Genomic DNA, 72,089 nt, shown 5'->3' with positions numbered 1-72,089 from the left:
ATTAATTATATTAAATTGTAACATAAACAATATGAAACAATGGTTTTAATAACAACTCGTGAACCATTAGAAGAGGAGAATACCATTAAGGAAGTAAAGTTTCATTAGTAACAACAAGGTTGTTTTAATTAATGATATTAAATTGTAACATAAACAATATGAAATAATGGTTTTAATAACAACTCGTGAACCATAAGAAGAGGAGAATACCATTAAGGAAGTAAAGTTTCATTAATAACAACAAGGTTGTTTTAATTAATCATATTAAATTGTAACATAAACAATATGAAACAATGGTTACAATAACAACTCGTGAACCATTAGAAGAAAAGAATACCATTAAGGAAGTAAAGTTTCATTAATAACAACAAGGTTGTTTTAATTAATCATATTAAATTGTAACATAAACAATATGAAACAATGGTTTTAATAACAACTCGTGAACCATTAGAAGAAAAGAATACCATTAAGGAAGTAAAGTTTCATTAGTAACAACAAGGTTGTTTTAATTAATTCATATTAAATTGTAACATAAACAATATGAAACAATGGTTTTAATAACAACTCGTGAACCATAAGAAGAGGAGAATACCATTAAGGAAGTAAAGTTTCATTAATAACAACAAGGTTGTTTTAATTAATCATATTAAGTTGTAACATAAACAATATGAAACAATGGTTACAATAACAACTCGTGAACCATTAGAAGAAAAGAATACCATTAAGGAAGTAAAGTTTCATTAGTAACAACAAGGTTGTTTTAATTAATCATATTAAATTGTAACATAAACAATATGAAACAATGGTTTTAACAACAATTCGTGAACCATTAGAAGAGAAAAGAATACCATTAAGGAAGTAAAGTTTCATTAGTAACAACAAGGTTGTTTTAATTAATGATATTAAATTGTAACATAAACAATATGAAACAATGGTTTTAATAACAATTCGTGAACCATTAGAAGAGGAGAATACCATTAAGGAAGTAAAGTTTCATTAATAACAACAAGGTTGTTTTAATTAAACATATTAAATTGTAACATAAACAATATGAAACAATGGTTTTAATAACAACTCGTGAACCATTAGAAGAGAAGAATACCATTAAGGAAGTAAAGTTTCATTAATAACAACAAGGTTGTTTTAATTAAATATATTAAATTGTAACATAAACAATATGAAACAACTCGTGAACCATTAGAAGAAAAGAATACCATTAAGGAAGTAAAGTTTCATTTGTAACAACAAGGTTGTTTTAATTAATTATATTAAATTGTAACATAAACAATATGAAACAATGGTTTTAATAACAACTCGTGAACCATTAGAAGAGGAGAATACCATTAAGGAAGTAAAGTTTCATTAGTAACAACAAGGTTGTTTTAATTAATTATATTAAATTGTAACATAAACAATATGAAACAATGGTTTTAATAACAACTCGTGAACCATTAGAAGAGAAGAGAATACCATTAAGGAAGTAAAGTTTCATTAATAACAACAAGGTTGTTTTAATTAATCATATTAAATTGTAACATAAACAATATGAAACAATGGTTTTAATAACAACTCGTGAACCATAAGAAGAGGAGAATACCATTAAGGAAGTAAAGTTTCATTAATAACAACAAGGTTGTTTTAATTAATCATATTAAATTGTAACATAAACAATATGAAATAATGGTTTTAATAACAACTCGTGAACCATAAGAAGAGGAGAATACCATTAAGGAAGTAAAGTTTCATTAATAACAACAAGGTTGTTTTAATTAAACATATTAAATTGTAACATAAACAATATGAAACAATGGTTACAATAACAACTCGTGAACCATTAGAAGAAAAGAATACCATTAAGGAAGTAAAGTTTCATTAGTAACAACAAGGTTGTTTTAATTAATCATATTAAATTGTAACATAAACAACATGAAACAATGGTTTTAACAACAATTCGTGAACCATTAGAAGAAAAGAATACCATTAAGGAAGTAAAGTTTCATTAGTAACAACATGAAACAATGGTTTTAACAACAATTCGTGAACCATTAGAAGAGGAGAATACCATTAAGGAAGTAAAGTTTCATTAGTAACAACAAGGTTGTTTTAATTAATGATATTAAATTGTAACATAAACAATATGAAACAATGGTTTTAACAACAATTCGTGAACCATTAGAAGAGGAGAATACCATTAAGGAAGTAAAGTTTCATTAATAACAACAAGGTTGTTTTAATTAATCATATTAAATTGTAACATAAACAATATGAAACAATGGTTTTAATAACAACTCGTGAACCATTAGAAGAAAAGAATACCATTAAGGAAGTAAAGTTTCATTAGTAACAACAAGGTTGTTTTAATTAATCATATTAAATTGTAACATAAACAATATGAAATAATGGTTTTAATAACAACTCGTGAACCATTAGAAGACAAAGAATACCATTAAGGAAGTAAAGTTTCATTAAGTTTCAAGTAACAACAAGGTTGTTTTAATTAATTATATTAAATTGTAACATAAACAATATGAAACAATGGTTACAATAACAACTCGTGAACCATTAGAAGAAAAGAATACCATTAAGGAAGTAAAGTTTCATTAGTAACAACAAGGTTGTTTTAATTAATTATATTAAATTGTAACATAAACAATATGAAACTGGTTTTAATAACAACTCGTGAACCATTAGAAGAGGAGAATACCATTAAGGAAGTAAAGTTTCATTAGTAACAACAAGGTTGTTTTAATTAATCATATTAAATTGTAACATAAACAATATGAAACAATGTAACATAAACAATATGAAACAATGGTTTTAATAACAACTCGTGAACCATTAGAAGAGGAGAATACCATTAAGGAAGTAAAGTTTCATTAATAACAACAAGGTTGTTTTAATTAATCATATTAAATTGTAACATAAACAATATGAAACAATGGTTTTAATAACAACTCGTGAACCATTAGAAGAGGAGAATACCATTAAGGAAGTAAAGTTTCATTAATAACAACAAGGTTGTTTTAATTAAACATATTAAATTGTAACATAAACAATATGAAACAATGGTTTTAATAACAACTCGTGAACCATTAGAAGAAAAGAATACCATTAAGGAAGTAAAGTTTCATTAGTAACAACAAGGTTGTTTTAATTAATCATATTAAATTGTAACATAAACAATATGAAACAATGGTTTTAACAACAATTCAACCATTAGAAAACAAGTTTTAACATAAACAATATGAAACAATTCGTGAACCATTAGAAGAAAGAATACCATTAAGGAAGTAAAGTTTCATTAGTAACAACAAGGTTGTTTTAATTAATGATATTAAATTGTAACATAAACAATATGAAACAATGGTTTTAACAACAATTCGTGAACCATTAGAAGAGGAGAATACCATTAAGGAAGTAAAGTTTCATTAGTAACAACAAGGTTGTTTTAATTAATGATATTAAATTGTAACATAAACAATATGAAACAATGGTTTTAACAACAATTCGTGAACCATTAGAAGAGAAGAATACCATTAAGGAAGAAAAGTTTCATTAGTAACAACAAGGTTGTTTTAATTAATGATATTAAATTGTAACATAAACAATATGAAACAATGGTTTTAACAACAATTCGTGAACCATTAGAAGAGGAGAATACCATTAAGGAAGTAAAGTTTCATTAATAACAACAAGGTTGTTTTAATTAAAATATTAAATTGTAACATAAGCAATATGAAACAATGGTTTTAATAACAACTCGTGAACCATTAGAAGAGAAGAATACCATTAAGGAAGTAAAGTTTCATTAATAACAACAAGGTTGTTTAAATTAAACATATTAAATTGTAACATAAACAATATGAAACAATGGTTTTAATAACAACTCGTGAACCATTAGAAGAAAAGAATACCATTAAGGAAGTAAAGTTTCATTAGTAACAACAAGGTTGTTTTAATTAATCATATTAAATTGTAACATAAACAATATGAAATAATGGTTTTAATAACAACTCGTGAACCATAAGAAGAGGAGAATACCATTAAGGAAGTAAAGTTTCATTAATAACAACAAGGTTGTTTTAATTAATCATATTAAATTGTAACATAAACAATATGAAACAATGGTTACAATAACAACTCGTGAACCATTAGAAGAAAAGAATACCATTAAGGAAGTAAAGTTTCATTAGTAACAACAAGGTTGTTTTAATTAATCATATTAAATTGTAACATAAACAATATGAAATAATGGTTTTAATAACAACTCGTGAACCATTAGAAGAAGAAGAATACCATTAAGGAAGTAAAGTTTCATTAGTAACAACAAGGTTGTTTTAATTAATTATATTAAATTGTAACATAAACAATATGAAACAATGGTTTTAATAACAACTCGTGAACCATAAGAAGAGGAGAATACCATTAAGGAAGTAAAGTTTCATTAATAACAACAAGGTTGTTTTAATTAATCATATTAAATTGTAACATAAACAATATGAAATAATGGTTTTAATAACAACTCGTGAACCATAAGAAGAGGAGAATACCATTAAGGAAGTAAAGTTTCATTAATAACAACAAGGTTGTTTTAATTAAACATATTAAATTGTAACATAAACAATATGAAACAATGGTTTTAATAACAACTCGTGAACCATTAGAAGAAAAGAATACCATTAAGGAAGTAAAGTTTCATTAGTAACAACAAGGTTGTTTTAATTAATCATATTAAATTGTAACATAAACAATATGAAACAATGGTTACAATAACAACTCGTGAACCATTAGAAGAAAAGAATACCATTAAGGAAGTAAAGTTTCATTAATAACAACAAGGTTGTTTTAATTAATCATATTAAATTGTAACATAAACAATATGAAACAATGGTTTTTAACAACTCGTGAACCATTAGAAGAAAAGAATACCATTAAGAAGTAAAGAAACAATCGTGAACCATTAGAAGAGAAGAATCATTAAGGAAGTAAAGTTTCATTAGTAACAACATATTAAATTGTAACATAAACAATATGAAACAATGGTTACAATAACAACTCGTGAACCATTAGAAGAAAAGAATACCATTAAGGAAGTAAAGTTTCATTAGTAACAACAAGGTTGTTTTAATTAATGATATTAAATTGTAACATAAACAATATGAAACAATGGTTTTAATAACAACTCGTGAACCATTAGAAGAGGAGAATACCATTAAGGAAGTAAAGTTTCATTAGTAACAACAAGGTTGTTTTAATTAATCATATTAAATTGTAACATAAACAATATGAAACAATGGTTTTAATAACAACTCGTGAACCATTAGAAGAGAAGAATACCATTAAGGAAGTAAAGTTTCATTAATAACAACAAGGTTGTTTTAATTAAATATATTAAATTGTAATATAAACAATATGAAACAACTCGTGAACCATTAGAAGAAAAGAATACCATTAAGGAAGTAAAGTTTCATTAGTAACAACAAGGTTGTTTTAATTAATTATATTAAATTGTAACATAAACAATATGAAACAATGGTTTTAATAACAACTCGTGAACCATTAGAAGAGGAGAATACCATTAAGGAAGTAAAGTTTCATTAGTAACAACAAGGTTGTTTTAATTAATTATATTAAATTGTAACATAAACAATATGAAACAATGGTTTTAATAACAACTCGTGAACCATTAGAAGAGGAGAATACCATTAAGGAAGTAAAGTTTCATTAATAACAACAAGGTTGTTTTAATTAATCATATTAAATTGTAACATAAACAATATGAAACAATGGTTTTAATAACAACTCGTGAACCATAAGAAGAGGAGAATACCATTAAGGAAGTAAAGTTTCATTAATAACAACAAGGTTGTTTAAATTAAACATATTAAATTGTAACATAAACAATATGAAACAATGGTTTTAATAACAACTCGTGAACCATTAGAAGAAAAGAATACCATTAAGGAAGTAAAGTTTCATTAGTAACAACAAGGTTGTTTTAATTAATCATATTAAATTGTAACATAAACAATATGAAACAATGGTTTTAATAACAATTCGTGAACCATTAGAAGAAAAGAATACCATTAAGGAAGTAAAGTTTCATTAGTAACAACAAGGTTGTTTTAATTAATCAATATTAAATTGTAACATAAACAATATGAAACAATGGTTTTAATAACAACTCGTGAACCATTAGAAGAGGAGAATACCATTGAACCACAAGGTTGTTTTAATTAATCATATTAAATTGTAACATAAACAATATGAAACAAAAGAATACCATTAAGGAAGTAAAGTTTCATTAGTAACAACAAGGTTGTTTTAATTAATGATATTAAATTGTAACATAAACAATATGAAACAATGGTTTTAACAACAATTCGTGAACCATTAGAAGAGGAGAATACCATTAAGGAAGTAAAGTTTCATTAGTAACAGCAAGGTTGTTTTAATTAATTATATTAAATTGTAACATAAACAATATGAAACAATGGTTTTAATAACAACTCGTGAACCATTAGAAGAAAAGAATACCATTAAGGAAGTAAAGTTTCATTAGTAACAACAAGGTTGTTTTAATTAATTATATTAAATTGTAACATAAACAATATGAAACAATGGTTTTAATAACAACTCGTGAACCATTAGAAGAGGAGAATACCATTAAGGAAGTAAAGTTTCATTAGTAACAACAAGGTTGTTTTAATTAATCATATTAAATTGTAACATAAACAATATGAAACAATGGTTTTAATAACAACTCGTGAACCATAAGAAGAGGAGAATACCATTAAGGAAGTAAAGTTTCATTAATAACAACAAGGTTGTTTTAATTAATCATATTAAATTGTAACATAAACAATATGAAACAATGGTTTTAATAACAACTCGTGAACCATTAGAAGAGAAGAATACCATTAAGGAAGTAAAGTTTCATTAATAACAACAAGGTTGTTTTAATTAATCATATTAAATTGTAACATAAACAATATGAAACAATGGTTACAATAACAACTCGTGAACCATTAGAAGAAAAGAATACCATTAAGGAAGTAAAGTTTCATTAGTAACAACAAGGTTGTTTTAATTAATCATATTAAATTGTAACATAAACAATATGAAACAACTCGTGAACCATTAGAAGAAAAGAATACCATTAAGGAAGTAAAGTTTCATTAGTAACAACAAGGTTGTTTTAATTAATGATATTAAATTGTAACATAAACAATATGAAATAATGGTTTTAATAACAACTCGTGAACCATTAGAAGAGGAGAATACCATTAAGGAAGTAAAGTTTCATTAGTAACAACAAGGTTGTTTTAATTAATGATATTAAATTGTAACATAAACAATATGAAACAATGGTTTTAATAACAATTCGTGAACCATTAGAAGAGAAGAATACCATTAAGGAAGTAAAGTTTCATTAGTAACAACAAGGTTGTTTTAATTAATGATATTAAATTGTAACATAAACAATATGAAATAATGGTTTTAATAACAACTCGTGAACCATAAGAAGAGGAGAATACCATTAAGGAAGTAAAGTTTCATTAATAACAACAAGGTTGTTTTAATTAATCATATTAAATTGTAACATAAACAATATGAAACAATGGTTTTAATAACAACTCGTGAACCATTAGAAGAGAAGAATACCATTAAGGAAGTAAAGTTTCATTAATAACAACAAGGTTGTTTTAATTAAACATATTAAATTGTAACATAAACAATATGAAACAATGGTTTTAATAACAACTCGTGAACCATTAGAAGAGGAGAATACCATTAAGGAAGTAAAGTTTCATTAATAACAACAAGGTTGTTTTAATTAATCATATTAAATTGTAACATAAACAATATGAAACAATGGTTACAATAACAACTCGTGAACCATTAGAAGAAAAGAATACCATTAAGGAAGTAAAGTTTCATTAGTAACAACAAGGTTGTTTTAATTAATCATATTAAATTGTAACATAAACAACATGAAACAATGGTTTTAACAACAATTCGTGAACCATTAGAAGAGAAGAATACCATTAAGGAAGTAAAGTTTCATTAGTAACAACAAGGTTGTTTTAATTAATGATATTAAATTGTAACATAAACAATATGAAACAATGGTTTTAACAACAATTCGTGAACCATTAGAAGAGGAGAATACCATTAAGGAAGTAAAGTTTCATTAATAACAACAAGGTTGTTTTAATTAAACATATTAAATTGTAACATAAACAATATGAAACAATGGTTTTAATAACAACTCGTGAACCATTAGAAGAGAAGAATACCATTAAGGAAGTAAAGTTTCATTAATAACAACAAGGTTGTTTTAATTAAATATATTAAATTGTAACATAAACAATATGAAACAATGGTTTTAATAACAACTCGTGAACCATTAGAAGAAAAGAATACCATTAAGGAAGTAAAGTTTCATTAGTAACAACAAGGTTGTTTTAATTAATTATATTAAATTGTAACATAAACAATATGAAACAATGGTTTTAATAACAACTCGTGAACCATTAGAAGAGGAGAATACCATTAAGGAAGTAAAGTTTCATTAGTAACAACAAGGTTGTTTTAATTAATTATATTAAATTGTAACATAAACAATATGAAACAATGGTTTTAATAACAACTCGTGAACCATTAGAAGAGGAGAATACCATTAAGGAAGTAAAGTTTCATTAGTAACAACAAGGTTGTTTTAATTAATCATATTAAATTGTAACATAAACAATATGAAATAATGGTTTTAATAACAACTCGTGAACCATAAGAAGAGGAGAATACCATTAAGGAAGTAAAGTTTCATTAATAACAACAAGGTTGTTTTAATTATAACAATATATTAAATTGTAACATAAACAATATGAAATAATGGTTTTAATAACAACTCGTGAACCATAAGAAGAGGAGAATACCATTAAGGAAGTAAAGTTTCATTAATAACAACAAGGTTGTTTTAATTAAACATATTAAATTGTAACATAAACAATATGAAACAATGGTTTTAATAACAACTCGTGAACCATTAGAAGAGGAGAATACCATTAAGGAAGTAAAGTTTCATTAGTAACAACAAGGTTGTTTTAATTAAACATTAAATTGTAACATAAATAATATGAAACAATGGTTTTAACAACAATTCGTGAACCATTAGAAGAAAGGAGAATACCATTAAGGAAGTAAAGTTTCATTAGTAACAACAAGGTTGTTTTAATTAATGATATTAAATTGTAACATAAACAATATGAAACAATGGTTTTAATAACAACTCGTGAACCATTAGAAGAGGAGAATACCATTAAGGAAGTAAAGTTTCATTAATAACAACAAGGTTGTTTTAATTAAACATATTAAATTGTAACATAAACAATATGAAACAATGGTTTTAATAACAACTCGTGAACCATTAGAAGAAAAGAATACCATTAAGGAAGTAAAGTTTCATTAGTAACAACAAGGTTGTTTTAATTAATCATATTAAATTGTAACATAAACAATATGAAATAATGGTTTTAATAACAACTCGTGAACCATAAGAAGAGGAGAATACCATTAAGGAAGTAAAGTTTCATTAATAACAACAAGGTTGTTTTAATTAATCATATTAAATTGTAACATAAACAATATGAAACAATGGTTTTAATAACAACTCGTGAACCATTAGAAGAGGAGAATACCATTAAGGAAGTAAAGTTTCATTAGTAACAACAAGGTTGTTTTAATTAATCATATTAAATTGTAACATAAACAATATGAAACAATGGTTTTAATAACAACTCGTGAACCATTAGAAGAAAAGAATACCATTAAGGAAGTAAAGTTTCATTAGTAACAACAAGGTTGTTTTAATTAAATATATTAAATTGTAATATAAACAATATGAAACAACTCGTGAACCATTAGAAGAAAAGAATACCATTAAGGAAGTAAAGTTTCATTAGTAACAACAAGGTTGTTTTAATTAATGATATTAAATTGTAACATAAACAACATGAAACAATGGTTTTAACAACAATTCGTGAACCATTAGAAGAGAAGAATACCATTAAGGAAGTAAAGTTTCATTAGTAACAACAAGGTTGTTTTAATTAATGATATTAAATTGTAACATAAACAATATGAAACAATGGTTTTAACAACAATTCGTGAACCATTAGAAGAATACCATTAAGGAAGTAAAGTTTCAATAACAACAAGGTTGTTTTAATTAATGATATTAAATTGTAACATAAACAATATGAAACAATGGTTTTAACAACAATTCGTGAACCATTAGAAGAGGAGAATACCATTAAGGAAGTAAAGTTTCATTAATAACAACAAGGTTGTTTTAATTAAACATATTAAATTGTAACATAAACAATATGAAACAATGGTTTTAATAACAACTCGTGAACCATTAGAAGAGAAGAATACCATTAAGGAAGTAAAGTTTCATTAGTAACAACAAGGTTGTTTTAATTAATTATATTAAATTGTAACATAAACAATATGAAACTGGTTTTAATAACAACTCGTGAACCATTAGAAAGAGGAGAATACCATTAAGGAAGTAAAGTTTCATTAATAACAACAAGGTTGTTTTAATTAATCATATTAAATTGTAACATAAACAATATGAAACAATGGTTTTAATAACAACTCGTGAACCATTAGAAGAGGAGAATACCATTAAGGAAGTAAAGTTTCATTAGTAACAACAAGGTTGTTTTAATTAATCATATTAAATTGTAACATAAACAATATGAAACAATGGTTTTAATAACAACTCGTGAACCATTAGAAGAGGAGAATACCATTAAGGAAGTAAAGTTTCATTAGTAACAACAAGGTTGTTTTAATTAATCATATTAAATTGTAACATAAACAATATGAAACAATGGTTTTAATAACAACTCGTGAACCATTAGAAGAGGAAGAATACCATTAAGGAAGTAAAGTTTCATTAATAACAACAAGGTTGTTTTAATTAATCATATTAAATTGTAACATAAACAATATGAAACAATGGTTTTAATAACAACTCGTGAACCATTAGAAGAAAAGAATACCATTAAGGAAGTAAAGTTTCATTAATAACAACAAGGTTGTTTTAATTAATCATATTAAATTGTAACATAAACAATATGAAACAATGGTTTTAATAACAACTCGTGAACCATTAGAAGAGGAGAATACCATTAAGGAAGTAAAGTTTCATTAGTAACAACAAGGTTGTTTTAATTAATCATATTAAATTGTAACATAAACAATATGAAACAATGGTTTTAATAACAACTCGTGAACCATTAGAAGAAAAGAATACCATTAAGGAAGTAAAGTTTCATTAGTAACAACAAGGTTGTTTTAATTAATGATATTAAATTGTAACATAAACAACATGAAACAATGGTTTTAACAACAATTCGTGAACCATTAGAAGAAAAGAATACCATTAAGGAAGTAAAGTTTCATTAGTAACAACAAGGTTGTTTTAATTAATGATATTAAATTGTAACATAAACAATATGAAACAATGGTTTTAACAACAATTCGTGAACCATTAGAAGAGAAGAATACCATTAAGGAAGTAAAGTTTCATTAGTAACAACAAGGTTGTTTTAATTAATGATATTAAATTGTAACATAAACAATATGAAACAATGGTTTTAATAACAATTCGTGAACCATTAGAAGAGGAGAATACCATTAAGGAAGTAAAGTTTCATTAATAACAACAAGGTTGTTTTAATTAAACATATTAAATTGTAACATAAACAATATGAAACAATGGTTTTAATAACAACTCGTGAACCATTAGAAGAGAAGAATACCATTAAGGAAGAAAAGTTTCATTAATAACAACAAGGTTGTTTTAATTAAATATATTAAATTGTAACATAAACAATATGAAACAATGGTTTTAATAACAACTCGTGAACCATTAGAAGAAAAGAATACCATTAAGGAAGTAAAGTTTCATTAGTAACAACAAGGTTGTTTTAATTAATTATATTAAATTGTAACATAAACAATATGAAACAATGGTTTTAATAACAACTCGTGAACCATTAGAAGAGGAGAATACCATTAAGGAAGTAAAGTTTCATTAGTAACAACAAGGTTGTTTTAATTAATTATATTAAATTGTAACATAAACAATATGAAACAATGGTTTTAATAACAACTCGTGAACCATTAGAAGAGGAGAATACCATTAAGGAAGTAAAGTTTCATTAGTAACAACAAGGTTGTTTTAATTAATCATATTAAATTGTAACATAAACAATATGAAACAATGGTTTTAATAACAACTCGTGAACCATTAGAAGAGGAGAATACCATTAAGGAAGTAAAGTTTCATTAGTAACAACAAGGTTGTTTTAATTAATCATATTAAATTGTAACATAAACAATATGAAACAATGGTTTTAATAACAACTCGTGAACCATTAGAAGAGGAGAATACCATTAAGGAAGTAAAGTTTCATTAGTAACAACAAGGTTGTTTTAATTAATTATATTAAATTGTAACATAAACAATATGAAACAATGGTTTTAATAACAACTCGTGAACCATTAGAAGAGGAGAATACCATTAAGGAAGTAAAGTTTCATTAATAACAACAAGGTTGTTTTAATTAATCATATTAAATTGTAACATAAACAATATGAAACAATGGTTTTAATAACAACTCGTGAACCATTAGAAGAGGAGAATACCATTAAGGAAGTAAAGTTTCATTAGTAACAACAAGGTTGTTTTAATTAATCATATTAAATTGTAACATAAACAATATGAAACAATGGTTTTAATAACAACTCGTGAACCATTAGAAGAGGAGAATACCATTAAGGAAGTAAAGTTTCATTAGTAACAACAAGGTTGTTTTAATTAATCATATTAAATTGTAACATAAACAATATGAAACAATGGTTTTAACAACAATTCGTGAACCATTAGAAGAGGAGAATACCATTAAGGAAGTAAAGTTTCATTAGTAACAACAAGGTTGTTTTAATTAATGATATTAAATTGTAACATAAACAATATGAAACAATGGTTTTAACAACAATTCGTGAACCATTAGAAGAGGAGAATACCATTAAGGAAGTAAAGTTTCATTAATAACAACAAGGTTGTTTTAATTAATCATATTAAATTGTAACATAAACAATATGAAACAATGGTTTTAATAACAACTCGTGAACCATTAGAAGAGAGAAGAATACCATTAAGGAAGTAAAGTTTCATTAATAACAACAAGGTTGTTTTAATTAATCATATTAAATTGTAACATAAACAATATGAAACAATGGTTTTAATAACAACTCGTGAACCATTAGAGAAAAGAATACCATTAAGGAAGTAAAGTTTCATTAGTAACAACAAGGTTGTTTTAATTAATCATATTAAATTGTAACATAAACAATATGAAATAATGGTTTTAATAACAACTCGTGAACCATAAGAAGAGGAGAATACCATTAAGGAAGTAAAGTTTCATTAATAACAACAAGGTTGTTTTAATTAATCATATTAAATTGTAACATAAACAATATGAAACAATGGTTTTAATAACAACTCGTGAACCATTAGAAGAGGAGAATACCATTAAGGAAGTAAAGTTTCATTAGTAACAACAAGGTTGTTTTAATTAAACATATTAAATTGTAACATAAACAATATGAAACAATGGTTTTAATAACAACTCGTGAACCATTAGAAGAATAATTAAATTTAAAAGAATACCATTAAGGAAGTAAAGTTTCATTAATAACAACAAGGTTGTTTTAATTAAGACAATATTAAATTGTAACATAAACAATATGAAACAATGGTTTTAATAACAACTCGTGAACCTTTTCATCCCAAGGACCATTATAGTAATCCTCCTCTGAATCCTTTCCATCAATTCCTTGTTCTTTCCTAGGGTAAGGGGCCCGGCATTGCCAGGTAATTAAGGCACTCGACTCGTAAACGGAGGGTCGGGGTTTGAATCCCCGTCACACCAAACATGCTCGCCCTTTAAGCTGTGGGAGCGTTATAATGTGACGGTAAGTCCCACTATTCGTTGGTAAAAGAGTAGCCCAAGAGCTGGCTGTGGGTATTGATGACTAGCTGTCTTCCGTCTAGCCTTACACTGCCCTTACACAGATAGCCCTCGTGTAGCCTTGCGAGAAATTAAAGAAACCAAACTAATCCTTAGGTTAGGCGCCCAACACTTAACATAATATTCGAAATGTGGTCCAACGAGTAATCCGTACAATGACATTATTAGGTCTTTAGAGATGTATTCAATATTTCTATAGATACAACCTATAATACTATTCTTATATTTTATATTGGCTTTATAGATTGACCAAGATCTCTTTCTTTCATGACACTGTTAAGGTTTTCCCATCCCAATTTATTTATAATTCAATGATAACCCACATACATTATCTTGCATTTATTATAATTAAAACCTTTATTCCTCCAACTTACTAAATGGTTTATATCCTTTTCTAGCAGCATCCTCTTCACGACCAGTGACACGCATGGTCCTAAGACTGAGTCCTAAGGTACACGATTAATACAGCTTGACTGAACTTCATTTGTCACAATCCTCAGACATCTTCCATCCAACCACTCTTCTATCCACTTTGCTGATTTATCCCTCATAGCTGTAGAGATAATCTTTACAAGCCTTGTATGTGACACTTTGTCAAATGCTTTTTTAAAAATCCAAATACACTAAATATACACTTTTACCCTCATCTACCTAAACAAAGAAATTTTCAAAGCATATCAGAAGGTATGTAAGGCAATATTTGCCTTTACTGAAACCATACTGACTATCCAGTAAAATTATAAACTTCGTTAAATGCCTTTCCAAAGCATATTTTGTCAAACTTTCCAACCTTTTCTCCACAACTGATGTAAGACTAATAAGCCTATAATATTATAATGGGCAACGCCTGTTACCTCCCTTGAAAGGAGGAGTTACGTTAGGTTTGGTTTGTTATGAATGGTGACATAATAAATATTAATCACTTATTTATTTATCACTACACCACTACATGAGAGTCAGTGGAAAAATAAATTTCAAGTTACGGAAACTTTTACCAGAACGAGGGATTTTAATGTTTTCAATTTTTGTTTTTCAAGTGAACTCGAGTTCCCCAGTGGCACAGTAGTATATCGGTTGAGTGACCCAGGGGCGTAGATGTTTTACACCCGATGTGGGGGCATGAATTTTGCAACCACTTATGTGGACTGTTCAATTTACAAATTGGTAATATCTGATTACGTGAACCTGAAAGCTGTAAACATGCAGTAACAGAGTAATCTTGTTGCCACGATACTTGCATGTATATTTAGGACAACTGACTGATACTTACGAACTATCGCTTAGATCGAAAAGCTTAGAAGCACGCATATATTAAAGATGTACATTTCGGTTCCTGAAAAAGCCTACATCTAGGCCTAATTATGTAATTCGATTGGTCAGAACACGAGAATCACAAGAACAAACACACTGTTTGTAGGCCTGTGATGCAATAAAACAATTCAACAGACCAAACTGTAGGGGGGATGATTGTATGCACCATACCCCCACCTAAAATGAAGGGGGAATGTATACCGTCCATCCCCCAGGACCTACGCGCCCGCTGCGGACTCACAACGCTAGAAATCAGATTTCCATAACCGTAACGAACAGAGCATAGATAGCTTTTGTAATTACCTTCAAACAACTCAAAATCAAACGTGATTGGCGTTACGTTTGGCATCCAAGAGATGGCGGTACCAGCGTAATTAACTGACGAATTACTTTTTAGTTCGCCATTAAACACAGAGCTGCACTGTTGACTAACACACCTTCTCGTCACAGGTATTGAAACCAGGTTTGTAATGCTTTAAACCTACACACTTACTGCTGAAGGACGGAGGTTACAAATTGCTACTCTTAATCTCATTAAAATGTGTAAGAAAGTTTATTTGTTCATTAGTGTTCATAATGTTTTATATACTTCTATCTTATTAAAGATTTTTTTTTTTTCGAATTTCGCGGAAAGCTACACGAGGGCTATCGGCGCTAGCCGACCCTAATTTAGGCAACTCTTGAGCTACTCTTTTACCAACGAATAGTGGGATTTACCGTCACAATATAACGATCCCATGGCTGTGAGGGCGAGCATGTTTTGGTGCGACAACGATTCGAAAACGGGAACCTTAGATAAGTACGTTGCATGCAGGTTAGATTCTCTGAATAATTTTATTTGTAATACAGAACCACAAGTGTTATTTTTATTTATTGCCAGACTGGTTGGACAAATGGAGTATTAGGTTGTATCTGCAGAAATATTGAATAAATGTATAAAGGGGTTTGGCCCGGCATGGCCAGATGGGTCAAGGCGTTCGACTCGTAATTCGAGGGTCGCGGGTTCGAATCCCCATCGCACCAAACATGCTCGCCCTTTTAGCCTTGCTGGAGATATAATGTGACGGTCAATCCCACTATTCGTTGGTAAAAGAGTAGCCCAAGAGTTGGCGGTGAGTGGTAATGACTAGCTGCTCTCCCTTTAGTCTTTCATTGCTAAATTAGAGACGGCTAGCACAGATAACCCTCGAGTAAATTTGCGCGAAATTCAAAACAAACAAACAAATAGTGAATAGGTTATAATTTCATGTCAATAGGTTGTCCAGAACTAAATGTTGTTTTTGAACTGTGAAGTTTGTAAAAGTATAAACCAGTTTTGTAAAACATGATTTAACTAAAGTAAGCACCATTTGCTTTAACACAATTTTATCAACGTGTAACGTTGCTGTTTATAACCCTAACACAATTTTACCAACGTGTAACGATGCTGTTTATAACCCTAACACACATTTACCAAGGTGTAACGATGATGTTTCTAACCCTAACACACATTTATCAAGGTGTAACGATGATGTTTATAACCCTAACACACTTTTACCAACGTGTAACGATGCTGTTTATAACCCTAACACACATTTACCAACGTGTAACGATGCTGTTTATAACCCTAACACACTTTTACTAACGTGTAACGATGCTGTTTATAACCCTAACACACTTTTACTAACGTGTAACGATGATGTTTATAACCCTAACACACATTTACCAAGGTGTAACGATGATGTTTCTAACCCTAACACACATTTACCAACGTGTAACGATGCTGTTTATAACCCTAACACACATTTACCAAGGTGTAACGATGAGGTTTCTAACCCTAACACACATTTACCAACGTGTAACGATGCTGTTTATAACCCTAACACACTTTTACTAACGTGTAACGATGCTGTTTATAACCCTAACACACTTTTACCAACGTGTAACGATGCTGTTTATAACCCTAACACACTTTTACTAACGTGTAACGATGCTGTTTATAACCCTAACACACTATTACCAACGTGTAACGATGCCGTTTATAACCCTAACACACTTTTACTAACGTGTAACGATGCTCTTTATAACCCTAACACACATTTACCAAGGTGTAACGATGATGTTTCTAACCCTAACACACATTTACCAACGTGTAACGATGCTGTTTATAACCCTAACACACTTTTACTAACGTGTAACGATGCTGTTTATAACCCTAACACACTTTTACCAACGTGTAACGATGCTGTTTATAACCCTAACACACTTTTACCAACGTGTAACGATGCTGTTTATAACCCTAACACACTTTTACCAACGTGTAACGATGCTGTTTATAACCCTAACACACTTTTACTAACGTGAAACGATGCTGTTTATAACCCTAACACACTTTTACTAACGTGTAACGATGCTGTTTATAACCCTAACACACTTTTACCAACGTGTACCGATGCTGTTTATAACCCTAACACACATTTATCAACGTGTAACGATGCTGTTTATAACCCTAACACACTTTTACTAACGTGTAACGATGCTGTTTATAACCCTAACACACTTTTACCAACGTGTAACGATGCTGTTTATAACCCTAACACACTTTTACTAACGTGTAACGATGCTGTTTATAACCCTAACACACATTTACCAAGGTGTAACGATGATGTTTCTAACCCTAACACACATTTACCAACGTGTAACGATGCTGTTTATAACCCTAACACACTTTTACTAACGTGTAACGATGCTGTTTATAACCCTAACACACTATTACCAACGTGTAACGATGCTGTTTATAACCCTAACACACTTTTACTAACGTGTAACGATGCTCTTTATAACCCTAACACACATTTACCAAGGTGTAACGATGATGTTTCTAACCCTAACACACATTTACCAACGTGTAACGATGCTGTTTATAACCCTAACACACTTTTAATAACGTGTAACGATGCTGTTTATAACCCTAACACACTTTTACCAACGTGTAACGATGCTGTTTATAACCCTAACACACTTTTACCAACGTGTAACGATGCTGTTTATAACCCTAACACACTTTTACTAACGTGTAATGATGCTGTTTATAACCCTAACACACTTTTACTAACGTGTAACGATGCTGTTTATAACCCTAACACACTTTTACCAACGTGTAACGATGCTGTTTATAACACTAACACACATTTACCAAGGTGTAACGATGCTGTTTATAACCCTAACACACTTTTACTAACGTGTAACGATGCTGTTTATAACCCTAACACACTTTTACCAACGTGTAACGATGCTGTTTATAACCCTTACACACTTTTACCAAAGTGTAACGATGCTGTTTATAACCCTAACACACTTTTACTAACGTGTAACGATGCTGTTTATAACCCTAACACACTTTTACTAACGTGTAACGATGCTGTTTATAACCCTAACACACTTTTACCAACGTGTAACGATGCTGTTTATAACCCTAACACACATTTACCAAGGTGTAACGATGCTTTTTATAACCCTAACACACTTTTACTAACGTGTAACGATGCTGTTTATAACCCTAACACACTTTTACCAACGTGTAACGATGCTGATTATAACCCTAACACACATTTACCAAGGTGTAACGATGCTGTTTATAACCCTAACACACTTTTACCAATGTGTAACGATGCTGTTTATAACCCTAACACACTTTTACCAACGTGTAACGACGCTGTTTATAACCCTAACACACATTTACCAACGTGTAACGATGCTGTTTATAACCCTAACACACTTTTACTAACGTGTAACGATGATGTTTCTAACCCTAACACACTTTTACCAACGTGTAACGATGCTGTTTATAACCCTAACACACTTTTACTAACGTGTAACGATGCTGTTTATAACCCTAACACACATTTACCAACGTGTAACGATGCTGTTTATAACCCTAACACACATTTACCAAGATGTAACGATGCTGTTTATAACCCTAACACACTTTTACTAACGTGAAACGATGCTGTTTATAACCCTAACACACTTTTACCAACGTGTAACGATGCTGTTTATAACCCTAACACACATTTACCAAGGTGTAACGATGCTGTTTATAACCCTAACACACTTTTACCAATGTGTAACGATGCTGTTTATAACCCTAACACACTTTTACCAACGTGTAACGATGCTGTTTATAACCCTAACACACATTTACCAACGCGTAACGATGCTGTTTATAACCCTAACACACTTTTACTAACGTGTAACGATGATGTTTCTAACCCTAACACACTTTTACTAACGTGTAACGATGATGTATCTAACCCTAACACACTATTACCAACGTGTAACGATGCCGTTTATAACCCTAACACACTTTTACTAACGTGTAACGATGATGTTTCTAACCCTAACACACTTTTACTAACGTGTAACGATGATGTATCTAACCCTAACACACTATTACCTGTTGTGTAACGATGCCGTTTATAACCCTAACACACTTTTACTAACGTGTAACGATGATGTTTCTAACCCTAACACACTTTTACTAACGTGTAACGATGATGTTTCTAACCCTAACACACTTTTACTAACGTGTAACGATGCTGTTTATAACCCTAACACACATTTACCAACGTGTAACGATGCTGTTTATAACCCTAACACACATTTACCAAGGTGTAACAGATACATGTTAATGTCTGGTTGATGTTCCATGTAGTTTGTTAAGTAACAGATACATGTTAATGTCTGGTTAATGTTCCATGTAGTTTGTTCAGTAACAGATACATGTTAATGTCTGGTTAATGTTCCGTGTAGTTTGTTCAGTAACAGATACATGTTAATGTCTGGTTAATGTTCCGTGTAGTTTGTTCAGTAACAGATACATGTTAATGTCTGGTTAATGTTCCATGTAGTTTGTTCAGTAACAGATACATGTTAATGTCTGGTTAATGTTCCGTGTAGTTTGTTCAGTAACAGATACATGTTAATGTCTGGTTAATGTTCCATGTAGTTTGTTCAGTAACAGATACATGTTAATGTCTGGTTGATGTTCCATGTAGTTTGTTCAGTAACAGATACATGTTAATGTCTGGTTAATGTTCCATGTAGTTTGTTCAGTAACAGATACATGTTAATGTCTGGTTAATGTTCCATGTAGTTTGTTCAGTAACAGATACATGTTAATGTCTGGTTAATGTTCCATGTAGTTTGTTCAGTAACAGATACATGTTAATGTCTGGTTAATGTTCCATGTAGTTTGTTCAGTAACAGATACATGTTAATGTCTGGTTGATGTTCCATGTAGTTTGTTCAGTAACAGATACATGTTAATGTCTGGTTAATGTTCCATGTAGTTTGTTCAGTAACAGATACATGTTAATGTCTGGTTAATGTTCCATGTAGTTTGTTCAGTAACAGATACATGTTAATGTCTGGTTGATGTTCCATGTAGTTTGTTCAGTAACAGATACATGTTAATGTCTGGTTGATGTTCCGTGTAGTTTGTTCAGTAACAGATACATGTTAATGTCTGGTTGATGTTCCATGTAGTTTGTTCAGTAACAGATACATGTTAATGTCTGGTTGATGTTCCATGTAGTTTGTTCAGTAACAGATACATGTTAATGTCTGGTTGATGTTCCATGTAGTTTGTTCAGTAACAGATACATGTTAATGTCTGGTTGATGTTCCATGTAGTTTGTTCAGTAACAGATACATGTTAATGTCTGGTTGATGTTCCATGTAGTTTGTTCAGTAACAGATACATGTTAATGTCTGGTTGATGTTCCATGTAGTTTGTTCAGTAACAGATACATGTTAATGTCTGGTTGATGTTCCGTGTAGTTTGTTCAGTAACAGATACATGTTAATGTCTGGTTGATGTTCCATGTAGTTTGTTCAGTAACAGATACATGTTAATGTCTGGTTAATGTTCCATGTAGTTTGTTCAGTAACAGATACATGTTAATGTCTGGTTGATGTTCCATGTAGTTTGTTCAGTAACAGATACATGTTAATGTCTGGTTGATGTTCCATGTAGTTTGTTCAGTAACAGATACATGTTAATGTCTGGTTAATGTTCCATGTAGTTTGTTCAGTAACAGATACATGTTAATGTCTGGTTGATGTTCCATGTAGTTTGTTCAGTAACAGATACATGTTAATGTCTGGTTAATGTTCCATGTAGTTTGTTCAGTAACAGATACATGTTAATGTCTGGTTAATGTTCCATGTAGTTTGTTCAGTAACAGATACATGTTAATGTCTGGTTGATGTTCCATGTAGTTTGTTCAGTAACAGATACATGTTAATGTCTGGTTAATGTTCCATGTAGTTTGTTCAGTAACAGATACATGTTAATGTCTGGTTAATGTTCCATGTAGTTTGTTCAGTAACAGATACATGTTAATGTCTGGTTAATGTTCCATGTAGTTTGTTCAGTAACAGATACATGTTAATGTCTGGTTAATGTTCCATGTAGTTTGTTCAGTAACAGATACATGTTAATGTCTGGTTAATGTTCCATGTAGTTTGTTCAGTAACAGATACATGTTAATGTCTGGTTAATGTTCCATGTAGTTTGTTCAGTAACAGATACATGTTAATGTCTGGTTAATGTTCCATGTAGTTTGTTCAGTAACAGATACATGTTAATGTCTGGTTAATGTTCCATGTAGTTTGTTCAGTAACAGATACATGTTAATGTCTGGTTAATGTTCCATGTAGTTTGTTCAGTAACAGATACATGTTAATGTCTGGTTAATGTTCCATGTAGTTTGTTCAGTAACAGATACATGTTAATGTCTGGTTAATGTTCCATGTAGTTTGTTCAGTAACAGATACATGTTAATGTCTGGTTAATGTTCCATGTAGTTTGTTCAGTAACAGATACATGTTAATGTCTGGTTGATGTTCCATGTAGTTTGTTCAGTAACAGATACATGTTAATGTCTGGTTGATGTTCCATGTAGTTTGTTCAGTAACAGATACATGTTAATGTCTGGTTAATGTTCCATGTAGTTTGTTCAGTAACAGATACATGTTAATGTCTGGTTGATGTTCCATGTAGTTTGTTCAGTAACAGATACATGTTAATGTCTGGTTGATGTTCCATGTAGTTTGTTCAGTAACAGATACATGTTAATGTCTGGTTAATGTTCCATGTAGTTTGTTCAGTAACAGATACATGTTAATGTCTGGTTAATGTTCCATGTAGTTTGTTCAGTAACAGATACATGTTAATGTCTGGTTAATGTTCCATGTAGTTTGTTCAGTAACAGATACATGTTAATGTCTGGTTAATGTTCCATGTAGTTTGTTCAGTAACAGATACATGTTAATGTCTGGTTAATGTTCCATGTAGTTTGTTCAGTAACAGATACATGTTAATGTCTGGTTAATGTTCCATGTAGTTTGTTCAGTAACAGATACATGTTAATGTCTGGTTAATGTTCCATGTAGTTTGTTCAGTAACAGATACATGTTAATGTCTGGTTGATGTTCCATGTAGTTTGTTCAGTAACAGATACATGTTAATGTCTGGTTGATGTTCCATGTAGTTTGTTCAGTAACAGATACATGTTAATGTCTGGTTAATGTTCCATGTAGTTTGTTCAGTAACAGATACATGTTAATGTCTGGTTAATGTTCCATGTAGTTTGTTCAGTAACAGATACATGTTAATGTCTGGTTAATGTTCCATGTAGTTTGTTCAGTAACAGATACATGTTAATGTCTGGTTGATGTTCCATGTAGTTTGTTCAGTAACAGATACATGTTAATGTCTGGTTAATGTTCCATGTAGTTTGTTCAGTAACAGATACATGTTAATGTCTGGTTGATGTTCCATGTAGTTTGTTCAGTAACAGATACATGTTAATGTCTGGTTAATGTTCCATGTAGTTTGTTCAGTAACAGATACATGTTAATGTCTGGTTAATGTTCCATGTAGTTTGTTCAGTAACAGATACATGTTAATGTCTGGTTAATGTTCCATGTAGTTTGTTCAGTAACAGATACATGTTAATGTCTGGTTAATGTTCCATGTAGTTTGTTCAGTAACAGATACATGTTAATGTCTGGTTAATGTTCCATGTAGTTTGTTCAGTAACAGATACATGTTAATGTCTGGTTAATGTTCCGTGTAGTTTGTTCAGTAACAGATACATGTTAATGTCTGGTTAATGTTCCATGTAGTTTGTTCAGTAACAGATACATGTTAATGTCTGGTTAATGTTCCGTGTAGTTTGTTCAGTAACAGATACATGTTAATGTCTGGTTAATGTTCCATGTAGTTTGTTCAGTAACAGATACATGTTAATGTCTGGTTAATGTTCCGTGTAGTTTGTTCAGTAACAGATACATGTTAATGTCTGGTTAATGTTCCATGTAGTTTGTTCAGTAACAGATACATGTTAATGTCTGGTTAATGTTCCATGTAGTTTGTTCAGTAACAGATACATGTTAATGTCTGGTTAATGTTCCATGTAGTTTGTTCAGTAACAGATACATGTTAATGTCTGGTTATGTTCCGTGTAGTTTGTTCAGTAACAGATACATGTTAATGTCTGGTTAATGTTCCATGTAGTTTGTTCAGTAACAGATACATGTTAATGTCTGGTTGATGTTCCATGTAGTTTGTTCAGTAACAGATACATGTTAATGTCTGGTTAATGTTCCATGTAGTTTGTTCAGTAACAGATACATGTTAATGTCTGGTTAATGTTCCATGTAGTTTGTTCAGTAACAGATACATGTTAATGTCTGGTTAATGTTCCATGTAGTTTGTTCAGTAACAGATACATGTTAATGTCTGGTTAATGTTCCATGTAGTTTGTTCAGTAACAGATACATGTTAATGTCTGGTTAATGTTCCATGTAGTTTGTTCAGTAACAGATACATGTTAATGTCTGGTTAATGTTCCATGTAGTTTGTTCAGTAACAGATACATGTTAATGTCTGGTTAATGTTCCATGTAGTTTGTTCAGTAACAGATACATGTTAATGTCTGGTTAATGTTCCATGTAGTTTGTTCAGTAACAGATACATGTTAATGTCTGGTTAATGTTCCATGTAGTTTGTTCAGTAACAGATACATGTTAATGTCTGGTTAATGTTCCATGTAGTTTGTTCAGTAACAGATACATGTTAATGTCTGGTTAATGTTCCATGTAGTTTGTTCAGTAACAGATACATGTTAATGTCTGGTTGATGTTCCATGTAGTTTGTTCAGTAACAGATACATGTTAATGTCTGGTTAATGTTCCATGTAGTTTGTTCAGTAACAGATACATGTTAATGTCTGGTTAATGTTCCATGTAGTTTGTTCAGTAACAGATACATGTTAATGTCTGGTTAATGTTCCATGTAGTTTGTTCAGTAACAGATACATGTTAATGTCTGGTTAATGTTCCATGTAGTTTGTTCAGTAACAGATACATGTTAATGTCTGGTTAATGTTCCATGTAGTTTGTTCAGTAACAGATACATGTTAATGTCTGGTTAATGTTCCATGTAGTTTGTTCAGTAACAGATACATGTTAATGTCTGGTTAATGTTCCATGTAGTTTGTTCAGTAACAGATACATGTTAATGTCTGGTTAATGTTCCATGTAGTTTGTTCAGTAACAGATACATGTTAATGTCTGGTTAATGTTCCATGTAGTTTGTTCAGTAACAGATACATGTTAATGTCTGGTTAATGTTCCATGTAGTTTGTTCAGTAACAGATACATGTTAATGTCTGGTTAATGTTCCATGTAGTTTGTTCAGTAACAGATACATGTTAATGTCTGGTTAATGTTCCATGTAGTTTGTTCAGTAACAGATACATGTTAATGTCTGGTTAATGTTCCATGTAGTTTGTTCAGTAACAGATACATGTTAATGTCTGGTTAATGTTCCATGTAGTTTGTTCAGTAACAGATACATGTTAATGTCTGGTTAATGTTCCATGTAGTTTGTTCAGTAACAGATACATGTTAATGTCTGGTTAATGTTCCATGTAGTTTGTTCAGTAACAGATACATGTTAATGTCTGGTTAATGTTCCATGTAGTTTGTTCAGTAACAGATACATGTTAATGTCTGGTTGATGTTCCATGTAGTTTGTTCAGTAACAGATACATGTTAATGTCTGGTTGATGTTCCATGTAGTTTGTTCAGTAACAGATACATGTTAATGTCTGGTTAATGTTCCATGTAGTTTGTTCAGTAACAGATACATGTTAATGTCTGGTTAATGTTCCATGTAGTTTGTTCAGTAACAGATACATGTTAATGTCTGGTTAATGTTCCATGTAGTTTGTTCAGTAACAGATACATGTTAATGTCTGGTTAATGTTCCATGTAGTTTGTTCAGTAACAGATACATGTTAATGTCTGGTTGATGTTCCATGTAGTTTGTTCAGTAACAGATACATGTTAATGTCTGGTTAATGTTCCATGTAGTTTGTTCAGTAACAGATACATGTTAATGTCTGGTTAATGTTCCATGTAGTTTGTTCAGTAACAGATACATGTTAATGTCTGGTTAATGTTCCATGTAGTTTGTTCAGTAACAGATACATGTTAATGTCTGGTTAATGTTCCATGTAGTTTGTTCAGTAACAGATACATGTTAATGTCTGGTTAATGTTCCATGTAGTTTGTTCAGTAACAGATACATGTTAATGTCTGGTTAATGTTCCATGTAGTTTGTTCAGTAACAGATACATGTTAATGTCTGGTTAATGTTCCATGTAGTTTGTTCAGTAACAGATACATGTTAATGTCTGGTTAATGTTCCGTGTAGTTTGTTCAGTAACAGATACATGTTAATGTCTGGTTAATGTTCCATGTAGTTTGTTCAGTAACAGATACATGTTAATGTCTGGTTAATGTTCCATGTAGTTTGTTCAGTAACAGATACATGTTAATGTCTGGTTAATGTTCCGTGTAGTTTGTTCAGTAACAGATACATGTTAATGTCTGGTTAATGTTCCATGTAGTTTGTTCAGTAACAGATACATGTTAATGTCTGGTTGATGTTCCATGTAGTTTGTTCAGTAACAGATACATGTTAATGTCTGGTTAAATGTTCCATGTAGTTTGTTCAGTAACAGATACATGTTAATGTCTGGTTAATGTTCCATGTAGTTTGTTCAGTAACAGATACATGTTAATGTCTGGTTAATGTTCCATGTAGTTTGTTCAGTAACAGATACATGTTAATGTCTGGTTAATGTTCCATGTAGTTTGTTCAGTAACAGATACATGTTAATGTCTGGTTAATGTTCCATGTAGTTTGTTCAGTAACAGATACATGTTAATGTCTGGTTAATGTTCCATGTAGTTTGTTCAGTAACAGATACATGTTAATGTCTGGTTAATGTTCCATGTAGTTTGTTCAGTAACAGATACATGTTAATGTCTGGTTAATGTTCCATGTAGTTTGTTCAGTAACAGATACATGTTAATGTCTGGTTAATGTTCCATGTAGTTTGTTCAGTAACAGATACATGTTAATGTCTGGTTAATGTTCCATGTAGTTTGTTCAGTAACAGATACATGTTAATGTCTGGTTAATGTTCCATGTAGTTTGTTCAGTAACAGATACATGTTAATGTCTGGTTAATGTTCCATGTAGTTTGTTCAGTAACAGATACATGTTAATGTCATGTTCCATGTAGTTTGTTCAGTAACAGATACATGTTAATGTCTGGTTAATGTTCCATGTAGTTTGTTCAGTAACAGATACATGTTAATGTCTGGTTAATGTTCCATGTAGTTTGTTCAGTAACAGATACATGTTAATGTCTGGTTAATGTTCCATGTAGTTTGTTCAGTAACAGATACATGTTAATGTCTGGTTAATGTTCCATGTAGTTTGTTCAGTAACAGATACATGTTAATGTCTGGTTAATGTTCCATGTAGTTTGTTCAGTAACAGATACATGTTAATGTCTGGTTAATGTTCCATGTAGTTTGTTCAGTAACAGATACATGTTAATGTCTGGTTAATGTTCCATGTAGTTTGTTCAGTAACAGATACATGTTAATGTCTGGTTAATGTTCCATGTAGTTTGTTCAGTAACAGATACATGTTAATGTCTGGTTAATGTTCCATGTAGTTTGTTCAGTAACAGATACATGTTAATGTCTGGTTAATGTTCCATGTAGTTTGTTCAGTAACAGATACATGTTAATGTCTGGTTAATGTTCCATGTAGTTTGTTCAGTAACAGATACATGTTAATGTCTGGTTAATGTTCCATGTAGTTTGTTCAGTAACAGATACATGTTAATGTCTGGTTAATGTTCCATGTAGTTTGTTCAGTAACAGTTAATGTTGGTTAATGTTCCACAGAGTAACATGATGTCTGGTTAATGTCTGGTTAATGTTCTGGTTAATGTAGTTTGTTCAGTAACAGATACATGTTAATGTCTGGTTAATGTTCCGTGTAGTTTGTTCAGTAACAGATACATGTTAATGTCTGGTTAATGTTCCGTGTAGTTTGTTCAGTAACAGATACATGTTAATGTCTGGTTAATGTTCCATGTAGTTTGTTCAGTAACAGATACATGTTAATGTCTGGTTAATGTTCCGTGTAGTTTGTTCAGTAACAGATACATGTTAATGTCTGGTTAATGTTCCATGTAGTTTGTTCAGTAACAGATACATGTTAATGTCTGGTTGATGTTCCATGTAGTTTGTTCAGTAACAGATACATGTTAATGTCTGGTTAATGTTCCATGTAGTTTGTTCAGTAACAGATACATGTTAATGTCTGGTTGATGTTCCATGTAGTTTGTTCAGTAACAGATACATGTTAATGTCTGGTTAATGTTCCATGTAGTTTGTTCAGTAACAGATACATGTTAATGTCTGGTTAATGTTCCATGTAGTTTGTTCAGTAACAGATACATGTTAATGTCTGGTTAATGTTCCATGTAGTTTGTTCAGTAACAGATACATGTTAATGTCTGGTTAATGTTCCATGTAGTTTGTTCAGTAACAGATACATGTTAATGTCTGGTTAATGTTCCATGTAGTTTGTTCAGTAACAGATACATGTTAATGTCTGGTTAATGTTCCATGTAGTTTGTTCAGTAACAGATACATGTTAATGTCTGGTTAATGTTCCATGTAGTTTGTTCAGTAACAGATACATGTTAATGTCTGGTTAATGTTCCATGTAGTTTGTTCAGTAACAGATACATGTTAATGTCTGGTTAATGTTCCATGTAGTTTGTTCAGTAACAGATACATGTTAATGTCTGGTTAATGTTCCATGTAGTTTGTTCAGTAACAGATACATGTTAATGTCTGGTTAATGTTCCATGTAGTTTGTTCAGTAACAGATACATGTTAATGTCTGGTTAATGTTCCATGTAGTTTGTTCAGTAACAGATACATGTTAATGTCTGGTTGATGTTCCATGTAGTTTGTTCAGTAACAGATACATGTTAATGTCTGGTTAATGTTCCATGTAGTTTGTTCAGTAACAGATACATGTTAATGTCTGGTTAATGTTCCATGTAGTTTGTTCAGTAACAGATACATGTTAATGTCTGGTTAATGTTCCATGTAGTTTGTTCAGTAACAGATACATGTTAATGTCTGGTTAATGTTCCATGTAGTTTGTTCAGTAACAGATACATGTTAATGTCTGGTTAATGTTCCATGTAGTTTGTTCAGTAACAGATACATGTTAATGTCTGGTTAATGTTCCATGTAGTTTGTTCAGTAACAGATACATGTTAATGTCTGGTTAATGTTCCATGTAGTTTGTTCAGTAACAGATACATGTTAATGTCTGGTTAATGTTCCATGTAGTTTGTTCAGTAACAGATACATGTTAATCCATGTAGTTTGTTCTGGTTAATGTTCCATGTAGTTTGTTCAGTAACAGATACATGTTAATGTCATGTTAATGTTCTGGTTAATGTTCCATGTAGTTTGTTCAGTAACAGATACATGTTAATGTCTGGTTAATGTTCCATGTAGTTTGTTCAGTAACAGATACATGTTAATGTCTGGTTAATGTTCCATGTAGTTTGTTCAGTAACAGATACATGTTAATGTCTGGTTAATGTTCCATGTAGTTTGTTCAGTAACAGATACATGTTAATGTCTGGTTAATGTTCCATGTAGTTTGTTCAGTAACAGATACATGTTAATGTCTGGTTAATGTTCCATGTAGTTTGTTCAGTAACAGATACATGTTAATGTCTGGTTAATGTTCCATGTAGTTTGTTCAGTAACAGATACATGTTAATGTCTGGTTGATGTTCCATGTAGTTTGTTCAGTAACAGATACATGTTAATGTCTGGTTGATGTTCCATGTAGTTTGTTCAGTAACAGATACATGTTAATGTCTGGTTGATGTTCCATGTAGTTTGTTCAGTAACAGATACATGTTAATGTCTGGTTAATGTTCCATGTAGTTTGTTTAGTAACAGATACATATTAATGTCTGGTTAATGTTCCATGTAGTTTGTTCAGTAACAGATACATGTTAATGTCTGGTTAATGTTCCGTGTAGTTTGTTCAGTAACAGATACATGTTAATGTCTGGTTGATGTTCCGTGTAGTTTGTTCAGTAACAGATACATGTTAATGTCTGGTTAATGTTCCATGTAGTTTGTTCAGTAACAGATACATGTTAATGTCTGGTTGATGTTCCATGTAGTTTGTTCAGTAACAGATACATGTTAATGTCTGGTTAATGTTCCATGTAGTTTGTTCAGTAACAGATACATGTTAATGTCTGGTTAATGTTCCGTGTAGTTTGTTCAGTAACAGATACATGTTAATGTCTGGTTAATGTTCCATGTAGTTTGTTCAGTAACAGATACATGTTAATGTCTGGTTAATGTTCCATGTAGTTTGTTCAGTAACAGATACATGTTAATGTCTGGTTAATGTTCCGTGTAGTTTGTTCAGTAACAGATACATGTTAATGTCTGGTTAATGTTCCGTGTAGTTTGTTCAGTAACAGATACATGTTAATGTCTGGTTAATGTTCCATGTAGTTTGTTCAGTAACAGATACATGTTAATGTCTGGTTAATGTTCCGTGTAGTTTGTTCAGTAACAGATACATGTTAATGTCTGGTTAATGTTCCGTGTAGTTTGTTCAGTAACAGATACATGTTAATGTCTGGTTAATGTTCCGTGTAGTTTGTTCAGTAACAGATACATGTTAATGTCTGGTTAATGTTCCGTGTAGTTTGTTCAGTAACAGATACATGTTAATGTCTGGTTAATGTTCCGTGTAGTTTGTTCAGTAACAGATACATGTTAATGTCTGGTTAATGTTCCATGTAGTTTGTTCAGTAACACATACATGTTAATGTCTGGTTATGTTCCGTGTAGTTTGTTAAGTAACAGATACATGTTAATGTCTGGTTAATGTTCCATGTAGTTTGTTCAGTAACAGATACATGTTAATGTCTGGTTGATGTTCCATGTAGTTTGTTAAGTAACAGATACATGTTAATGTCTGGTTAATGTTCCATGTAGTTTGTTCAGTAACAGATACATATTAATGTCTGGTTGATGTTCCATGTAGTTTGTTCAGTAACAGATACATGTTAATGTCTGGTTAATGTTCCATGTAGTTTGTTCAGTAACAGATACATATTAATGTCTGGTTAATGTTCCATGTAGTTTGTTCAGTAACAGATACATGTTAATGTCTGGTTAATGTTCCGTGTAGTTTGTTCAGTAACAGATACATGTTAATGTCTGGTTAATGTTCCATGTAGTTTGTTCAGTAACAGATACATGTTAATGTCTGGTTAATGTTCCATGTAGTTTGTTCAGTAACAGATACATGTTAATGTCTGGTTAATGTTCCGTGTAGTTTGTTCAGTAACAGATACATGTTAATGTCTGGTTGATGTTCCATGTAGTTTGTTCAGTAACAGATACATGTTAATGTCTGGTTAATGTTCCATGTAGTTTGTTCAGTAACAGATACATGTTAATGTCTGGTTAATGTTCCGTGTAGTTTGTTCAGTAACAGATACATGTTAATGTCTGGTTGATGTTCCATGTAGTTTGTTCAGTAACAGATACATGTTAATGTCTGGTTAATGTTCCATGTAGTTTGTTCAGTAACAGATACATGTTAATGTCTGGTTAATGTTCCGTGTAGTTTGTTCAGTAACAGATACATGTTAATGTCTGGTTAATGTTCCATGTAGTTTGTTCAGTAACAGATACATGTTAATGTCTGGTTAATGTTCCATGTAGTTTGTTCAGTAACAGATACATGTTAATGTCTGGTTAATGTTCCATGTAGTTTGTTCAGTAACAGATACATGTTAATGTCTGGTTAATGTTCCATGTAGTTTGTTCAGTAACAGATACATGTTAATGTCTGGTTAATGTTCCATGTAGTTTGTTCAGTAACAGATACATGTTAATGTCTGGTTAATGTTCCGTGTAGTTTGTTCAGTAACAGATACATGTTAATGTCTGGTTAATGTTCCGTGTAGTTTGTTAAGTAACAGACACATGTTAATCTCTGGTTAATGTTCCATGTAGTTTGTTCAGTAACAGATACATGTTAATGTCTGGTTAATGTTCCGTGTAGTTTGTTCAGTAACAGATACATGTTAATGTCTGGTTAATGTTCCATGTAGTTTGTTCAGTAACAGATACATGTTAATGTCTGGTTGATGTTCCGTGTAGTTTGTTCAGTAACAGATACATGTTAATGTCTGGTTAATGTTCCATGTAGTTTGTTCAGTAACAGATACATATTAATGTCTGGTTCATGTTCCGTGTAGTTTGTTCAGTAACAGATACATGTTAATGTCTGGTTAATGTTCCATGTAGTTTGTTCAGTAACAGACACATATTAATGTCTGGTTCATGTTCCGTGTAGTTTGTTCAGTAACAGATACATGTTAATGTCTGGTTGATGTTCCATGTAGTTTGTTCAGTAACAGACACATGTTAATGTCTGGTTGATGTTCCATGTAGTTTGTTCAGTAACAGATACATGTTAATGTCTGGTTAATGTTCCGTGTAGTTTGTTCAGTAACAGATACATGTTAATGTCTGGTTAATGTTCCATGTAGTTTGTTCAGTAACAGACACATGTTAATGTCTGGTTAATGTTCCATGTGGTTTGTTCAGTAACAGATACATGTTAATGTCTGGTTAATGTTCCATGTAGTTTGTTCAGTAACAGATACATGTTAATGTCTGGTTGATGTTCCATGTAGTTTGTTCAGTAACAGATACATGTTAATGTCTGGTTAATGTTCCATGTGGTTTGTTCAGTAACAGATACATGTTAATGTCTGGTTGATGTTCCGTGTAGTTTTTTAAGTAACAGATACATGTTAATGTCTGGTTGATGTTCCATGTAGTTTGTTCAGTAACAGATACATGTTAATGTCTGGTTAATGTTCCGTGTAGTTTGTTCAGTAACAGATACATGTTAATGTCTGGTTGATGTTCCATGTAGTTTGTTAAGTAACAGATAAATGTTAATGTCTGGTTAATGTACCATGTAGTTTGTTCAGTAACAGATAAATGTTAATGTCTGGTTAATGTACCGTGTAGTTTGTTCAGTAACAGACACATATTAATGTCTGGTTGATGTTCCATGTAGTTTGTTCAGTAACAGACACATGTTAATGTCTGGTTGATGTTCCATGTAGTTTGTTCAGTAACAGATACATGTTAATGTCTGGTTAATGTTCCGTGTAGTTTGTTCAGTAACAGATACATGTTAATGTCTGGTGGATGTTTCACGTAGTTTGTTCAGTTACAGATACATGTTAATGTCTAGTTAATGTACCATGTAGTTTGTTCAGTAGCAGATACATGTTAATGTCTGTTTAATGTTCCATGTAGTTTGTTCAGTTACAGATACATGTTAATGTCTGGTTAATGTTCCGTGTAGTTTGTTCAGTAACAGATACATGTTAATGTCTGGTTGATGTTCCATGTAGTTTGTTAAGTAACAGATACATGTTAATGTCTGGTTAATGTTCCATGTAGTTTGTTCAGTAACAGACACATGTTAATGTCTGGTTCATGTTCCATGTAGTTTGTTCAGTAACAGATACATGTTAATGTCTGGTTAATGTTCCATGTAGTTTGTTCAGTAACAGATACATATTAATGTCTGGTTAATGTACCATGTAGTTTGTTCAGTAACAGATACATGTTAATGTCTGATTCATGTACCATGTAGTTTGTTCAGTAACAGACACATGTTATCGTCTGGTTAATGTTCCATGTAGTTTCGGTAGCTTTTCCTCCAAGTTTAAAGTCGTAGATGAAAATCAGACGAAAGTTCTTTTTGCTCATGTTGCCTTGGGGGCTGCGAAACGTACTCTTAGTGGGGCTAAAACAGGAGACAAGTAAGACACCTTGTAAGCGACAAATGTTGGATTAAACCAACCAACCAACGATAAGTTACTCAATATTCAGCTTCTAAATGTCATCGTTAGAATTCCGACGTTTATTTCTGGACAACCTGATATAAATCAGTAATTAGGCCACATTAGAACATTATGTTCAGTCTTAGGCTCTTTAATCTCAAAAGGCATTAAATTTTTGGGAGGGATTCAGAAAAAGAGTTACTAGAATGGAACCTGAAATGGAGGGAGTTGTCATACGGGGAAACTGTTTTCTTTTGAAACAAGACAAGTTGGGTATATTATTGAGTTGTTTAAGATTGGATCATCTAACAATAAGAATAATAGAACTAATGTATAAATTTTAAATAATAATAGTTAAAAACTAGTCAGCTTCACCTGACAGTTGTATTATTCTAAAAGGCTAGTTGGCCTATGGAATGAATTGCCTCTGGATGTTATAAAGTCAGTAAATTTTTGTGACTTTATGAGAAAGCTTAATAACTGTATAAGTGATAATGGCTGACTTTATGATTCTTTAATTAATTCATTTACTATTTTTAGTTTAGTTTCGTTTGTTTAATGTTTATTTGTTTGTTTGTTTGATTTTGAATTTCGCACAAAGCTACTCGAGGGCTATCTGTACTAGCCGTCCCTAATTTAGCAGTGTAAGACTAGAGGGAAGGCAGCTAGTCATCACCACCCACTGCCAACTCTTGGGCTACTCTTTTACCAACGAATAGTGGGATTGACTGTCACATTATAACGCCCCCACGGCTGGGAGGGCGAGCATGTTTGGCGCGACTCGGGCGCGAACCCGCGACCCTCAGATTACGAAGCGCACGCCTTTAACGCGCTAGGCCATTGAACCCTGAACCGTTAGGTTAAAAGCCTAACGCTCTACCGACTGAGTTATTCGGGCCCGATGGATTAATAGGTCCCTAGTTACCCCTAAACATTATGTTACGTCCCTAAACCTCTCATAGATTTTATTCATGTCAAAGGTGGCCATACTACATAATAACATTAAAGCAACATAAATGTATTACTAATTTATAATCATAACAAGTCAATTTATATTGCAGATTAATAAATACTGTATCTATAAAGGGTCTGTCTTCTAATAATGTTGCTGACCAATAATTTGATGTTATTTTATCAAACTAATTACTAGGTCATCAACTATATGAGGTACTCTGAATTAGTATTTGTGGTTGGTAATTTACTGGATCAGTAATGGTGAACCTGTGGCACGCTTGCCTAAGGTGGCACGCGAAGAAATATTGCTCGCACGCCACCTATTACTTTTTTAAACCCTAACTCTAACCCACAATATATATATGTATATAATTATTACCATTATTGCCAAATGCAGCATCGAATGATTTTATTTACAATCCGGGAGCAGTAAGAAATGTTTGTTCACAAGTGACGTCCTACGCCCTCTTGGCGCCAGCTTTGTGGTTTCGCAAACATGTGACGTCGGATGACACGTTTTGAATTCCTCGCAAATCCAGTGAACTCATCAGTAAACTGTTGGTGTTGGCCTTGCTCTGCTTATATTTTTCTTCTTTTGTTTTTGGCTGAATACTGGACATTTAGTGATAATAACGGTAAATATGCTTTTGGTTTTTCACAGTAAATGTATGAATTGTTAAAATTATGTTATTTGGCACAGCATGCGTATATTTCTGATCAGTTAGTTAATTATTGATTTATTTTTGCATCAATGACAAATTTTCAGCTGCTGCTATGTTAAAGTTAAATTATCGTATTTACGATAATTGATGATATATTTTTAATTGTATTTACCTTTTTCAACTTGTTATAATGTCAGCTCAGCCAGCAAAGAAACAAAAACGTTCAAATGGAAGAAGAAACAGCAGAGATTTTCAAGAATTCTGGGCTGAAAGATTTGATCAAAAAGTGGTGATACAGCTTTATGTATCTTATGTTCTGTAACAGTGGTGTGTTGTGGTGATACAGCTTTATGTATCTTATGTTTTGTAACAGTGGTGTATTGTGGTGATACAGCTTTATGTGTCTTATGTTCTGTAACAGTGGTGTGCTGTGGTGATACAGCTTTATGTATCTTATGTTCTGTAACTGTGGTGTGCTGTGGTGATACAGCTTTATGTATCTTATGTTCTGTAACAGTGGTGTGCTGTGGTGATACAGCTTTATGTATCTTATGTTCTGTAACAGTGGTGTGTTGTGGTGATACAGCTTTATGTATCTTATGTTTTGTAACAGTGGTGTATTGTGGTGATACAGCTTTATGTATCTTATGTTCCTGTAACAGTGGTGTGCTGTGGTGATACAGCTTTATGCATCCTATGTTCTGTAACAGTGGTGTGTTGTGGTGATACAGCTTTATGTATCTTATGTTTTGTAACAGTGGTGTATTGTGGTGATACAGCTTTATGTATCTTATGTTCTGTAACAGTGGTGTGCTGTGGTGATACAGCTTTATGCATCTTATGTTCCTGTAACAGTGGTGTGCTGTGGTGATACAGCTTTATGTATCTTATGTTCCATAACAGTGGTGTGCTGTGGTGATACAGCTTTATGTATCTTATGTTCCATAACAGTGGTGTGTTGTGGTGATACAGCTTTATGTATCTTATGTTCCTGTAACAGTGGTGTGTTGTGGTGATACAGCTTTATGTATCTTATGTTCTGTAACAGTGGTGTGCTGTGGTTATACAGCTTTATGTATCTTATGTTCTGTAACAGTGGTGTGTTGTGGTGATACAGCTTTATGTATCTTATGTTCTGTAACAGGGGTGTGTTGTGGTGATACAGCTTTATGTGTCTTATGTTCTGTAACAGTGGTGTGCTGTGGTGATACAGCTTTATGTGTCTTATGTTCTGTAACAGTGGTGTGCTGTGGTGATACAGCTTTATGTATCTTATGTTCTGTAACAGTGGTGTGCTGTGGTGATACAGCTTTATGTATCTTATGTTCTATAATAGTGGTGTGCTGTGGTGATACAGCTTTATGTATCTTATGTTCTGTAACAGTGGTGTGCTGTGGTGATACAGCTTTACGTATCTTATGTTCTGTAACAGTGCTGTGCTGGATTTTCTCTGTGAAGTAGCATTATGAAACTGTTCATAAATGGATTTGTGATAAGAGTAAGGAAGAACAAAAAGAACACATTTCAAGAAGGCAGACAACAACATGCAGTCAGATGTTTTGATTAATATATATATGTAAACGGCTCGTTTGGGTTGAGAACATTTTTTGCGTAGAGGAACAAGCAACGTTTCGACTTTCTTCGGTCATCGTTGTGAACCTGACGTTTTTACATATGAATTTTTCTCTTCAAGTGGGTTTTCTCGACATCACTAGATAGTTTTGATTGTTCCGGGTAGTTCTAACTTAGTTTTACTTGCTCCTAGTTTTAATATTTCAAAGATTATTGATGGCTAAAATGTGTTCCTTTCCTATTTGACGGTTTTCCAAAGAAAGAAAACATTATTCAACGTATTAAGGAATTGCCAGTGAGTAGAAACACAGTAAAAGGTAGAATATTACAGATGGAAACAAACATATCAGAACAGCTAACAAATTATATTGACTCATATAAATTCCTTTCCATTTGTCTTGTTGCATCGTCTGCTAGGCGAGCTATTATTGTTCGATTTTCCAGTGGTGATGAAATCTGTGAAGAACTGGTTAACATGGTAACGTTACCTGAACAAACCACAGGGGCTGAAATATGTGAGGATAGTAGTAAATGAATTATCCAATCGACAGGTTGACTTTTCAAAAATAATTTCCGTGACAACTGATGGTGCACCCAGCATGATTGGTAGAGAAGCAGGTTTTGTAAATCTGTTTGAAAATATGTTGTGCATTCACTGGTAGGCTTTCGTTGTATTATACACGAGAAGGTTTTGTGTGCAAAAGCTCCTTAAGGAGCTTGAAAAAGTGATGGAAATTGTAACCTAGGAGCCTAATTTTGTTTCTTTGCGTGCTTTGAAAAAAGACAATTTCAAAATTTACTGAGAGAGGCGAATTCGATGTACACAGGACTACTTATGTAGGACAATATTCGTTGGCTAAATAGAGGTTCTATCCTTAAATGATTTGTTGAGTGTTTGGATGAAATTCGTCTGTTTTTGACAAATGAAAAATTTTCTTGTCAAGAATTATCTTCTGTATGAATTTATAAATTGATGTTTTTTACAGATTTCTCCTCACATTTAAATTACTTGAACACCAAATTGTAGGAATCTGGCAAAACACTTGATGTTATGTTTGATAACGTAAAAGCTTTTGAAATTAAACTGAAAAATTTTAAACGTGATATTTACAGTGGCACTTTTGAATATTTCCCAAACCTAAGAAGGCATGACAAATCTTTAAATTCATGAGAAAATATACATTCAAAGCTTGTAAATACAATTTTTAAACATCATTAATTCATGTTTTGAACAATTTTCTTTAAGGTTAAATAAGATCAGGTTATTTGAAGAAACTATGAAATTCATAAAGTATGCAGACAGTGTAACGTTAGACAAATTGAATTTGGAAATGTTACAGTGGATTGACTTGGATAATTTTTAGATGCAACTGAGATTTACAAAGCAGCTCAATTTGGAGGAAGAAATTTGTCAACTTAATAACTGGACTAGAAAATATTAAAAGAGATTGGTTAGTGACTGAAATAACACAAAAAATGAGGTTATGAAACTCTAGCATTCTATTCATGAAACTTTGACTGTCTGAAAAATGTCACAATGTCAGTATTAACAGTCAGTAATAACAGTATTTTCATCAACACATTTATGTGAGTCATTATTTTCAGTGAAGAACTTTGTAAAGTGTAATTATAGGAATAGACTTGTTGATGAAACTAGTGCTACACGTACAGCTGTCAAAACAATCAATTACAGGCCTGATATGAAATACATCTGCAGCAGCAAAAGTCTCTCTTAGAGTAAAATATGCTTATTTTTCTTTCATTGTGTTATTTTTATTTTTTTAATGTTACATAATGTGAACCGAAGCTTTTCATTTCACCAGATTCTTTCTTTTAATGGTAAAACAATGAATAAACATAAATAAACAAGAGGACATTTTGTTTGTTTTTTGAATTTCGCACAAATCTACTCGAGGACTATTTGTGCAAGCCGTCCCTAATTTAGCAGTATAAGGCTAGAGGGAAGACAGCTAGTCATCACCACCCACCGCCAACTATTGGGCTACTCTTTTACCAACGAATAGTGGGATTGACCGAAACTTTATAACGCCCCCACGGCTTAAAGGGCGAGCATGTTTAGCGCGACGGGGATGCGAACGTTTTCTTTTTTCTTAAAAAAAACAGTCCATTATTATTGTTAATAATTCAATAATTTTATTTCTTCTGAATTACTATAGTTATCTATAACTTGTAACTCCCAAAACTGTTTCATTTAAAATAAGGGTTAAGGCGTTCTACTCGTAATCTGAGGGTTGCGGGTTCGAATCCTCGTCGCACCAAAAATGCTCGCCCTTTCAGCCGTGGGGGCGTATAATGTGACGGTCAATCCCATTATTCGTTGGTGAAAAGAGTAGCCCAAGAGTTGGCGGTGGGTGGTGATGACTAGCTACCTTCCCTCTAGTCTTACACTGCTAAATTAGGGACGGCTAGCACAGATAGCCCTCGAGTAGCTTTGTGCGAAATTCGAAAACAAACAAAACAAGGAAAGCGAGCGCAGATAGTCCCCGTATAGCATTGCGCGAAACTTAAAACAAACCATCTTAAAATAATTCAGAATAATAATGAATGATTCCTCAAGTGTTAATACCCATACCAGCCGTCCTGAGATACAATAATAAATAACAATTTGCTGCTAAAAACTACCTTTGACACACGAGAAAATATTATAGAAGATTATCCCCAATTTGGACACGTACTCTCAAAAACGATCGCCACATCTGTACTAGTTTATTATATATCATATCAGTGTTTATAAAATATTAGAATGTATAATTAGTCTTACGCGGTGTTATATGCCTTCAGTTTCTAAAATTACAAAAATAAATTTAAAAACAATATTGACTGTCACCTAACCGTACTGCAGAAAAGTGATTAATAAATCACGTGCATTTGTCGTTGGTGTAATTTATACTTTACTGCAAATTTTGTATATTGGTGAAAGAACGAACAAACATGTCAAACCGGTATCACCACCTATCTTATATCCTCAGCCTTGAAGTCTCATGTGCTTACACGTGAAAAGTGACGTCATGTATGATTAGGTAACACGAATTTGGTCTCTAACATTTGTTAGTTTGAGCGAGGAATGGTTACAGTTAGGTGGTAAAGAACTGTAACAAATGATTAGGATAACATTTTGTGTTGATATCTTATTTAAGTAAATGATAGTTTGTTAAAACGTTATTGTGATATCCGCTATATATTTATGGTTTTCAGATGGTACTACAGTTAATATTAGCGCTAGTAATTTCGCAGTCTATAGTAATTTAATATAAGTACTGTTACTAGTGTTAGTACTGCTAAAGATATAGTAGTAGCGTAATGTGTTGTGTGTATTTTCTGCGTTTTTAATATTTCAGCTGTAATTTCCAAAGGAAGATTAATTTGTGTATAATTATTGTTTATTCTTTTTTGTGACACGATTTTAAAATGAGCACATATTTGCAAGATACTGAAACCAGAAAGGGGAATAACATTAAATATTTTCTACTGGGAAATCACGAGTTATTGAAGCCACCAGAAACAGGTAGAAAAAGTTTAGTTTTTATTCATTTTAGTCATAAATTCCTTGGAATACTTGTAATTGGAAAAGTAATATAAAATTAAGCTAATGTCTGTTTAGCGAGTTTACTAAAAAAAAGCGAAATTCTTTAAATGGAACACAAATTTCTGATACTTTAAGATGCACACTTTACATTTGTGTAAGATAAGTACGTATCTCTGTATGTGACTACTACCCAGTGCTCAGGTCAGTGTACCTTTCAAAACCTTCACTGTATCAGTTTGTTCCACTAAGTGATTTATCAGCTTGAATAATATCAAATATGTTGAGAACTTATAAGCAAAAAAAAAGTTTTATTTATCACAAATATTGTAATGTGTATCACTTAGCAACAACAATAAAAATGGAAAGTACAATTACAAATGAATACATTCTGATGATAACAGTTTTCTGTGTGTGATAAATTAGTTTTTATTCGGACAGTCAGCTGGTTTATCTCTTTTCTCTGTTACAGCGACATTGGAAGAAAAGGAATACAAGGAAGAACTGGAATTTGTTGGATCACTGGCATTTTTGGGTCCAACACTTTGGGATAAAACGCTTCCAGATTTCAAACTAGAGTCACTGGACTTGAATGAGCTGCTAGAAGAGAATAATAGCATAAAGGATAACAATGGAGCTTTTCCTGTCCATAATCCACCATCCTTACAAGCTTGTTCCCCATCAGAATCTAGCTTTACCTTACCAGAATTTTCTTCCTTCTCGTCAGGTGAGTTGGTGTCACTGAAAGTTAATTATCAGCTGATCTTAATATTCAAGTTTTTACTGAAGTGTGTGCCTTGGTTTGCCTGATATATTGGTTGATGTTGCTATTTATAAAAATAAACAGTTGAAGCAAAAACGTAATTTTCTAGCTATTGATAAACTGCCACATTTTGGTGTTTGTGTTATGGGTCTCAGGTGTTTACTTCTTGACAAGTGTATACTTAACAATACAGGTCACAGTTGTTTATTTCTCAACAAAAGTTTTACTTAGCATCAGAGGTCTCAGGTTTTTGTATTTCTTGACAGGTGTGTAGTTTTTGACAAAATTATTATTTTTATGTGTCACCCTGGTATTAATAATTTACTTACAGTGCATGTATGTCAAAGACTTCCATTTTGTTTTTAATATGAAAGGTATATTTGAAGTATACATGTGGAAGTTTCTGAAATGTTTGTTTATTTCAAATGTATCTCCATATAATACTTATCCATTAGAATCTGATATAATTATTAATTTAACTTGTAACATCTGCTAATCTTTAGTTATTTGTGAACCACCTTTCCTCAGATTCAGCTATGTCTTCTGCCTCTAATCAGTGGGGTTCAGCTAACAACATGAACACATCTCGGGTGGAATGCGAGTTTTGTCCTACGGATTTGGCACTTGCTTCTGTGCCAGGTCAGTGTCAGTTTGACCCAGTCAACCACAGTTTCTCAGATGATGATTTGAAACCACAACCCATAATCAAGAAGTCAAAAAAACATATTGTTTCTGACGAAATGAAAGACGAAAAGTACTGGACTCGACGAAACAAAAACAACATAGCTGCCAAGAGATCTCGTGACGCCAGAAGAATCAAAGAAAATCAAATTGTTCTTCGTGCGTCGTACTTGGAAAGAGAAAACGCATCATTGAAAGAGGAACGGAAAAAACTTAAAGAAGAAAACATGAGGTTGCTGGAATGTCTGAAAAAATATGAAACGTTTTAAGTATGACTGTTACGGTAAGGAAGAGGTTAGAATGGCATTTGGTTTGTTCTACACAGACGTAAATATGATGATTCTGGAACTGTTTTAAATGTTAATAAGAGTCTAATGAACCTCTTATTTAATTTAATAAAAGTTTCAAATGTGAGTATTCTTGACTTACATAGGTTGAAGATCTTTCTCATGGTTACTGAGAGCTTCCTACTGACTCGTGTCTTGACTTCAACTTTCTCATGGTTGCTGAGAGCTTCCTACTGGACTCGTGTCTTGACTTCAACTTTCTCATGGTTACTGAGAGCTTCCTACTGGATTCGTGTCTTGACTTAACTTTCTCATGGTTACTGAGAGCTTCTTACTGGATTCATGTCTTGACTCAACTTTCTCGTGGTTACCGAGAGCTTCCTACTGGACTTGTGTCTTATGTCAGCTTACTCATGGTAACCGAGAACTTCCGACTGGATTCATGTCTTGACTCAACTTTCTTATGGTTACTGAGAGCTTCCTATTGGACTCGTATCTTGATTTTAACTTTCTTATGGTTACTGAGAACATTCTGCTGGACTCGTTTAAAACAAGACACGAGATGTGTTATTGACTCTTTAGAGAGTTGGAAAAAGACATTAACTCTGCTTTCAGGTCGTAAACCCTTTTGGCTGTGAACATGATAGATGTCGTGTGTTTGTTATTCATTCTTCTTTAATTTCTCTTCTAACATTCTTAGAATTCATTATGTACAAAGTTATTTGTGTATGTGACAGTTTTACAGCCTGTTGTCTACAGTACAGTTTAACAGAAATGTTCGATACATCAGTGGGAAATAAGAAATAAAAATTCAGTTCTTGCTAAATTGAAAAGGATTTTTTTTTAAAAATGGGCATTTTTTTCGTGGGGGTCTGTTTTAAACCTGTGTACTAATTACACAAGCTTTACTATTGTTGTTAATCAGTGTGATAAACCTCAAGGTTACATATTATTCCATACTATATCAAGAAAAGTTTCATATGTAAACTTACTTATATTTCACGTTTCAAAATCTGTGTATCATCTTTTCATTGGTTAAAATTTATGAAATTTTCTCTCTCTGTTGAAACAAATGCAATGTCTGCCTGTCTTACTGGAATTGTTTTGCCTGTAATTCATAGTGTACTGTCGTTTTGTATATATCATATTTTAATCAGGTTTGTTTTTTATCTTCTGTAATTATTGTGAAAACAGTTGATGTGATCTAGATCTTGTTCATACTTTGTTTTTCTGTAAAGTTTATGAAATTTCGGATCATGTAACTACAAAAGTAACATAAATAAAGGTGTACATATTTACAGAGGACACTAAAATTATCTCTGTGTTGTTATTCTTGTTTTCTGTGCTATAATAATAGGAAAGTTCTATGACTGCTGTAGTTCAACACAAACAAAAGCTTGGCTGACTTTGTTTCATCTTCTTTACTTTTATTATAGGTCCTATTGTCACTAAACCTGTGCAGTAACAATGCTGAGGCACACAGATATTTTGTGTTGTTAAACTTTAATATTTAATTGTTAAAGCAGGTTACTTCCTAGCAACTTTTAATGAAGTAAATGGAAAAAAAAACTAGGTAAAATATTTAGACTATCTGGATCACTAGTAGAACAAAGTAGTATCACACAGTGTACTTGGACCATTAGTAGAACAAAGAAGTCCTGGACATAGTATCACACAGTGTACTTCGATCATTAGTAGAATAAAGTAGTTGAACATGGTGTCACACAGTGTATCTGGACCACTAATAGAATGAAGTTGTCCTGAACATAGTATCACACAGTGTATCTGGATCACTAATAGCATGAAGTATTCCTGAATATAATATCACACAATGTATCTGGATCACTAATAGAATGAAGTAGTTTTAAACATAATATCACACAGTGTATCTGGATCACTAATACAATGAAGTAGTCCTGAACATATCACACAGTGTATCTGGATCACTAATTGAATAAAATAGTCCTGAACATAATATCATACTGTGTATCTGGATCACTAGTTGAACAAAGTAGTGCTGAACATAATATCACACAGTGTATCTGGATCATTAGTAAGACAAAGTAGTCCTGAACATAATATTGCACAATGTTCTTTGATCTCTTGTAGAACAAAGTAGTCCTAAACATAGTATCTTACAGTAATCTGGATCATTAGTAGAACAAAGTAGTCCTGAACATAATATCACACAATGTACTTTGATCTTTAGTTGAATAAAGTAGTCCTGAACATAGTATCAGATGGTACTTGGATCATTAGTAGAACAAAGTGGTCCTGAACATAATATCGCACATAGTACCAAGATCACTAGTTGAACAAAGTAGTCCTGAACATAGTATCACAGGGTACTTGGATCATTAGTAGAACAAAGTAGCCCTGAACATAGTATCTTACAGTGTATCTGGATCACTAATAGTACAAAGTAGTCCTGAATATATCACACAGTTTATCTGGATCATTAGCAGAACAAAGTAGTCCTGAACATAATATCACACAGTGCACTTGGACCATTAGTAGAACAAAGTAGTCCTGGACTTAGTATCACACAGTATATCTGGATCACTAATATCACAAAGTAGTCCTGAACATTGTATTACGCAGTGTACTTGGACCATTAGTAGAACAAAGCAGTCCTGGACATAGTATCACACAGTGTACTTGGACCATTAGTAGAACAAAGAAGTCCTGAACATAGCATCACACAGTGTACTTGGATCATAAGTAGAACAAAGTAGTTGAACATGGTATCATACAGTGTATCTGAATCACTAATAGAATGAAGTAGTCCTAAACATAATATCACACAGTGTATCTGGATCACTACTAGAATGAAGTAGTCCTGAACATAATATCATACAGTGTATCTGGATCATTAGTAGAACAAAGTAGTCCTGAACATAATATTACATAATATACTTTGATCTCTAGTTGAATAAAGTAGTCCTGAACATAGTATCACACAGTGTACTTGGACCATTAGTAGAACAAAGAAGTCCTGGACATAGTATCACACAGTGTACTTGGACCATTAGTAGAACAAAGTAGTCCTGGACATAGCATCACACATTGTACTTGGATCATTAGTAGAACAAAGTAGTTGAACATGGTATCACACAGTGTACTTGGACCATTAGTAGAACAAAGTAGTTGAACATGGTACCACACAGTGTATCTGGATCACTAATAGAATGAAGTAGTCCTGAACATAATATCACACAGTGTATCTGGATCACTAATAGAATGAAGTAGTCCTCAACATAATATCGCACAGTGTATCTGGATCACTAGTTGAACAAAGTAGTCTTGGACATAGTATCACACAGTGTACTTGGATCATTAGTAGAACAAAGTAGTCCTGAACATAATATTACACAATGTACTTTGATCTCTAGTTGAATAAAGTAGTCCTGAACATAGTATCACACAGTGTACTTGGACCATTAGAAGAACAAAGTAGTCCTCGACATAGCATCACACATTGTACTTGGATCATTAGTAGAACAAAGTATTGAACATGGTATCACACAGTGTACTTGGACCATTAGTAGAACAAAGTAGTCCTGGACATAGTATCACACAGTGTACTTGGACCATTAAGAGAACAAAGTAGTCCTGGACATAGCATCACACAGTGTACTTGGATCATTAGTAGACCAAAGTAGTTGAACATAATATCACACAGTGTATCTGGATCACTAATAGAATAAAGTACTCCTGAACATAATATCATACAGTGTATCTGGATCACTAGTTGAACAAAGTAGACCTGGACATAGGATCACACAGAGTACTTGGACCATTTATAGAACAAAGTAGTCCTAACATAGTATCACACAGTGTACTTGGATCATTAGTAGAACAAAGAAGTCCTAGACATAGTATCACACACTGTACTTGGACCATTAGTAGAACAAAGAAGTCCTGGACATAGTATCACACAGTGTACTTGGACCATTAAAAGAACAAAGTAGTCCTGAACATAGTGTCACACAGTGTATTTGGACCATTAGTAGAACAAAGTAGTCCTGGACATAGTATCACACAGTGTACTTGGATCATTAGTAGAACAAATTAGTCTTGGACATAGCATCACACAGTGTACTTGGATCATAAGTAGAACAAAGAAGTTTTGAACATAGTATCACACAGTGTACTTGGACCATTAGTAGAACAAAGTAGTCCTGGACATAGCATCACACATTGTACTTGGATCATTAGTAGAACAAAGAAGTCCTAGACATAGTATCACACAGTGTACTTGGACCATTAGTAGAACAAAGTAGTCCTGGACATAGCATCACACAGTGTACTTGGATCATTAGTAGAACAAAGTAGTTGAACATGGTACCACACAGTGTATCTGGATCACTAATAGAATGAAGTAGTCCTGAACATAATATCACACAGTGTATCTGGATCACTAATAGAATGAAGTAGTCCTCAACATAATATCACACAGTGTATCTGGATCACTAGTTGAACAAAGTAGTCCTGAACATAGTATCACACAGTGTACTTGGTCCATTAGTAGAACAAAGTAGTCCTAGACATAGCATCACACAGTGTACTTGGACCATTAGTAGAACAAAGTAGTTGAACATGGTATCACACAGTGTACTTGGACCATTAGTAGAACAAAGTAGTCCTGGACATAGTATCACACAGTGTACTTCAACCATTAGTAGAACAAAGTAGTCCTGGACATAGTATCACACAGTGTACTTGGGTCATTAGTACAACAAAGTAGTCCTGAACATGGTATCACACAGTGTACTTGGACCATGAGTAGAACAAAGTAGTCCTGGACATAATATTACACAATGTACTTTGATCTCTAGTTGAATAAAGTAGTCCTGAACATAGTATCACACAGTGTACTTGGACCATTAGAAGAACAAAGTAGTCCTCGACATAGCATCACACATTGTACTTGGATCATTAGTAGAACAAAGTATTGAACATGGTATCACACAGTGTACTTGGACCATTAGTACAACAAAGTAGTCCTGGACATAGTATCACACAGTGTACTTGGACCATTAGTAGAACAAAGTAGTCCTGGACATAGTATCACACAGTGTACTTGGATCATTAGTAGAACAAAGAAGTCCTAGACATAGTATCACACAGTGTACTTGGACCATTAGTAGAACAAAGAAGTCCTGGACATAGTATCACACAGTGTACTTGGACCATTAAGAGAACAAAGTAGTCCTGGACATAGCATCACACAGTGTACTTGGATCATTAGTAGACCAAAGTAGTTGAACATAATATCACACAGTGTATCTGGATCACTAATAGAATAAAGTAGTCCTGGACATAGTATCACACAGTGTACTTGGATCATTAGTAGAACAAAGAAGTCCTAGACATAGTATCACACAGTGTACTTGGACCATTAGTAGAACAAAGTAGTCCTGGACATAGCATCACACAGTGTACTTGGATCATTAGTAGAACAAAGTAGTTGAACATGGTACCACACAGTGTATCTGGATCACTAATAGAATGAAGTAGTCCTGAACATAATATCACACAGTGTATCTGGATCACTAATAGAATGAAGTAGTCCTCAACATAATATCACACAGTGTATCTGGATCACTAGTTGAACAAAGTAGTCCTGAACATAGTATCACACAGTGTACTTGGTCCTTTAGTAGAACAAAGTAGTCCTAGACATAGCATCACACAGTGTACTTGGACCATTAGTAGAACAAAGTAGTTGAACATGGTATCACACAGTGTACTTGGACCATTAGTAGAACAAAGTAGTCCTGGACATAGTATCACACAGTGTACTTGAACCATTAGTAGAACAAAGTAGTCCTGGACATAGTATCACACAGTGTACTTGGGTCATTAGTACAACAAAGTAGTTGAACATGGTACCACACAGTGTATCTGGATCACTAATAGAATGAAGTAGTCCTGAACATAATATCACACAGTGTATCTGGATCACTAATAGAATGAAGTAGTCCTCAACATAATATCACACAGTGTATCTGGATCACTAGTTGAACAAAGTAGTCTTGGACATAGTATCACACAGTGTACTTGGACCATTAGTAGAACAAAGAAGTCCTGGACATAGTATCACACAGTGTACTTGGACCATCAGTAGAACAAAGTAGTTGAACATGATATCACACAGTGTATCTGGATCACTAATAGAATGAAGTAGTCCTGAACATAATATCACACTGTGTATCTGGATCATTAATAGAATGAAGTAGTCCTAAACATAATGTCACACAGTGTATCTGGATCACTAATAGCATGAAGTATTCCTGAATATAATATCACACATTGTATTGGATCACTAGTAGAACAAAGTAGTCCTGAACATAATATCACACAGTGTATCTGGATCATTAATACAATGAAGTAGTGCTGAACATAATATCACACAGTGTATCTGGATCACTAATAGAATAAAATAGTCCTGAACATAATATCATACTGTGTATCTGGATCACTAGTTTAACAAAGTAGTGCTGAACATAATATCACACAGTGTACCTGGATCATTAGTAAGACAAAGTAGTCCTGAACATAATATGCACAGTGTTCTTGATCTCTTGTAGAACAAAGTAGTCCTAAACATAGTATCTTACAGTGTATCTGGATCATTAGTAGAACAAAGTAGTCCTGAACATAATATCACACAATGTACTTTGATCTTTAGTTGAATAAAGTAGTCCTGAACATAGTATCACATTGTACTTGGATCATTAGTAGAACAAAGTGGTCCTGAACATAATATCACACATAGTACCAAGATCACTAGTTGAACAAAGTAGTCCTGAACATAGTATCACACAATGTACTTGGATCATTAGTAGAACAAAGTAGCCTGAACATAGTATCACACAGTGTATCTGGATCACTAATAGAACAAAGTAGTTGAATATATCACACAGTTTATCTGGATCATTAGCAGAATGAAGTAGTCCTGAACATAATATCACACTGTGTATCTGGACCATTAATAGAACAAAGTAGTCCTGGACTTAATATCACACAGTGTATCTGGATCACTAATATCACAAAGTAGTCCTGAATATAATATCACACAATGTATCTTTGATCTTTAATAGAATAAAGTAGTTTTAAACATAATATCACATGGTACTGGATCACTAGTACAATGAAGTAGTCCTGAACATAATATCACGCATGTATCTGGATCACTAGTTGAACAAAGTAGTCCTGAACATAGTATCTCAGGGTACTTGGGTTATTAGTTGAACAAAGTTGTCCTGAACATAGTATCTTACAGTGTATTTGAATCATTAGTAGAACAAAGTAGTCCTGAACATGGTGTCATTGGGTACTTGTATCATTAGTAGAACAAAGTAGTCGTGAACCTAATATCACAGAATGCATCTGGATCACAAGTTGAACAAAGTGGTCTTGAACATAGTATCACAGGGTCGTAGAAAATTTAGTGTCACAATATATCATTTAGTTGAGACTATCTGCTGAATTTAGTGGATGGAATGAAATCCAGAATTTTAGGTTTGTCAGTCCATAAACTTTCTGCTACCTGACTAAGAGATATTGTCAGAAGAAGTATTTAATCGGATTACTTTAAATCGTGATACATTGCAGAATATCTGGGGAAGTAACATGACAATAGTTCAAAATGTAATATTACAGAATACATCTTGAAAGCTAACGGAAATAAATATTTAACCTTGTGAGTTCTTTATCTTCTCCATACATACCGATTCTAAATTTCAAGTCTGATCTCAAAAAACACTACACTCTCAAACTACTGTTTCTTCATAACAAAAGAGGATATGAGTTCATAATGGATTTATTTATTATACGGTGTCATTATTTTCCTAGGCCTGGCATGGCCAAGCGCGTAAGGCGTGCGACTCGTAATCCGATGGTCGCGGGTTCGGGCCCGCGTCGCACTAAACATCCTCGCCCTCCCAGCCGTGGGGGCGTATATTGTGACGGTCAATCCCACTATTCGTTGGTAAAAGAGTAGCCCAAGAGTTGGCGGTGGGTGGTGATGACTTGCTGCCTTCCCTCTAGTCGTAGACTGCTAAATTAGGGACGGCTAACACAGATAGCCCTCCAGTAGCTTTGTGCGAAATTCCAAAACAAACATTATTTTCCAACTTGTGTGCTGCATTATGATAATATACATTTTTAGATTTATGAAATTTACTCATAAAGTTGTATTAATTCAAAATTGGTACAAAATATGAAATGTTAACTGTTAATTTTAATATTAGTATCTTCTTTAACTAGTTATACTTTTGAAATAACAAAAGAATATTCTAGACAAGTTTGCCGGTGTAATGCGAAGAAACTCGTAGAATATCAGTTCGAAACATACGTATTTATATATTTATTTAATATTTTAATATCCTTATAAACATTATTTTTATGTTTTACAGTTTAAGTGAAATGGTAAACTTTGTACGTGCATATGATCTATCAAAACATTTATTGTGTGGTCACCGTCTGCATCTGTAATAAACTTGGAACTTTATCAAATATAAGTTTAAGTTATATATTTAAGAGCTAGAAAACGAATATATTAGCTTTGCTTCTTTGAAATACATTTGTTACCCAATCGCGGGCATTAAAACACATTGTTTAGTGCAATGAGCCCTCAAAATATCGGCTTTTCTGTAAATTACATTTAAATTACCGTTGCGATTAACACTTTTTTGCCTGGCATGGCCAAGCGCGTAAGGCGTGCGACTCGTAATCCGAGGGTCGCGGGTTCGCGCCCGCGTCCCGCTAAACATGCTCGCCCTCCCAGCCGTGGGGGTGTATAATGTTTCGGTCAATCCCACTATTTCGTTGGTAAAAGAGTAGCCCAAGAGTTGGCGGTGGGTGGTGATGACTAGCTGCCTTCCCTCTAGTCTTACACTGCTAAATTAGGGACGGCTAGCACAGATAGCCCTCGAGTAGCTTTGTGCGAAATTCCCAAACAAACAAAAAAGACTTTCACTTTCATTTTTTTTTCTTGTACCTCAGTGAAACAGGGTTAAGTCTATGAACTTACAACTCTAAACTTCGGGAATCGATTCCCTGCTGTTTATACAGCAGATAGACAAATGACCTTTGTTGTAAATTACAAACTCTCACTTTTTTCTGAAATTTGTTTGTAAAATTATGTGTAAAAAAGTTTAATGATAGGAATTTTCCATTTTACTTGTGTAGTTCATCTGTTATAGTGAGTAGTTTAAATCACTTCTATTGAAAGAGTGAAACTTACTAGTACTGTTTGCTACGTCTTTGACCAGTAATTGTTACTGTTAATAATATTTTTATATGTCTTATAATTATAACCCAGCTATGGCTGCTTAATTTGAAAAAGCTAAAATCATGGAGATAATCTTGCTTTCCATAGTATGGTGTACTGTCAATGACGTAATAAAAAATGTTACAGGCTCAAACAATCAAGCGTAGGTGTTACGATCATTGTAACTTCGATTTGGTTAAAAATTTTACCTATTTTTAGCAAAAGGTAAAGATAAAATAGTTATAATGTTTATCTGATAGCTTAGTGGAAAACATGAGTACATTTAATGTTGAAAGTGAAACTGATGCTCAATGTTTTTTACATTTTTATGAAGTTTAGTTACACTTTTAGATTTAAGTGGTGGAACTTGTCACTAGTGTAGTACGTAGTAAATGTTTTATTTTTAACTTACTAAGACTCGTTTACGTTACGAAGTTACGTTAGGCTAACTGTAGTCAGAAATGTATATACATATATTTGGAAAGCCTATGTTGAGCAGAACTAATGGTAGTAACGTATTAGACAATTAATTTCTGAATTAGTAAGGTTAAATAAACTTAAGCTATTGTTAAAGTGATACTAACAAGAATATGGTGCTGCTTAGTTTGATATAGGTCTGAGCTAATATTAACGGTATTCGTACTGGTAGTAGTAACTTAAACAGTATGACGAAGTTGGAGTAACAGTGGACTGTTTATTGTGTAACGTCCAGCTTATGTTTTAGTCCTACTATTAGGCTACATTATAATTTGGAATTATTGTACAGTATTAAAATTTATATTATATAATTAAATATTTTGCCTTTAATAAATTCAGAGCAATGAAATGGTTTTTAATCTTCTATTCAAACGTAACAAAACATGATGCAGGCTTAGATTTTAGACTGTTTTATTTAAAATTAATTAATTTGTAAACAGAAATATAGGCCAGTTAATGTTTGGTTTGTTACTGCATTCTGTCCATGTTAAACAATTGCATTTTTAAAAGATGTAATTTCTAGTCGGATTTGCTTAGTTTTCACTCTTTTATGCTAAATTTCGAAACTAATGTAAATTATCTTTATAACAGAGTTACAAGTTGCATTACATTTAAGTGCATCATAATGTTATCGAAGCCAGTGTTGTGTCAGATAGACTTGAAACATAATAAAATGGTCAGTAAGGACACACAAGCGTGTATCATATTGTCAGTTGTAAGTGAACACTAATTCTATTTGTCAGTATATTAGTACATAACAAATGTTTATTTCCTAAAGTCTCAATAAAAGGTAGAGATATTATATGTGTGCTCTATTTATGGAACTTGACTGTTTGAACAGATGCCATGTTACAAGATACTTTGTGATATAATTTGTGACTTGTCCTTTATTCTCTGTCAGAAGTCACGTTCAACAACCTTTTCCAACTGTTTCTCAGCTGAGCACCGATATTCAGTGCCTAAACAATCATACAGTTGAAACTTGTAATATTTATAAAAGTTGTATAACTTGCAGTTTATTTTGAAACTGTTTTGTTACTTCTACTAATGACAGTAAAGCAAATAAAAATTGTGTTTCATACAATTATCCCAACAATTATCTGAGTTAAAAAAGAAAATCTCCAACTCTGTGTATGTTTAAAGAAATATCACATTGATAGAATCAGTACATATCTTTGAGATTCTCTTTACATGTTATGAGACTGTATGATTTTAGTAACACCCCTTACAGGATGTCAGTATTGTTGGTGTTGTAGGAAAACAATATTATTTATAGTGTTATTCATTTAATATTGCACAAGTTGCCACATTTTGTAAAATGTAAAAATCTGTGTCTGAAGGTGGAAAGTAAAACCACTTTTAATTATTCTTTGATGTATTGTTTAACTGAATAAGACCTATTTCCATTTGTAAGGTCTTCATCAATACACAGACAAAACCACTTTTAATTATTCTTTAATGTATTGTTTAACTGAATAAGACCTATTTCCATTTGTAAGGTCTTCATCAATACACAGACAAAACCACTTTTAATTATTCTTTAGTGTATTGTTTAACTGAATAAGACCTATTTCCATTTGTTAGGTCTTCATCAATACACAGACAAAACCACTTTTAATTATTCTTTAGTGTATTGTTTAACTGAATAAGACCTATTTCCATTTGTTAGGTCTTCATTAATACACAGACAACACCACATTTAATTATTCTTTAGTGTATTGTTTAACTGAATAAGACCTATTTCCATTTGTAAGGTCTTCATCAGTACATCTTAAGCTTGAAGGGGAATACTGAGGAAAGGCATAAACTTTCATTTGTGTATATTTTCTGGGCATATTACAGGATTGTATAGTGATCATTTCTACCAATATGACGTGTACGAGAGATTCAGGTGCTTTTCAGGCTGTCACCTACTTCTGAAGATAAATGGTTATTTTATCACTGTAAGTATTTGTCATATCTCAAGGCTGTCGTGTCTGTGGAGAATCATCTTTTGTGACTAACATTCTATAGCCTTCAGATATCTGCCACATATATATATAACACATACAACTACTGTAGTTTGTTACTTGTTTAATGTTCACGTTGCCTTTGTGGTAGAGTGTTTTCTTACTGGTCATCCTTCTAATGGCATAGTGGTATGTCTTTGGACTTATACTGCTAGAAACCAGGTTTTGATACCTATGATGGGCTGAAAACAGGTATCTTTGTATCTGTGTAGCTTTGTGCGTGATGACATGCACAATATTTTTACTGTTCATTCAGGAGTGTAAGGTGGTCTTCCAAGCCTGTTGCACAGCTCTGAAGGTAGTATACGTGTTTAGGTTCTTGTGAATATTTCCCTACGTATGATTATTTTAAAGTTTCACACCACACTATGCGTTATCATGGGTTCAGAACAACTTGCTTTGAGCTGGTTTCGACATCTGTCTTCTCACCTATTTTTTAACATTGGTCTGATGTCAAACTGACCACTTTGTTCTTCTGTGGTTTGGTTCCACTTTGTCATTTTCTTGATATATAACAGAACCAATGTTTCTTCAGTTTTGTTATTCGTGTTTCTGGTAATGCCAGGCCCCTCACATCATAACTTTGAAGATTTTAACTAAATGTTATATTAGATGCAGACGGCTTTGTATAAATTAACATTTTGGTATTATGAATCAAACAGATCCTGCCTATATATATATTCCTACTCTCAACACCAATAGGTTTAGAAGAAAACCTATTCTCGTAAGTTTGGATGAATACTAATATGATATTGGACAAAAGTAGTTGTCGGTGAAAGATTTTAGGCTTAAACAATATGTTAATAGAAGGGTCGTGTTCTCATACTGAAAGCTTACACATTGCAAATGAAACAGTATATTATGAACAAACGTGTTGATAATATTACAAGACCTGACTAGAGACTGTAATAAATGTATCCCTTGAAATTAAAGCTTACCACAAAAATGTAATTTTTTTCATCATCAGAAACGAGTATCTCTTGAGTTAAGCTGCAGGTGAAGAAACAAAGTTTTTGGTCATGCCTCCTAAACGTAATGTACGTCCAGATTTTGTGGAAGAAAATTATAAAAACGGGAGTATTCACAAGTTTCCAAAGATATATTCCAGGTAAAGAATAACAGATGTACTTGTGGTTTTATCTGTTTCATATTTTCTATATTTGTGATTTCTCTTTCACATAAAATGTTTGATGCTAGTGAGTTATGCTTCATTCCCTGTGTTTGTGTTGTTTTGTTTTACTCGTATATAATAGAAAAGTTGTTTATCTACTTCTAGCTGCCAACAGTGTTTATAATGGTATGTCTCAACTGTCGACTGTGTTCATGTCTTATTGTATCAGACAACCTTCATTAATTGCTTGTAATATTTAATTAGCTAATGTAGTGTTTACATAACGTTTCATCTGTTAGTTAATAAAAACTGACATATTAATGACTTTCTTGTTTTTTAAAATAAAATAACACTTGAGATATAATTTGTTTAAAGGGTAAGCTAACATTTTCACATTCTGTTGTTACAGTGGACGACATGTTAAGAGAGGTGACGCCCAGAACAAGTGTTTTCCCACAGGAATTGTGAAACTCTATTTTATGAATACACTTGTGAGTTAGTTATTTTCATTAATTACTGTAGAACATCAGTATGTGTGAAATATGACCTCAGATGTCTTTTTTTAATTATTTTAATCACTCTGAATCTCATTTTATTAAACCTGTGTTTAGATATCAGTTATTTTTTCACCAGCAGGTTTTGTGGAAGTTGCTTTGTTTCAGTTAAAATTGTCAAAAATTTGCATAAATCCAGAGAAATGGGAGAAGTCGTGACCTCTGATAGACAGGTATTAGCTTACTCTGATAAAATGATAGTGAATGATATTACAGTCTGAGTAATAGACAAACAATGCTTAGCCAGTGTGTGAAATTAATAGCAAACATTACATCACATTTATTTTGCTTTCATCAAAGGTAAAATAGAAAATCTCTGACAAGCAAGCCTAATGCATTCTTTAGTTCATGGTAATGTCTACTGTGGGTTGGAATTTCACATGGTAAAGGTAAAAAAATCAAAGATATACTTTCAGTCCTCTTATAATTGTGATGGACACTGGTCATTTGCATTTGAGAGACAAAGTGGAGAAATTGTGTGTTAATATAACACTTGGGCTAGTTTTTAAATCAAGAATAAATAAACAGTGTAGTTGTGTTACTTCCTATGCACGTGGAAGTTTACAGAATTTAAATATTCTAAGTTAGAGTCTTAAGCAACATCTAATTCAGTAATTTCTAGGCTTATGCACTTGAAATAGTGCACTATATATTGGAGTCACAAGTTTACCACTGCATTCTGGTCAAAAATGTTTAATAGAATGTCTCTATTAAGAATATTATTATGTTATTCTACACTTACAACACATTTCTACATCATTGTGCAGAATAGTGAATCTTAGTTTAGGGTTCATGTAAAATAAAATTGATTTCTTGGGTAGTTAATATGGATGGACACTACTCTGAAAGGTCATGTAAACAAGAAATATGGTTATGTCTTTGTTCAGAAACTATAAGAAATCTCATTCTGTATTAAAAGTTACAGTATATTTGGATATTGTTTAGAAGTATGATGGAATATGATAAATATCATTAACTTTGTGGGTGTAAAACATAAAATGGAGTCAAGTGTAGTGTAGGACATATAAAAAATAAATGATTTATGGTACAAGAGTGACAAAAAAATATTCCAGCCTCTTGGTGTATAAAATATAAACTAAGTCATAAGCCTGACACAGCCTAGTGGTTAGAGCACTTGTAACCTGGAGGTCACACGATTGAACCTCTATCAACAAATGTTCTCACCATTTAATAGGTGATTGTCATTCCCACTATTGGTGAAACAGTAGCTCCAAGAGTTGAGAGTGGCTTGTCTTCCTTATCACTGATAAAACAGAGAAGGCTAACACAGATATGCTTTTAGTATGGTAAAGGATAGTTACCAATATGTCTGGGTACTAGGACTGTATTCTAATAGTTACCAATATGTCTGGGTACTAGGACTGTATTCTAATAGTTACCAATATGTATGGGTACTAGGATTATATTCTAATAGTTACCAATATGTATGGGTACTAGGACTGTATTCTAATAGTTACCAATATGTATGGGTACTAGGATTATATTCTAATAGTTACCAATATGTATGGGTACTAGGATTGTATTCTAATAGTTACCAATATGTCTGGGTACTAGGATTGTATTCTAATAGTTACCAATATGTATGGGTACTAGGATTGTATTCTAATAGTTACCAATATGTATGGGTACTAGGATTGTATTCTAATAGTTACCAATATGTATGGGTACTAGGATTGTATTCTAATAGTTACCAATATGTATGGGTACTAGGATTGTATTCTAATAGTTACCGATATGTCTGGGTACTAGGATTGTATTCTAATAGTTACCAATATGTACGGGTACTAGGATTGTATTCTAATAGTTACCGATATGTCTGGGTACTAGGATTGTATTCTAATAGTTACCGATATGTCTGGGTACTAGGATTGTATTCTAATAATTACCAATATGTATGGGTACTAGGATTGTATTCTAATCAAAATGGAGCTTCAGAGACATGCAAGAGACAACTTAAAAATTGATGTACTTTATGGACTAATGAATCCAGAAGATAATTATGCTGCTGGAAATATTTTTTAATTATTTGTTTCAGGTTTATTAAGATTAGGCTGAATAACACAAGTTTATAATCAGTTTTGTTTTTCTGGAGGTTACTAATGGAACAGAATGAGGAACAAAATGTTTTATTTTAGTACTTTTATTTTTTAGCCACAGATGATCGTGAAGTAATAGGTCCCAATGGTATACAAAAATTTTGTGAAGACATAGGAATAGAACCAGAAAATGTGAGTTTTGTGTAAGCCAGCAAGAAATCTCAAGTAAAAATGGTTGGTTCAAACCATTTGTACAAAGTTCGGGCACTAATGTAATGTCAAGTGGCATTAGTTAGTGAAAAACACCGAGAACTTCAAGAGTATACATTACATAAAGTAGCAGTTTCATGAGAGACAGTAGCGTGGAAATGTAATTAAAATATATCTGTTTTTATTTGTTCATGTTTTTATTATTAATGTTTAGTTGTCTATTATGTTGAATAAAGATACACACTTTAGTTTTCTCTGTCAAAGTTATGACACCTTCTAAGTTTTAACCAAATTCTCAACAAATGTTTGGAGGAAGTTCTGGTCTGTTATCACAATCAACAGCTCAGGTTACATAGCTTGTAACTCATCCAGGCAAAACATTAAAAATATTAAGAATACTGTACAATGTCTTTTAAAAAACAAAACTGAAATCTTTCTAAAACTCACCCAAAAGTTACTTTATTATAAAAGAGTCAACTCTAAGTTACTGTATGTTATATTTCAAACACTGCTTATAAATGTAACAACTAAGTGCAGTTTAAATAATCTGAATGTCACTCAACTGTTGTTATGTACTTGAGCATATTTTGATTAGTGTGTATGTAACAAACACATACCTAGGTAAAGAAATATTACTTTCTAAACATTACACAACTGAGAAAACAAACAAAATGTATTATTCTTGTATATTTATTATGGTTTTGTAAATAACTACCAGGTGCATTGGTAAAACCATGGTCATAATAACGTTGGTATTTGTGAAATGTATGGCTGTCTGTATTTTGTTCAGTTCTGTAGTCACTGAGTTTTATGAAATAGTGATAGTTTCTATAATTAATTGTATATGTACAGGTCAAAATTAAAATTTCTAATTCAAGAGAAAGAAATTGGACAGGATAAATATACCTGTAACAGGATAAATATACATGTAACAGGCTAAATATACACGTAACAGAATAAGTATACACATAACAGAATAAGTATACATGTAGCAGGATAACTATACATGTAACAGGATAACTATGCATGCAACAGGATAAGTATGCACGTAACAGAATAAGTGTAGATATACCACGATAACTACATGTAACAGGATAACTGTACATGTAACAGGATAAGTATACATGTTTGTTTTGGTTTTAATACAATTCTTTAGATATCGCATACAAATATTACCTTAGTTTCTGTAACTGTAACAACACATGTAACAAGTATATTTAATGTTACACATGACTGTGCTGAACTCAGAATTTTCCAGTCCGTTTACTACTTTATTTGATTTCAAGTTATTATGCTGCTGTTGGCATGGAAAATGGAAGCCAGACAGATGGGTTTTTTTAGGTTATCTGAATAGTTAAAAGGGTTAACTGATTTACAGTAAGTATGTTGTAGTTTAGTAAATTGGTACATCTATTTTGTGAAACTAGATTTATATTAAGAGCTTCAAAAAGCACACTTTATTAGACAAGAGAACTTAAACTATCTTAGAATAACTGAAACCAACAAAAAACATCTAAATTCATACAGGAAAAGATTACTACAGGTACAGTAATGTTAATATCTTATATAATATAAATATAGTAATACAGGTTACTTCAGGTACAATCATGTTACTATCTTATATAATACAAATATAGTAATATAGGTTACTTCAGGTACAGTCATGTTACTACCTTATATAATACAAATATAGTAATACAGGTTACTTCAGGTACAGTCATGTTACTATCTTATATAATATAAATACAGTAATACAGGTTACTTCAGGTACAGTCATGTTAGTATCTTATATAATATAAATATAGTAATACAGGTTACTTCAGGTACAGTCATGTTACTATCTTATATAATATAAATATAGTAATACAGGTTACTTCCTGTACAGTCATGTTAATATCTTATATAAATACAGTAACAGGTTACTTCGGGTACAGTCACATTACTTTCTTATATTGAATCTAGATTCCTTCACATCTGTCCTTAATACCAGAACTGAAGTATGTGACAATGTTATCCCTGCATCTTGGGTCCTTCACATCAGCTCTTAATATCAGAACTGCAGTTGTCAATGTATCTTCTTTAAATTAACCAGTAGTTTTTAAGTCTATTTTATTTGTCTTGTTTAACGGTTCTCTAGCTGCTGCTCTAGCTGTACAGAGTACATGTACTCATTGTTTAACGGTTCTCTAGTTGCTGCTCTAGCTGTACAGAGTACATGTAGTCATTGTTTAACGGTTCTCTAGTTGCTGCTCTAGCTGTACAGAGTACATGTACTCATTGTTTAGCGGTTCTCTAGTTGCTGCTCTAACTTTGTACAGAGTACATGTACTCATTGTTGCGGTTCTCTAGTTGCTGCTTTCTTCGGCAGGAGTACATGTAGATCATGTTTAACGGTTCTCTAGTTGCTGCTCTAGCTGTACAGAGTACATGTAGTCATTGTTTAAGCGGTTCTCTAGTGCTGCTCTAGCTGTACAGATTACATGTACTCATTGTTTTTAGCAGTTCTCTAGTTGCTGCTCTGTAGCTGTACAAGAGTACATGTACTCATTGTTTAACGGTTCTCTGGTGCTGCTCTAGCTGTACTCAGGTACATGTACTCATTGTTTTAGCGGTTCTCTGGTTGCTGCTCTAGCTGTACAGAGTACTCATGTACTCATTGTACTCATTGTTTAGCGGTTCTCTAGTTGCTGCTCTAGCTGTACAGAGGTACATGTAGTCATTGTTTAGCGGTTCTCTAGTTGCTGCTCTAGCTGTACAGATGTACATGTACTCATTGTTTACAAGCGGTTCTCTAGTTGCTGCTCTAGCTGTACAGAGTACATGTACTCATTGTTTAACGGTTCTCTAGTTGCTGCTCTAGCTGTGCAGAGTACATGTACTCATTGTTTAGCGGTTCTCTAGTTGCTGCTCTAGCTGTACAGAGTACATGTACTCATTGTTTAGCGGTTCTCTAGTTGCTGCTCTAGCTGTACAGAGTACATGTACTCATTGTTTAGCGGTTCTCTAGTTGCTGCTCTAGCTGTACAGAGTACATGTACTCATTGTTTTTAGCGGTTCTCTAGTTGCTGCTCTAGCTGTACAGAGTACATGTACTCATTGTTTAGCGGTTCTCTAGTTGCTGCTCTAGCTGTACAGAGTACATGTACTCATTGTTTAGCGGTTCTCTAGTTGCTGCTCTAGCTGTACAGAGTACATGTACTCATTGTTTAACGGTTCTCTAGTTGCTGCTCTAGCTGTACAGAGTACATGTACTCATTGTTTAGCGGTTCTCTAGTTGCTGCTCTAGCTGTACAGAGTACATGTACTCATTGTTTACGGTTCTCTAGTTGCTGCTCTAGCTGTACAGAGTACATGTACTCATTGTTTAGCGGTTCTCTAGTTGCTGCTCTAGCTGTACAGAGTACATGTACTCATTGTTTAACGGTTCTCTAGTTGCTGCTCTAGCTGTACAGAGTACATGTACTCATTGTTTAGCGGTTCTCTAGTTGCTGCTCTAGCTGTACAGAGTACATGTACTCATTGTTTAGCGGTTCTCTAGTTGCTGCTCTAGCTGTACAGAGTACATGTACTCATTGTTTAGCGGTTCTCTAGTTGCTGCTCTAGCTGTACAGGTACATGTACTCATTGTTTAACGGTTCTCTAGTTGCTGCTCTAGCTGTACAGAGTACATGTACTCATTGTTTAGCGGTTCTCTAGTTGCTACTCTAGCTGTACAGAGTACATGTACTCATTGTTTAGCGGTTCTCTAGTTGCTGCTCTAGCTGTACAGAGTACATGTACTCATTGTTTAGCGGTTCTCTAGTTGCTGCTCTAGCTGTACAGAGTACATGTACTCATTGTTTACGGTTCTCTAGTTGCTGCTCTAGCTGTACAGAGTACATGTACTCATTGTTTAACGGTTCTCTAGTTGCTGCTCTAGCTGTACAGAGTACATGTACTCATTGTTTAGCTGTACGGTTCTCTAGTTGCTGCTCTAGCTGTACAGAGTACATGTACTCATTGTTTAACGGTTCTCTAGTTGCTGCTCTAGCTGTACAGAGTACATGTACTCATTGTTTAACGGTTCTCTAGTTGCTGCTCTAGCTGTACAGAGTACATGTACTCATTGTTTAACGGTTCTCTAGTTGCTGCTCTAGCTGTACAGAGTACATGTACTCATTGTTTAACGGTTCTCTAGTTGCTGCTCTAGCTGTACAGAGTACATGTACTCATTGTTTAACGGTTCTCTAGTTGCTGCTCTAGCTGTACAGAGTACATGTACTCATTGTTTAACGGTTCTCTAGTTGCTGCTCTAGCTGTACTCAGTTTAACGGTTCTCTAGTTGCTGCTCTAGCTGTGTACATGTACTCATTGTTTAACGGTTCTCTAGTTGCTGCTCTAGCTGTACAGAGTACATGTACTCATTGTTTAGCGGTTCTCTAGTTGCTGCTCTAGCTGTACAGAGTACATGTACTCATTGTTTAACGGTTCTCTAGTTGCTGCTCTAGCTGTACAGAGTACATGTACTCATTGTTTAACGGTTCTCTAGTTGCTGCTCTGGCTGTACAGAGTACATGTACTCATTGTTTAACGGTTCTCTAGTTGCTGCTCTAGCTGTACAGAGTACATGTACTCATTGTTTAACGGTTCTCTAGTTGCTGCTCTAGCTGTACAGAGTACATGTACTCATTGTTTAACGGTTCTCTAGTTGCTGCTCTAGCTGTACAGAGTACATGTACTCATTGTTTACGGTTCTCTAGTTGCTGCTCTAGCTGTACAGAGTACATTGTACTCGGTTCTCTAGTTGCTGCTCTAGCTGTACAGAGTACATGTACTCATTGTTTAACGGTTCTCTAGTTGCTGCTCTAGCTGTACAGAGTACATGTACTCATTGTTTAATGTACTCTATTACAGAGTACATGTACTCATTGTTTAACGGTTCTCTAGTTGCTGCTCTAGCTGTGTACATGTACTCATTGTTTAGCGGTTCTCTAGTTGCTGCTCTAGCTGTACAGAGTACATGTACTCATTGTTTAACGGTTCTCTAGTTGCTGCTCTAGCTGTACAGAGTACATGTACTCATTGTTTAGCGGTTCTCTAGTTGCTGCTCTAGCTGTACAGAGTACATGTACTCATTGTTTAACGGTTCTCTAGTTGCTGCTCTAGCTGTACAGAGTACATGTACTCATTGTTTAACGGTTCTCTAGTTGCTGCTCTAGCTGTACAGAGTACATGTAGTCATTGTTTAACGGTTCTCTAGTTGCTGCTCTAGCTGTACAGAGTACATGTACTCATTGTTTAACGGTTCTCTAGTTGCTGCTCTAGCTGTACAGAGTACATGTACTCATTGTTTAACGGTTCTCTAGTTGCTGCTCTAGCTGTACAGAGTACATGTACTCATTGTTTAACGGTTCTCTAGTTGCTGCTCTAGCTGTACAGAGTACATGTACTCATTGTTTAACGGTTCTCTAGTTGCTGCTCTAGCTGTACAGAGTACATGTACTCATTGTTTAACGGTTCTCTAGTTGCTGCTCTAGCTGTACAGAGTACATGTACTCATTGTTTAACGGTTCTCTAGTTGCTGCTCTAGCTGTACAGAGTACATGTACTCATTGTTTAACGGTTCTCTAGTTGCTGCTCTAGCTGTACAGAGTACATGTACTCAAGTTTCTGGAAATGTAACTTCTTCGTATTACTTATTAAATGAAAAACAAGTCTTGCAAACACAAACTCTGCTAGAGAAACATTACTATTCAGAAACTGCCTGATTGAGGCTAACCTATGAAACTTTTGGAATAGAGGTCCATTACACCTGTAAAATAATGTTGATTGTGAAAGTGTTTTGATTGGTTCATATTTGCTCTGTCACCAAGCTATCTTATGTAGGAGTGTTATTCTCTTATCAGCTGTGACACCATGCAAGATATTCGGTGCAAACTGGACTACCTCAGATCTCTTCCAGCTGACTCAAGCACTTTTAAAAGTGTTTATTGTTATGCCTACGATTTTGCTAGAGTAAGTACTTTCTTTACCAGAATTACTTATATATTAATGGACTAAGCGTCATTTAACTTTGTTTTCAATGTACCCAAGTGAATGGTCAGATTGTATTTTCTGTTAAGTTTACAGGTGAAGCAGTATCAGTGTATTGCTTACCATATATTCATGTGTTTTTTGTGAAGACATATACAAGAGGTGTGTGGGCAGTAAAATCTTTATGTGGCAACTTCACATGTGTAAAACTCATAACCAGCAATTTCAATATCTCTAAATGAAATGTTCATTATATCTTAGCGGTGCTATCATATCTTTGTTTCCATTATTTTTCCCACCAACATGTACCATGCTGATAAATGTTTTTATACAGCTTGGAGTTTTTATAACATTTATTATATTTTAAGTATGTTATTGTTAAAGGTGATGTAGAAATATTCTAGTATAAAACATTAATAAATTTTAAAGTGTTTCTTGTTAAAAATGGGTCATTCCATGTCAAATCATCCAGGGGGCTGCAGGTGACCCCCACAGAATGCCTTGAAAAAATTCACATGTGCTCATCTACCCATATAATGAAAACTTGCTAAAGATTAGATCAATATCTCTAATAGTTTCTGATTCACATCACCGTAAAATTTAGTTAATTTGTTTTTTATTTTTGGCAAATTCATTTTTGGGCAACTTTGATGATGTGTATACAGTTGTAACTGTTGGTAGTAGCAGTGAAAGTGATGCTGCAGCAGCTCAAATGATAACAATGACAATTATCAGCCAGGGAAATATGTGGCATGCATACACGATCATGAACGGTATATGGGAAACATAAAAGATAGATCAGATGAACATTCCGTTGTGTTGGTGTCATTTATAAAGAAATCAAGAAACAAACTGTTCTCATGTCCTGCAAGGTCACGTAAAGATGAAAACTGGATTCCTTTCCAACATATCCTTTGTCTGATAAGTGCACCTACCATGCAAGACAGTTGTGCTTGCCACTATGTTCTTAGTCAAAGTGAACTCAACATGATCAAACTCAAAATTCAGAAATGTATTCAAGCTGTCTGAACAAATCAGTGTTTATTTGATGTTGTTAAGGCTAATTTATCACCAAAGCAGTTTTTGAAACATTTCATTGTCATGATTATTGAAGTTTGGTGTGACTATAATCTTTCTCAGTTATCCACTGTTGTAACACTGTGCTTTTTGTGTATGATTTATCTTTGTATTTATTATATTATGAATCTTAAACTCAGCCATATCTGTATAACTGTAATGCATACACAATATATTTGCATTGTCATGTGATCTAACTAGTTATGCCGATAAACTTCTTCAGAAATGGATTCTTTCTTGTTTCTTACAACTTCATTATTTAACATTGTGAAAGGCTGGTTAGAATATTTCAGTGGGATTCATAAAATTCTGACAGGTATTTTTCAAAATTGTATGGATATAATATTTGCACACAGTAACACACCTGAACTGAATTTTTTCTAAACAAAAAACGTATGGTCAGAGGATACTTTAAAAAATTATAACTCAAAAAGTAGGTTGAACACCATCCTGATTTTCTTTATAGATGAAATTCAGAGATGTAAGAATATATGGTAAAAATCTGAAAAGGTTGAATAACTTGTGACATGGTCAAACTGTGGCCTGAAGTAGGGCTATTTTTAGCTATGTCCTAGACTTTTAATTACAAAATTGCTGATTTATCAACTGATATGTTACAGGAAATTTGAAAACAAAATTCATCTTTGTATCATATTAAGTATCAGAGCTATGGCTTATTTCATAAACCAATGTTTTTTACGATTTTGGGTTTTTAGGTGATTTTACTGCCTCACTATACAAATCCTAAGAGAGATAAACTTGGTTTGAGACTATGTTTGAATTCTGTGAGATTAATTCAGTCAGTGTAGAAAATTTCAGCCTTCTATGACCATTACTCTTGTAGCGTTAAGCAGCCAAAGTTGCCCGAAAATGAATTCGCCAAAAATAAAAACAAATTAACTACATTTTACAGGGCTGTAAATCAAACTATTAGAGATATTGATCTAATCTTTAGCAGTTTTTCATTATATGGGTAGATGAGCCCATGTGAATTTTTTCAAGGCATTCTGTTGGGGTCACCTGCAGCCCCCTGGATGATTTGACATGACCCATATTGTAATGGAAATGCTTTCTTAACTGGAATGTTCATCCCTCTAATACTCTTCAAGTTCTGCAGACACAGAATAACAAAGCTTTTATTGTATAATGTAGATTGTTAGTTTGAAAAGAAAAATATGTTGTTTGTACTGTTACTAACAAACCACAACAAAGAGTGTATTTTAAAAATATATATAAAGTTGCTTCTTACATGTTTTTCACTATTTAACCTTTATCATAGAGCCTTGTGCTACACTATTTAACCTTTATCATAGAGCCATGTGCTACACTGTATATGTAAAAACGGCTGGTTTGGGTTGAGAAAATTTTTATATAGAGGAGCGAACAACGTTTCGACCTCCTTCAGTCATCGTCAGGTTCACAAAGAAAGAGGTAACTGACCGATAGCTGACCACATGTTTGAAGGGGGTTGTGTAACTGATTGTAGGAATGTTGAGGGCATGCTTAGATGTTTGATTATATTTATTAATATAGGTATAAAGTCGTTCCTTTATATTGGTTTATTTTGGGTTTGAGTTGTATAAGTAAGGTTTCTTTAATTTTGCATTTCTTTATGTTTGTTTCTTTATTTAATATTTGAGTGTTTTCTATGGTTATGTTGTGTTTATTTGATTTGTAGTGTTTGAAAACGTGTGAAGGTGACTTTTATGTTCTGTGAATCTGGTTTCCATTTTCTACTTGTTTCTCAATATAGAAGTCATGGCAGTTATCACATTGTATTTTATAAATAATGTTGGTGTGGTGTTTGTCAGTGTAGTTTTTACATAGTATAGACCTTAGTTTTGTGCCTGGTTTTTGAATAAATTTGGTATTAACTGGAATGTTATATGTTGTTACCAGTTTTTGCCAAATGTTGGTTATTTTTCTGCTGATGTCTGGAATATATAGTATGCAGCAGTATATGGTTTCGTGATTTTTTGATTCATGGGATATATTTACTTTTGTTGGTTGATTTTTCTTTCTGTCTAGGTGTGTGCGTATAATGTTTTCTATGATTTGTGGAGGAAACTTATTGATGTTGATGAAGTATTGTTTTATTTTGTCTAATTCATTGTTAATTTTATCTGGTGAGCAAAGTTATATTTGGTTTCTTACTATGTTAAGTTTTTGTTTTGTTTCATGTGCTGAGTCCCAAGAAATGTATAGTTCAGTATGGGTGATTTTTCGGTGGATTTCTGTTTTAAATTGTGTATCGGTTCTTGTAATTTTGAAGTTAAGAAATGATATTTGATTGTTTTCTTCCTGTTCACATGTGAAGTTAATGTTGGGATGTATAGAGTTAATGTGGTTGAAAAAATTAAGTATATGTTCTGTAGATGTGAATCCTGCAACCGTGTCTTCACATCTGTACCAATATAGTGGTGGATGTAATGCTGTGTTAATTGCTTGTGTTTCAACTTGTGTCATAAAAATATTGACTAGAACTGGTGATACTGGGTTGCCCATGCTTAGGCCATTTGTTTGTATATAGTTGTGATTGTTGAACATGAAGTTTGTCTTCATTATGGTGAATTCTATGAGGGGTTGCTAATTGGTTGCTAGGAATGTCTGTTGATGGGTTAAGGTCTCGGATATAGAGTTCTAAGCCTATCTTGCAGGCTTCAGTGGTTGGAACTTCTGTAAATTCCAGTTAATACCAAATTTATTCAAAAAACCAGACACAAAACTAAGGTCTATACTATGTAAAAACTACACTAACAAACACCACACCAACATTATTTATAAAATGCAATGTGATAACTGCCACGACTTCTATATTGGAGAAACAAGTAGAAAAATGGAAACCAGATTCACAGAACATAAAAGTCACCTTCACACGTTTTTGAACACTACAAATCAAATAAACACAACATAACCATAGAAAACACCCAAATACTAAATAAAGAAACAAACATAACCAAAAGCAAAATTATACAACAACTCAAGCCCTAAATAAACCAATACAAAGGAACACCTTTATACCTATGCTAATAAATATAATCGAACATCTAAGTTACAGGGACACTCTGTGTGGTGCACACGTGGACTACACAACACTGATCATATTCAGCTGTCTTTTGTTATGATCTTTGATTGAACAATGAGGAATGATATTCCACATACGTGTATTAAGTATCATCATTGTGTTGAGCTATAGAGTGAAAACCTCAGTCGTGAGGTTAACAGATTCTGTGAACTTACCTTAAACATTGATACTCCAGAAACTAATCACTTCCAAGTTGGACCATAGTCCAAATATATATCGACTTGTTATCAAAATCCATTTTCAACGATTCTTACTAATAAACACACATACATACAGGTGAGAACATCTTCTGTCCCTTTTGATGGCAGATGTTCATTCAAACTTAAACCTCTTCTGAAAGTAAGTGTGGGTGATTGTGTGTCTATCTGTTGTTTTCCTCAGTCTCAGATATAAGTTTCTACTGTCATTTTTATAAAGTTTTAAAGTAAAGATATACAGAATGTATCCATTTTCACTCATGAGTTCTACAAATTACTAATGTAATTTTCTTCAACAGATTACAACACTTAAAATTAGGGGTTCGATTTTCCTTGGTGGTCACAACAGATAGCCCAGTGGACTTTGGTATCATGCACCCTCCAACCCACTTAACCTTGTAATTGCTTGACCCAGTTCCTTGAATGATTTCTAAAAAGTTGTTTTAATTTAAACTTACAATAATATTTATCAGAAAATATACCTTCATTGTTTTATGTGATGAACTAAGTCATAAACAATCTTTGATAAATTTATGTAATGTTGTGTCACTGGTTCTTACTATAAAAATGTTGGTTATTGATGACTTAAATTCAGTTGGTAACAGTTGTGGTTTGGTTGTACAATTTGGCTTATACCATCATTGTTCACAAAACCTTATTATAAACTTGAAAGAGTGTGGTTATCATTGCTTGTTGTAAACTGAAAGTCATAGTATGTAATGCTGGAAGTTATATCACCCAAATGTGTTGGGAACATTCCATCTATCAGGCAAAGTACAACTGCAAACACAAGTACTAAGAATAACTGTTTTCCCATGCAGACACCAGGAGTTGAAATGTTGTGGGTTCAACTCTTAACTGATTTTCCTAAACACTGTTTTGTTGCTCATACATGAGTGACATGGTTTTATGGTAGCGTACCTCATCAGTCTCATGTGTTTGATGCACAACATGTGGTGAAATGCATGTCACATGATTCAATGTACATTAAATTTGTGAGGGCTGTTTGAATCTGTTTCATAAGACTCGTTCTTAAGTTTTTGTTAAGGTTTTAAAATAACATTTAGGCAGAAAAACTTGTATATACAAGTATTATATCATGATATAAAACGTGATTATATGTGTGTGTGTGTTTATATATATGTTACAAAACAAACATTTATATTGAAAATCATTTTCAAAATAATTGTTTTTTGTTCTTTATTTCTCAGTTGGTTATTTGTTTTAAAAATGAAATGCGAAAACAAAAACGGTGTATGTGATATGATCCTGGAAGTAAGTGGACTTTCATGGAGGCCCAAGTCACTTATTTTTAAATTAACAAAATTTACTATTCCATATAAAGAATGAAGTAAAATTGTGACCTTAGGATTAAATGTGTTGATTTCTGGTCAGTATTTGGTGTGTGACTGATAGGTAGAATATCCCCAACAGATTTGGGTGCTATTACTATACGCATTAATTATTATGACTTAGTCTCTTCAATGCAGCTGGACCATATATTTTTCAACACTATCACCCCATTTCACTGTAGGTGGAATCTATATTTCCCAGCAATCTCTCCCCCTCATGCTGCAACTGGGTCAAAGGTTTCCCATCATCAACATCTTCCTCTGCTGGTCCAGGTTCATCAACACACATTTAAACACCATTAAACTCAATTTATTTACCTTCTACGCTATGTTTGTCAAGTGCACCGAGCGACAAGTAGTAACTGTAGTGATCCAGCACCATCAGCACCCACTTCTAATATGTTGTGGTTGGATGTCTTGTTTCAGTGGAAAACATTTGGTGGGATGCCAGTAAATAGTTTTCAACTTATTTTACTTTCGTACATCAAGCACTGCAACTTTGAAAGACAGTGAGAAACATTTGTCACAGTTGTAGTGTAATAAAGTGGGAGCAGTAGAAATGTGTGTTCTGGACACAGTAAAATGGTTATACAGTTGTAGTGTAATAAAGTGGGAACAGTAGAAATGTGTGTTCTGGACACAGTAAAATGGTTTTACAGTTGTAGTGTAATAAAGTGGGAACAGTAGAAATGTGTGTTCTGGACACAGTAAAATGGTTTTACAGTTGTAGTGTAATAAAGTGGGAGCAGTAGAAATGTGTGTTCTGGACACAGTAACATGGTTTTACAGTTGTAGTGTAATAAAGTGGGAGCAGTAGAAATGTGTGTTCTGGACACAGTAACATGGTTTTACAGTTGTAGTGTAATAAAAGTGGGAGCAGTAGAAATGTGTGTTCTGGACACAGTAACATGGTTTTACAGTTGTAGTGTAATAAAGTGGGAGCAGTAGAAATGTGTGTTCTGGACACAGTAACATGGTTTTACAGTTGTAGTGTAATAAAGTGGGAGCAGTAGAAATGTGTGTTCTGGACACAGTAACAAGGTTTTACAGTTGTAGTGTAATAAAGTGGGAGCAGTAGAAATGTGTGTTCTGGACACAGTAACATGGTTTTACAGTTGTAGTGTAATAAAGTGGGAACAGTAGAAATGTGTGTTCTGGACACAGTAACATGGTTTTACAGTTGTAGTGTAATAAAGTGGGAGCAGTAGAAATGTGTGTTCTGGACACAGTAACAAGGTTTTACAGTTGTAGTGTAATAAAGTGTGAGCAGTAGAAATGTGTGTTCTGGACACAGTAAAATGGTTTTACAGTTGTAGTGTAATAAAGTGGGAGCAGTAGAAATGTGTGTTCTGGACACAGTAACATGGTTTTACTGTTGTAGTGTAATAAAGTGTGAGCAGTAGAAATGTGTGTTCTGGACACAGTAAAATGGTTTTACAGTTATAGTGTAATAAAGTGGGAGCAGTAGAAATGTGTGTTCTGGACACAGTAACATGGTTTTACTGTTGTAGTGTAATAAAGTGGGAGCAGTAGAAATGTGTGTTCTGGACACAGTAAAATGGTTTTACTGTTGTAGTGTAATAAAGTGGGAGCAGTAGAAATGTGTGTTCTGGACACAGTAACATGGTTTTACAGTTGTAGTGTAATAAAGTGGGAACAGTAGAAATGTGTGTTCTGGACACAGTAAAATGGTTTTATTGTTGTAGTGTAATAAAGTTGGGAGCAGTAGAAATGTGTGTTCTGGACACAGTAACATGGTTTTACTGTTGTAGTGTAGTAATAAAGTGGGAACAGTAGAAATGTGTGTTCTGGACACAGTAAAATAGTTTTACAGTTATAGTGTAATAAAGTGGGAGCAGTAGAAATGTGTGTTCTGGACACAGTAACATGGTTTTACTGTTGTAGTGTAATAAAGTGGGAGCAGTAGAAATGTGTGTTCTGGACACAGTAAAATGGTTTTACAGTTATAGTGTAATAAAGTTGGAACAGTAGAAATGTGTGTTCTGGACACAGTAAAATGGTTTTACAGTTGTAGTGTAATAAAGTGGGAGCAGTAGAAATGTGTGTTCTGGACACAGTAACATGGTTTTACAGTTGTGGTGTAATAAAGTGGGAGCAGTAGAAATGTGTGTTCTGGACACAGTAAAATGGTTTTATTGTTGTAGTGTAATAAAGTGGGAACAGTAGAAATGTGTGTTCTGGACACAGTAAAATGGTTTTATTGTTGTAGTGTAATAAAGTGGGAGCAGTAGAAATGTGTGTTCTGGACACAGTAACATGGTTTTACAGTTGTAGTGTAATAAAGTGGGAGCAGTAGAAATGTGTGTTCTGGACACAGTAAAATGGTTTTACAGTTATAGTGTAATAAAGTGGGAGCAGTAGAAATGTGTGTTCTGGACACAGTAACATGGT

At 32.9% G+C, this 72,089-nt stretch overlaps 2 protein-coding genes across 6 annotated transcripts in view; both read left to right on the top strand.

The window, feature by feature from the left end:
* The first annotated feature begins 35,240 nt into the window (after window positions 1-35,240).
* LOC143247863 (thyrotroph embryonic factor-like) lies at window positions 35,241-43,569 on the top strand. 2 transcript variants are annotated; one of them, XM_076496417.1, is made up of 3 exons: window positions 35,241-35,382; window positions 40,998-41,252; window positions 41,817-43,569. In XM_076496417.1, the coding sequence occupies exons 1-3, from the start codon at window positions 35,256-35,258 to the stop codon at window positions 42,236-42,238; spliced, it is 804 nt and encodes a 267-aa protein (XP_076352532.1). In that variant the 5' UTR covers window positions 35,241-35,255; the 3' UTR covers window positions 42,239-43,569. The 2 variants fall into 2 exon arrangements, with proteins under 2 accessions (XP_076352532.1, XP_076352533.1); XM_076496418.1 differs by lacking the exon at window positions 35,241-35,382 and adding an exon at window positions 39,997-40,507.
* Window positions 43,570-55,552: 11,983 nt separating this feature from the next.
* LOC143247860 (DCN1-like protein 5) overlaps window positions 55,553-72,089 on the top strand; it is a 20,118-nt gene continuing 3,581 nt past the window's right edge. Inside the window, exons 1-2 of one of the 4 annotated variants that reach the window (XM_076496413.1) lie at window positions 55,553-55,624; window positions 63,840-63,948. In XM_076496413.1, coding sequence (XP_076352528.1) covers window positions 63,850-63,948 — 99 coding nt within the window. In that variant the 5' untranslated portion in view covers window positions 55,553-55,624; window positions 63,840-63,849. Of the gene's footprint in view, window positions 55,625-57,633; window positions 59,332-63,839; window positions 63,949-72,089 lie in introns of those variants that run through there. The other 3 variants (XM_076496415.1, XM_076496412.1, XM_076496414.1) reach the window with 3 other exon arrangements.

The sequence above is a fragment of the Tachypleus tridentatus genome, chromosome 3 (genome assembly GCF_004210375.1).
Source record: "Tachypleus tridentatus isolate NWPU-2018 chromosome 3, ASM421037v1, whole genome shotgun sequence".
NCBI classification, from domain to species: Eukaryota; Metazoa; Arthropoda; class Merostomata; order Xiphosura; family Limulidae; genus Tachypleus; species Tachypleus tridentatus.
The sequence above is the reverse complement of the archived record's forward strand: the minus strand, read 5'-3'. Positions and strand labels throughout refer to the sequence as shown.

Bases quoted from the DNA above. Each gene is read 5' to 3' on its own strand.
- LOC143247863 (XM_076496417.1), top strand. From the start codon at position 35,256: ATGACACGTTTTGAATTCCTCGCAAATCCAGTGAACTCATCAGTAAAC. The intron at 35,383-40,997 runs GTAAATATGCTT...TCTCTGTTACAG, and splicing joins GACATTTAGTGATAATAACG to CGACATTGGAAGAAAAGGAA. The intron at 41,253-41,816 runs GTGAGTTGGTGT...ACCTTTCCTCAG, and splicing joins ATTTTCTTCCTTCTCGTCAG to ATTCAGCTATGTCTTCTGCC.